Genomic DNA, 72,089 nt, shown 5'->3' with positions numbered 1-72,089 from the left:
GGAAAATGAACCAGGGTTGCGAAGACTTGGGTTTGATTTTGACTCTACCAGAGGGCAGCTATTTAAGAAAAAGTGGAAGAAAATATCAGTCCCATCTACTATGTGTTTCTGGACGGTCATATGAGAAAATTAATATGAATGGGCAATGTAAGTTAAAGAGCTGTAGGCAAAACTAGTCTTAGTATTTGCACTATGATCATTTTTTTTCTGCAATCTTGTGAGGGGCAGAAACTCAAAAAACTTTCTCAGAGCAGCTTTGTTTTTGATTTCCAGAGACAGCTACTCCATTTCCTCTTCATTTCTACACAATGAAATTTTGATCAGGGAGGTCATGTTGTCACTGTGTCATTTGGCTATAGCTGTGTAAACCACCTCCAAAATGCAGCACTTAAAACAACAAATCTTTTATTATAATAGCTCTCAAGTTCTGAGTTTGGGGTTTGGCTGATCGCCGGTGTCCTCACTCATATCCAGGGGCTGAATGATACAGGCTGGCCTCGTCTAGGCTCTGCTCTGAGTGTCCTTCATCTTTTTTTCTGGGACCAATAAGCAAAGTTGAGTATGTCTACCTCATGGCAACAGCAGAAGGGCAAGAGTGAGCAAGCCTGATCTTGCAGGCCTCTTTCATGCTTCTACTTAGGTACAGATGCTAACATTCCATTGGCCGAAGCAAGCTACTTGGCTAAGCCCAGGGTCAGGAAATTATACATATCACCATTCCACACAGGATGCTGCAAAGTATGTGGCAAAGGATGGAAATAAGAGGGAGAGACAAATTGGGGTCATTTGCAATTTACTACAGTCACCTCTTAAGAGTACTATTTTCCAAAATGAGACAAATGGATATATGCACATGACTGAGTAGACATACAGTATAGTCATATATATTAAGAACAAAAGTAATCTTGTGATGAACATGATGAACACATTTTTTTCTTATTTTTAAATTTTCAACCAACTTAGAGTTATCAACTCCAAGTATTAGCTGTTAACACATAAAGTGTAGACTGTATAGTTAGATGATACCAAATAATATAAACATTAAAATCCTAGGTAGTAAAATACACACACACACACACACACACACACACTTCTCTTTCCAAGTTGAGCCATATTTTGAAATTTATAACATCAGATTAACAACCTAAATCAAACATCAATATAGAAAACAGAAAGTAATGATAACTAATATTGCTGTTATCTTCTATGCATGCATGTTATAAATGTATTTTTGTGTTCGTTATAGTTCTTATACTTGATAATTTGGAAGAACTTCTTAACTGTTCACATGGTTTCTTATTTCCAGAAGATATTTCAGCAGAATAAATTCATTTTATAGCACTCCTTATAACATTTCATTTGATTTAAATTGTATTTATCTTTGCTAAATCAGACATGATTTTTGAGATTACATTGCTATTCTAAAGTTATTAAAATATAACTTAATAGTCTGTTTTAGTAACTATTACTGCTTTTCTCTAAATGTGTTCTTGCCAACGTAATTTGCATTTATTTTCCAATGGACTTTGCAGAACCTGATATTGTTAGAGAAGGAAGGCTGATAATTATTCTCCAAGGCACACTTTGTCATATTTATGCTTCATTCAGCCCATTAGGAAATAAAATTGTATTTGGTTTTAGCATGCTCATCATTTTCTTTTGTGTATATTTGTGTGTGTGAAGTAGTAATTCTATTAGCTCAAATTTGAACTCATACATTGTCATAGAAATCATTTAAAACCAAACTATTTTTGGCCTATTTGGAATACAGTAAGGATGCTGACTTAACCATCTAAAGGAGGCTAATAAAGTATAGGTAAAATACATGTAAACAAAGTTTGTTTCTTTAGGAAGCAGAAGAGGTCAGATTTGTTTAAGAAAAAACAGTATGAGCCTCAGTTGACAGCATCTAGTTTTAATACTTATCTTCAGGTCGGAGCGCAGGGACAGGACTGGGGTTGGCGGCAGGAACACAGCCTGAACGGCGTTAGTGCACCACGGCTAGCCGGGAGGGAGTCCGGGGAAAAGTCTGGGCCTGACGAAGAGTCAAGAGACTTTGTCTTCCCTCTTTGTTTTCTGGTGCGCGAGGAGAGGGGATTAAGAGCGCTGCTTAAAGGAGCTCCAGAGACGGGTGCGAGCCTCGGATAAAAGCGCAGACCCCAGAGACGGGCATGGGACACTAAGGCTGTGGCTGCGGCCACCAAGAAGCCTGTGTGCGAGCACAGGTCACTATCCACACCCCCCTTCCGGGAAGCCTGTGCAGCCCGCCACTGCCAGGGTCCCGGGATCCAGGGACAACTTCCCCGGGAGAACGCACAGCGCACCTCAGGCTGGTGCAACGTCACGCTGGCCTCTGCTGCCGCAGGCCCCCCCCGGCACTCCGTACCCCTCCCTCGCCCTGGCCTGAGTGAGCCAGAGTCCCCGAAGCAACTGCTCCTTTAACCCCGTCCTGTCTGAGCGAAGAACAGATGGCCTCAGGTGACCTACATGCAGAGGCGGGGCCAAATCCAAAGCTGAGCCCCGGGAGCTGTGAGAACAAAGAAGAAAAAGGGAAATCTCTCCCAGCAGCCTCAGAAACAGCGGATTAAAGCCCCACCATCAACTTGAAGTACCCTGCATCTGTGGAATACATGAATAGACAACGAATCATCCCAAATTGAGGAGGTGGACTTTGAAAGCAAGATTTATGATTTTTTACCCTTTTCCTCTTTTTATGAGTGTGTATGTGTATGCTTCTGTGTGAGATTTTGTCCGTATAGCTTTGCTTCCACCATTTGTCCTAGGGTTCTATCCTTCCGTTTTTTGTTTTGTTTTGTTTTTTTCTTAAAAATATTTTTTTCTTAATAATTATTACTTTAATAACCTTACTTTATTTTACTTTATTTTATTTTATCTTCTTTCTTTCTTTCCTTCCTTCCCTCCTTCCTTCCTTCCTTCCTCCCTCCCTCCCTCCCTCCCTCCCTCTCTCCTTTCTTCCTTTCTTTCTTTCTTTCTTTCTTTCTTTCTTTCTTTCTTTCTTTCTTTCTTTCTTTCTTTCTTTCTTTCCTTCTTTCTTTCTCTCTACTTTTTCTTCCCTTTTATTCTGAGCCATGTTGATGAAAGGCTCTTGGTGCTGCATCCAGGAGTCAGTGCTGTGCCTCTGAGGTGGGAGAGCCAACTTCAGGACACTGGTCCACAAGAGACCACCCAGCTCCACATAATATCAAACAGCAAAAATCTCCCAGAGATCTCCATCTCAACACCAGCACGCAGCTTCACTCAACGACCAGCAAGCTACAGTGCTGGACACCCTATGCCAATCAACTAGAAAGACAGAAACACAACCCCACCCATTAGCAGAGAGGCTGCCTAAAATCATAATAAGTCCACAGACACCTCAAAACACACCAGCAGACGTGGACCTGCCCACCAGAAAGACAAGATCTAGCCTCATCCACCAGAACACAGGTACTAGTCCCCTATACCAGGAAGCCTACACAAACCACTGAAACAACTTTATCCACTGGGCACAGACACCAAAAACAACAGGAACTATGAACCTGCAGCCTGCAAAAAGGAGACCCCAAACACAGTAAGATAAGCAAAATGAGAAGACAGAAAAACACACAGCAGATGAAGGAGCAAGATAAAAACCCACCAGTCCTAACAAATGAAGACGAAATAGGAAATCTACCTGAAAAAGAATTCAGAATAATGATAGTAAAAATGATCCAAAATCTTGGAAATAGAATAGACAAAATGGAAGAAACATTTAACAAGGACCTAGAAGAACTAAAGATGAAACAAGCAAAAATGAACAACACAATAAATGAAATTAAAAATACTCTAGATGGGATCAATAGCAGAATAACTGAGGCAGAAGAACAGATAAGTGACCTGGAAGATAAAATAGTGGAAATAATTACTGCATAGCAGAATAAGGAAAAAAGAATGAAAAGAATTGAGGACAGTCTCAGAGACCTCTGGGACAACATTATTCACACCAATGTTCAAATTATAGAGGTCCCAGAAGAAGAAGAGAGAAAAAAAAAAAAAAAGGACTGAGAAAATATTGGAAGAGATTATAATTGAAAACTTCCCTAATATGGGAAAGGAAATAGTTAATCAAGTCCAGGAAGCACAGAGAGAGTCATACAGGATAAATCCAAGGAGAAACATGCCAAGACACATAGAATCAAACTATCAAAAATTAAATACAAAGAAAAATGTTAAAAGCAGCAAGGGAAAAACAACAAATAACATGAGAGAATCTATATAAGGTTAACAGCTGCTCTTTTAGCAGAAATTCTGCAAGCCAGAAGGGAGTGGAAGGACATATTTAAAGTGATGAAAGGAAAAAACCTACCACCAAAATTACAATACCCACGAAGGATCTCATTCAGATTCAATGGAGAAATTAAAAACTTTACAGACAAGTAAAAGTTAAGATAATTCAGCATCTCCAAACCAGTTTTACAACAAATGCTAAAGGAACTTCTCTAGGCAGGAAACACAAGACATGGAAAAGACCTACAATAACAAACCCAAAACAATTAAGAAAATGGGAATAGGAACATACATATCGATAATTACCTTAAATGTAAATGGATTAAATGCTCCAACCAAAAGATATAGACTGGCTGAATGGATACAAAAACATGACTTGTATATATGCTGTCTACAAGAGACCCACTTCAGACCTAGGGACACATACAGTCTGAAAGTAAGGGGATGGAAAAAAGTATTCCATGCAAATGGAAATCACAAGAAAACTGGAGTAGAAATTCTCATATCAGACAAAATAGATGTTAAAATAAAGACTATTACAAGAGACAAAGAAGAACACTATATAATGATCAATGTTCAATCCATGAAGAAGTTATAACAATTGTAAATATTTATGCACCCAACATAGGAACACCTCAATACATAAGGCAAATACTAACAGCCATAAAAGGAGAAATCGAGAGTAACACATTCATAGTTGGGGACTTCAACACCCCACTTTCACCAATGGACAGATCATCTGAAATGAAAATAAATAAGGAAACACAAGCTTTAAATGATACATTAAACAAGAATGACTTAATTGATATTTATAGGACATTCTATCCAAAAACAACAGAATACACTTTCTTCTCAAGTGCTCATGGAATATTCTCCAGGAGAGATCATATCTTGGGTCACAAATCAAACCTTGGTAAATTTAAGAAAATTGAAATCATATCAAGCATATTTTCCAACAACAACACTATGAGACTAGATATCAATTATAGGAAAAAAATCTGTAAAAAAATACAAATACATAAAGGATAAACAATACATTATTTAATAACCAAGAGATCACTGAAAATATCAAAGAGGAAATCAAAAAATACCTGGAAACAAATGACAATGAAAACACGACAATCCAAAACCTATGTGATGCAGCAAAAGCAGTTCTAAGAGGGAAGTTTATACGAATACAATCCTACCTCAAGAAATAAGAAACACCTCAAATAAACAACCTAACCTTACACCTAAAGCAATTAGAGAAAGAAGAACAACAACAACAAAAAAAAAAACAAAGTTAGCAGAAGGAAGGAAATCATAAAGATCAGATCAGAAAAAAATGAAAAAGAAATGAAGGAAAGAATAACAAAGATCAATAAAACTATAGGCTGGTTCTTTGAGAAGATAAACAAAATTGATAAACCATTAGCCAGACTCATGAAGAAAAAAAGGGAGAAGACTCAAATCAATAGAATTAGAAATGAAAAAGGAGAAGTAACAGTGACACTGCAGAAATACAAAGGATAATGAGAGATTACTGCAAGCAACTTTATGCCAATGAAATGGACAAATTAGAAGAAATGGACAAACACTTAGAAAAGCACAACCTTCCAAGACTGAGCCAGGAAGAAATAGAAAATACACACAGACCAACCAGAAGCACTGTAATTGCGACCGTGACTAAAAATCTTCCAACAAACAAAATCTCAGTATCAGATGGCTTCACAGGTGAATTGTATCAAACATTTAGAGAAGAGCTAACACCTATCCTTCTCAAACTCTTCCAAAATATAGCAGAGAGGAACATTGCCAAACTTATTCTAGAAGGCCACCATCACCCTCATATGAAAATCAGACAAAGATGTCACAAAGAAAGAAAACTAGAGGCCAATATCACTGCTGAACATAAAGGCAAAAATTCTCAACAAAATACTAGCAAACAGAATCCAACAGCACATTAAAAGGATCATAAACAATGATCGAGTGGAATTTATTCCAGGAATGCTAAGATTCTTCAATATACGCAAATCAATCAATGTGAAAACCCATATTATCAAATTGAAGGAGAAATACCATATGATCATCTCAATAGATGAAGAAAAAGCTTTCTACAAAATTCAACACCAATTTACAATAAAAACCCTCCAGAAAGTAGACATAGAGGGAACTTACCTCAACATATTAAAGGCCATATATGACAAACCCACAGCCAACATCATTCTCAGTCATGAAAAAGTGAAACCATTTCCACTAAAATCAGGAACAAGACAAGACTCTCCACTCTCACCACTATTATTCAGCATAGTTTTGGAAGTTTTAGCCACAGCAATCAAAAAAGAAAAAGAAATAAAAGGAATCCAGTTTGGAAAGGAAGAAATAAAGATGTCACTGTTTGCAGATGACATGATACTATACATAGAGAATCCTAAAGATGCTACCAGAAAACTACTAGAGCTAATCAATGAATTTGGTAAAGTAGCAGGATACAAAATTAATGCACAGAAATCTGTTGCATTCCTATACACTAATGATGAAAAATCTGAAAGAGAAATAAAGGAAACACCCCCATTTACCATTGCAACAAAAAGAATAAAATACCTAGGAATAAACCTACATAAGGAGATAAAAGACCTGTATGCAGAAAACTATAAGACACTGATGAAAGATATTAAAGATGATACAACAGATGGAGAGATATACCATGTTCTTGGACTGGAAGAATCAACATTGTGAAAAAGATTATCCTACTCAAAACAATCTACAGATTCAATGCAATCCATATCAAACTACCAATAACATTTTTCACAGAACTAGAACAGAAAATTTCACAATTTGTATGGAAACAAAAAAGACCCCGAATAGCAAAGGCAATCTTGAGAGAGAAAAACGGAGCTGGAGGAATCAGGCTCCCTGACTTCAGACTACACTCAAAGCTCCAATAATCAAGACAATATGGTACTGGCACAAAAGCAGAAATATAGATCAATGGAACAGGATAGAAAGCCCAGAGATAAACCCACAAACGTATGGTCACCTTACCTTTGATAAAGGAGGCAAGAATATACAGTGGAGAAAAGATAACGTCTTCAATAAGTGGTGCTGTGAAAACTGGACAGCTACATGTAAAAGAATGAAATTAGGACACTCCCTAACACCATACACAAAAATAAACTCAAAATGGATTAAAAACCTAAGTGTAAGGCCAGACACTATAAACATCTTAGTGGAAAACATATTCAGAACAGTCTATGACATAAATCACAGCAAGATCCTTTTTGACCCACCTCCTAGAGAAATAGAAATAAGAACAAAAATAAACAAATGGGACCTAATGAAACTTAAAGGCTTTTGCACAGTAAAGGAAACCATAAACAAGACGAAAAGACAACCCTCAGAATGGGAGAAAATATTTGCAAATGAAGCAACTGACAAAGCATTAATCTCCAAAATATACAAGCAGCTCATGCGGCTCAATGTCAAAAAACAAACAACCCAATCCAAAAATGGGCAGAAGACCTAAATAGACATTTTGCCAAAGAAGATATACAGATTGCCAAGAAACACATGAAAGGATGCTCAACATCGCTAATCATTAGAGAAATGCAAATCAAATCTACAATGAAGTATCACCCCACACCAGTCAGAATGGCCATCATCAAAATATCTACAAATGATAAATGCTGGAGAGGGTGTGGAGAATAGGGAACCCTCTTGCACTGTTGGTGGGAATGTAAACTGATACAGCCCGTATGGAGAGGAGTGTGAACTTTCCTTATAAAACTAAAAAATAGAACTGCCACATAACCCAGCAATCCCACTACTGGGCATATACCCTAAGAAAACCATAATTGAAAATGAGTCATGTACCACAATGTTCATTGCAGCTTTATTTATAATAGCCAGGACATGGAAGCAAGCTAAGTGCCCATCAACAGATGAATGGGTAAAGAAGATGTGGCACATATATACAATGGAATATTACTGAGCCGTAAAAGAAACAAAATTGAGTTATTTGTTGTGAGGTGGATGGACCTAGAGTCAGTCATACAGAGTGAAGTAAGTCAGAAAGAGAAAAACAAATACTGTATGCTAACATATATATATGGAATCTAAAAACAAACAAAAAAAATGGTTCTGAGGAACCTAGGGGCAGGAAAGGAATAAAGACACCGAAGTAGAGATTGGACTTGAGGATACGGGGAGGGGGAAGGGTAAGCTGAGATGAAGTGAGAGAGTGGCATGGATATATATACACTACCAACTGTAAAATAGATAGCTAGTGGGAAGCAGCCTCATAGCACAGGGAGATTAGCTCGGTGTTTTGTGACCACATAGAGGGGTGGAATAGGGAGGGTGGGAGGGAGATGCAAGAGGGAGTGTATATGGGGATGTATGTATAGGTGATTCACTTTGTTATAAAGCAGAAAGTAACACACCATCGTGAAGCCGTTATACTCCAATAAAGATGTTTAAAAGAAATGTAAATCTCCAAAAAAAAAAAAAAGAATATCAATGACCATTATGGGGACCTTTTGAAATTTCCAAACTTAATTTACTTAAAAATGAATTGGACTACAATTGTTCAAAAATGTCCAGAACTGAATGGAGTACTTATTTCAATTGGTATGTTGAGGCTTCCCAATGTTTTCAGGAGTCTAAAATTGTCGCTCTACAAAACAAGTTTTAAGGTTATCTGAGGAAACAGTGAAATTGGCCCCCAAAATGTCAGGCTCCTCTTCCTTGGCTTCTTTGTTCCAGTTTCCCCCTCCAGCACCATCTTGTCTCTCTCCCTCAGCTCTTCATGGTGAGATGCTGTGTCCAGGGCCCTCTTCCTAAACTCCTTCCCAGCCACAAGGCAGGAGCCATTCCTAAAATGCAGGTTTTTATATGTTCCTGGCCATATAGTTATATATTACAATCAATAAAAATTGGATTCTTAAACACCATTCAAAATGATTTCTCATCTACCCACATTCTTAGCTTGAAGACATCTACTCACTCATTAATTTAGACACCCAATAATTATTGAACAAGGTACCACAAGAAAAGTCATTGTCGTAAAATATAGAAGGGAACTGACCAGAGGACCTGTGAACTCAGAACATGGAAACATATGGTGAGAAGCAGGAACCCAGGAGGGGTAGAGATCTCGAGAGCCAGCCTTTGATCAGATGTTTCCAGACTGAATTTCACAGGTCCTTACAATTTCAACAAGTGACCATAATCTAGGGGTCCTGCATATTGGGTTCTCAACCTTCCATACTGCCAAGTAAGAAATTAAAAATAACACACTACCCTCATTATTACTATTATTTTATAAAAGGAATTTTAAGTAGAGAAAAAAGGCAAGACAAGTTATCTCAAAATAGGAGACTTTTTTTTTTTTTTTTTTTTTTTTTGCGGTACGTGGGCCTCTCACTGTTGTGGCCTCTCCCATTGCGGAGCACAGGCTCCGGATGCGCAGGTTCAGCGGCCATGGCTCATGGGCCCAGCCGCTCCGTGGCATGTGGGATCCTCCCAGACCTGGGCACGAACCTGCATCGGCAGGCGGACTCTCAACAACTGTGCCACCAGGGAAGCCCCAGGAGACCTTTTTTGAGTTAAATTTATTTAGATTTATGATGGTTTTCTATCTTTTTTTTTTTTTTTTTTGCAGATATATGAAAAGACTTCATATGAACAGGAGATGGGAATGTGGGAAACCACCATTCTGGTACCCAACAAACCTTGTGTTTAGAAAGAACATTGGGTAGAACTTTCAGAATCCTGTCCTTTGTCTCATCTGTGTGTTCACACATCCATTCTGTGAGTCTTTAGTGAATACCAACTCAGGACAGGCCCTGACAATGTAAAAAATAGAAGGAGACAAGAAGGAACCCCAAGAAGCCACAAACACCACCCTGCCTCCTGTGTGCTCACATCCTGCTGGGGAGACAGGAACGAGATAAATTCATGAAGCAGAAGAAAGTGGGATGACAGCATGGTCATGAGCACAAGTGGTCCCACCTTGGCTCTTCATCTAGAAGCAATGGGGGCATAAGGAAAAGTATAAATACTGAGTCCAGGGCTCAACCTAGACTTTAATATTAGGTATTAGGGGTTTATCTGACAGTTGCTTTTACTCTTTATAACAGCATTAGATGCAATCGGTTTAAACTTTCCAGTAATCACACAGGCTGACAGCAAAGACCACTGTCCCTGGCCCTATCTCTTCAACCATGGCTCCAGTTTCGTTGATTCAACCACCACCAACCCTATTTGTGATTTCTTCTGGAATTTACCTCTATATTTTTAAATAACATGCTTCTGGGTCATATTCTGATCTGTCCATTGAGCATATTAACTCTTGTAGTTGGCAGAATAATGTTCCTCAAAGATGACCATGGCCTATTCCTGCAACGTGTGAGCATGTCACCTTTCATTCTAAAAGGCAACTTATAGGTGTGATTTCCTTGAGGATACTGAGATGGGGGAGACTAACCTGGGTTATCCAGGCTGGTCCAATATAACCAGCAGGTTCTTACAAAGGATGGAGCATGGAAGAGTCAGAAAATGCAGATGTAACAAAGAAATCAGAGGTTGAAGTGATATACTTTGAAGGTGAAGGAAAGTGTCAAAATCCAAGTCATGAAGGCAGCCTCTAGTTATTGGAAAAGGCAAGGACACAGATTCCCTTAGAGCCTTCAGAAGGAAGACAGGCTTCTTGACACCTTGATTTTAGCCCAGTGAGGACCATTTAGACTTCTAAACTCCAGAACTGTAAGATAAGACGTGTATATTGCTGTAGGTCCCTGGCTTTGGGATAATTTGCTACTGAAGAAACAGGAAAGTAATACAGCTCCATGATATTTCCCCAAACTGACACCTGTCACCTCCAAGAAACATAAATGCCCCTTTTTCTTTTTCCCAATTTAGTTTCTCTGGGTTTTCTGTTAAAAATCAACATTACAGCTATGTAAATATTTTTCACTGAGAGATATGATTGCATTTTTGTGTTGTACAGTTGTTTTTCTTCAGTGAATAATTACCTTATTTTTTTCCATGCACTTATGGGAATTGTAAAAGCTATAGTTCATGTGTAACACTCCCTTCTCTTTTCCACATGGTCGATACATCAGACAGCTTTTTATGCCAAAGCATAAAAAGACCCTGAATGAATTGCTGCCCTTACAGTAAAACAATTAGATGCTCCCACTTCAGTTATTAATCATTAAGGTGAGGGAAACTTTTGAAAAAGACAAGTGTAGATGTGATTTATGGAATGGACATTGGAAAATCAATTATCTTATACTAGCTAAGACACTGAATGAAAAAGAAAAAAGGTTGATGTTCAATGATAGTGCTCAAGAGATGACCAAGTGCCTAAGTTACTATTTTACACTTAAATTCACTATGAGAAATTTCATGTAAATGTTTAAAGAGAAGACTTGAAAATGTGTGATGGATTTGGGCGCCATAATATTCACCTTATACCCCTTAACCAAACACAACTTCTTCCTGAACCAAAAATACTAATCACGTGGCAGGTATCTCTCATAATGCTCAGGTTTCACCCACCTCTCAGCCTATAACCATTATCTTCAGACATTATAATTCCTCCTTTGTGACATCACAACTGCTAATTTAAGAAGGAGAGGTTTCTTGTGTAAATCAAATTCTCAGATCAAATGCTCTCTGATATACTCTTTTTTTTTTTCTTTATTTTGAAAACTCCAAGGACAGTCCAATTTATACTCAGGCCATAGCTATTTTGGACACTGCCTTAACAGCACCCATGTGTATAAGTCAAGCCAAACTGAAGAGCTCCATAAAATGGTGAACACTTTGCAAGCTAAATTTCTACTGACATCTACATAATCATTGGGGCTGAACCTACAAAGGTACAGATTGATGCATCAACAACTTTATGCAAGCTTGCACAACACCCTTTAAAACTAGAAATTAAAGAAGAAAATAAGACTAATATTTGAAAGCCTTGTAGAGGATCATCATACTTTGCACCTATCTATGTAATAATCATATCCTCCCATAAAGAAACCCATCTGAAAAGGCTATTGAAGTATTAAGCACCCCAAGGCCATAACAAGATAGTCATACTACACTTCCTTGTGGTATTGAATGTAAATACTATTTTATCTTCTGTGCTACATTATAATTGTTGACCTATGTTATAGCTTCTCTAGTCCCCTTCAGGTAAATAGTCGATACATGTTTGCTTTTTCCTGGGAACATCAGCAGTGTATTCAGATCACTCAGTATCCATTTCCTTTTACACAATTCTTTATACAAGATAAAGAATTATTTGAATTCCTAAAAACTTAAGTAACCTTATGTGGATGGCCAATTGCTACGTTCTAATCATGAAATGAGCACATTGATTATATTTATCTAGTTATTGTTTGAATTCCAAAAGAATTTTAAATTTCCAAAGGAAACTTTACATTTTTATGTAAAAGGACATGATATAGCCCAGGGAGATATTCACCTCACTTCTGACAGATTACAAACAATTCAAACACTCCTGGTCTCTTAAAGATAATTAAGACAATTTTTTTGAATCCCATTGGTTCCTGTAAGAAATGGGTTCCCAAATTTTCTGCAATTATCATGCTTATATTTGACTTAGCCATGTCCTTAGTAACTTAGAAAATTCTTCCTTAGGAACCATAAAAATGGTTAAAGATTATGCAATTTAAAATTAGCACTTCAACAACTCCCAACCTTGAGTCTACTTTATAATCACAGGCTTATCTACCTATTGGTAGAGTGATCTGGAGAAACCCTTGATACAATGACTCAACTTTATGGAAATCATCAATGATAAATAGCTCACCACAGCCTTTCACTTGGACTGGTGGCAGAAATTTCCACACCTTGCCTCAATGTAATAGTAGCTACATCTGAACTAGTAAAACCCAGTGCTGCCTTATTTTAAAGTTACCCCTAAACTACATGGTCCTTAGTGCTGTGCAACCTTTTTTACTTACTGAAAATGCACACTTTTTCTAAAAAAATATGATGCTTTATCCTATAAAATCTTATTATTTTCTCTTCATCAATTTCCATTTGTAAAACTTTGAATCCTGCTATTTTCGATTACCTAAACAAAGGAAAACATAACTTTCTAGTATTTGTCTGAAAAACTGCCTGGCTCTGAACAGACTTATTAGAAGCTCTTATAAAGAAATCCAGATTTAATCTCACTTGTTGATGGATCCTAGCTTAAAATTGATAAAGGAGAATATCAGGTCAGGTATGCCTCAACAGATCTCGACTCACCCCTAGAACATGACTCCTTACCAAGGAAAAATCTTCCCAGGTCGCAGATTTCATTGTTCACTAACATAGATAAGGGAATGAAAATATACACCAATAGCAGGTATATATACCAAGTAGTCCCTGATTTTGGAATGCTTGTAAGTAATTGTGTTTGATCTTATACAGGATCACAAGTAAAATTTGTCAATAGGGAGTACTTTTAAATCCTCTAAACTGTCCAAGGAGGTGGCTAATATAGATCAAACTCATTCAAAAAGAGATCATATGAAGGTTAAAAAAACGTCCTGACTGATCATATTTTTAGACAGGCAACGCTCATGTGAAAGGTCTAAAGTGAGTATTATAAAATACCATTTTTAACTGTAGTGTCAGAAAGGGATACTGGAAAAAAAATCTTTGCAGATTCAAAGAGAATGATCACTGACACTTTCAGGATGGCCATTTGTTGGCACCAGAGAATCTCAAATAAGAAAAAATAATGAAATCATTCATTATAGCAAGGACAAATTGGCCACTGTACTCAACTGGCATTGCTGGAAAGTTTGACTAAAGTTGCTGATGTTGTCTCCGATGAATGTCTCACTAGTCACCAGCATGAGAAAGGAAAAGACATATGTAAGAGCTCAAATCTTAGAGTCCTTTCAATATCTACAAGTAAATTTCATACCATATTCCACAACAATAGGTTCTGAGTATGTTTGGTCAGTGTATTCTTATTCTAGTGATGGATGAAAGCTTTTCCTTTCCAGAAAGCTGAGTTTAATACTTGCAATGATATTACTTGATTCTGTTTTCCAAACCTGGGGATTCCACCCTACCCCACCAGTGACAGAGACACCTATTTTACTGGGACTGTCACTAAAGAGATTTTCAACATTTTGCTGCTTATTGAGGAAGTTCACTGCCCGTATTATCCTCAATTGTCAGAATGGTAGCAGTAAAAAATGAATTTTTAAACTAAAACTAGAATCAACAAAGCTTTCAGACATTATAGGAATTCAAATGGTATTGACATTGTTTTTAATGACAATAAAATTAGCTATTTTCAGGAGTTCACTGACTCTTCCTTTCTGAATTAGTAGTAGGCTACCTTTTATACTTAGGCATTTTATCTCTGATTCTGGATCCTCCTTAACACAAGCAAATATTTCCTAATACTACAAGGGACTCATGGAATTCATGTGGTCTTATCATTAACTGATAGTTTTTCTTCAATATCCTCCTGAACAACACTTGGATGGTCTTAAATATTGAGCTCTTACCTTCTGGAAGAAATATCGGATAGCATTGTTGAACTCTAATGTAAGATAGCTTATTAAGTATTGTAACTAGTCAGCACAGAAGTAAAAACTCTAGGAATACTATTGTTTCCTGGATGCACTCGCACAATTAGAACAGAAGTCATACTGAAATCATAGAAAACTGTTTTAACAAAAGACCTTAAGCTGAGGATTCTTAGAAATCTTCCAGAAGCAGACACTATTGAGAAAGAGAAGCTTCAACCCAAGATTTTTGTATCAAGTTGATGGTTGCACCAAGTCATTGATCCAAGGAACACAGAACATGATCCAGATAATCAGAGACATATATTGTCACTCTTTAATTTTCATGTTCTTATTCTTTACCTTCCTAAATATTTTCTTTGCTATTTGCAGGTTTAAGGCTCTGGACTTTTAATAAACACCTGTTGCCTCTTAATTATTATATCTATAGTATCTTTAAAGTCCTTACCCCTAATATTGCATTGCTTTGTGCATACTTAATTACTACTTGTTACATGCCCTGCTAAAATTTCCTGAGCTTTTGCTAAAATATAAAAAATAAATAAAGAACCAATTCTGTTCTTAGCTTCCTTTGGATGGCAACTAGTTTCTTTTGATAACAGTTCCTTTTTATAAGTAAGTTTGTATCTTGGATAGGCAGACTTGAACAACAAAATATTTTTGAGATGGCAAACACGGCAGGTCAGAAAACCAAAAAATCCATAACATTCTATCACATCATATCTCCAAAGTGGACCTTTGTAGGAGCTAGATTTTTAAACTGAACTATTAGATAGACCTAAGGAAAAAATAGGATACAGATGATATATACTTGGAGACTGTATTACTGTCATAGATCTTATAAGAGAGCTACATTACAAATTCTTAAGCCCAAACATTTTCCTTTATATTTACCTGAAGTCTTCTGTATTTCAAGTAACACTGCTTGATAATGGATCACTCTTGATGGTGGTAAAAAAATCATTAAAATAATATTAGACATTAAAATATGTGGTATTTTTGGCTGAAAATAAATCACTGAACAGTCATGAATGACCGGTACTGGATTTGAGGCATACAGCCTATTGGCTGCTTTCTGCAAGAGACCTGTTTTCTGATGACCACCTGATTTCACCCAGGGTCAGTTCTTTCACCCAATGTCTCTTCTGGTCTCTCAGTTTCCCTTTTTACATATATATATATATATAAAATATATGTAGATAGATAGATATACATATATATGTATATAGATATATGTAATTCAAATCAAGAACAAAAAAATTGGAACTTGATTTTGAAACTTTTTATGAGTGAAAAATAATCTTTTTCCTTAATTTCATGTTTTAAGTTTCCAAAAGTGCATAAAATTCTGAACATTATAGTTCATAGAATAGAAGAACTAGATAATATCACTATGACTTTAGAAAACTTTGTCATGAAATTTGACAATCCAGTGGTTCAAAATAAAGCTGATTTAGATATATCAGTGGCATTTGAGAGTAGAGTATACCTTATCTTAGGAAGAAAGTTTTGCTTGTATCCATACAGATTTCTCAAGTCACTTTAATATAACAAGAAAGATCTATGAAACAAAGAAATGAAATTAGGTGATTTGGTTAATAGCCAGTTAAATTAATTTGGTTAAATCTGGTTCTGAGAGCACTTCATATAAAGAAGGGAATCTGTTCTCTGGCTATAATTTGAAATCTCTTTGTTCCTATCTTAGAAATAAGCTGTGGGCTCTGGTTATATTCCATCTCTTAGTATTTTTCTGGGCTTCAGTGTTCAAATGTGTGACCACCAGAGACTTAAATCCTATTGCTCAGTCATTGTCATAAATGCTATGCAGCTGTTGTGCCATGGAAATTTCCAACAAATGATCATCCAACAAATTTGACACAAATAGATGTTGAAACGGCTACCATGAAGCACTTCAAATATGCCTGTATCAATTAGGGTTGAACCAGAATCAGTAGAAGATGTACATTTAAAGATGAGTCATAGGGAACTGGCTAAAGTGGTTTTGGGGACTGGCTAGGCAAATCCAAAATCTGAGGCGGGATTCAGGAAGGGTAGACTTAAACTCTCAGGCATAGACTGAAGTTGCTCACGGATGAAATTTCTTCTTCTTCAGGGAAGTCTCAGCTCTGTTTTTAATATTTTTTGATGAATCAAGATCAGCCTCACTCTGATTATCTAGAATAATCTTCAGTCCTTAAGGTCAAGTGATTATTGACTGTAACTACTTCTACAAAATATCTTCACAGCAACACCTAGTTTAATGTCTTATTGAGTAACTTGAGACTGTAGCTTATCCAAGTTGGCATATTAAAATGAACATCACAGTTGGTCTGTATTAGTTTTCTATGGCTGCCATAACAAATTAGCACAATCTGTGGCTTAAAACAGCACAAATGTATCTTACAATTCTGTAAGTCAGAAACCCAACACTGTTCTCAATGGGTAAAATGCAGTAGGTGGTAGTCTGTGTTTCATTCTGGAATATCTAGCAGAGAATTCATTTTCTTGACTTTTCCAGACAATGAAGGCTTCCTAGTTTCTTTGGCTCATGGCCCCCTTCATCCATCTTCAAAGTCAGCAAGGGCAAGTTGAGTTTTCCTTACATCATATCACTCCAACCTTATTTCTATCATCATATCTCCTTAGGTGACTCTGCCTTTTCCTCCCTCTTTTATTTACTTTTTAAAAGTTTTATTAAGAGAATTCATTTACCATACATTTAACTCATTTAAAGCAACAAGTCAATGATTTGAATTTTCTTCTTGTCTTTGACTTTCAGCATTTTTACTATTATGTGTCTGTTTGTGCATATCTTTGCAATTTCATACTTGGAATTCATTGAACTTCCTGGATGTGTAAGCCAGTGTTTTCTAATAAGATTGGGAAGTTTCCAGCCATTATTTCTTTGAATTTTTTTTCTCCTTTTTTTCTCTCTTCTCATTCTGTTCCCTCCATTACATGTATATTGATACAATTTAATGGGTGTCCCACATTTCCCTGAGGGGTATTTAATTTTTCTTCATTCTTTTTTTCTTGTCTTTCTTCTTAAGCTTGTACAATCTCTATCAATCTGTCTTCAAGTTTGCTAATTATTTCTTCTGTCAGTTCAAGTCTACTGTTGACCCCATCTGGTGTACATTTCACTTCAGTTACTGTATTTATCAGCTCCAGAATTTTCATTTTTTTCTTTAATATAATTTGTATCTCTTTAGTGATATTCTATTTTTGGTGTGACATTGTCATCATATCTTCCTTTACTTTTCAATTCATAGTTCCATTTATTTACATGAACATATTTATAATGAGCGCCTTGAAGCTTTTCCTGTTAAATGTGACATCTGGCTGCTCACACACACAGTTTCTGTTGCCTTCTTTTGCTCCAGTGTATGTGCCCTACTTCCTGATTTATTTTGAATCCCTTATACTTTCTTGTTGCAAGCTGGACATTATAAATAGTGTATTATGGCAACTTTGGGTACTACTGGTCTCCCCCACTTCAGGACTGGATTATTTTAATGACATCTATTTCCCCCACCTAATGTTGCTATACCTATGATGTTGCTCCTCAGGAAGATTTTTGTTTTGTTTTTTGTTAGTTTGTTTAATAATTTTCACTAGTTTCATTGTGGCGGGAGCCCCAGAGCTCCTCACACTGTCATGCTGGAAGTTTTCCCTCCCCCTCTTCTATTCTAAAGAAGATTATATTGTGCCAATTTAGATAATCCAGAATAATTTTCCTATTTTTAAGATCAGCTGATTAGTAAATTTAAATGCATCTGTAACTTTAACTTACTTTTCTATATAATGTAACATATTTCCAAGTTGTGGAGTTTAAGAAGTGGACATCTTTTTGGGGAGTGTGTGTTTCTGCCTACTGCAGAGACCCTGACACAGCAAAAAGTGGTGTTGATCTATATTAACCATATCCCCATAACATAATGGTCTATATTTCAGTTTAGCCTAAAGCATCACCAAAAGGGTCAGTGAGAATTAATATGAGCATACTTTTCTCTCCTTGTGATAAGCCAGGCATATTTTTCTGTCCCTGTGTAATACGGATGCTAAGCATATTTACGTGCCACTGTGTTAAACAGTACTGAAAGCAAGCAAAAATAACTTAGGTATTTATTCATAGGAATATTTATTTTTTAAGAAAAGACTGAATCAACTTCAATAGCTTACTAAAACTCTTTTTGAGACTCATTCTTCACTGTTCAAACCCATTAATTCATAAAATTTCCCTTAATTCAACCAGTTTCCTGCTTTGAAAGACCCATCTTAAAATCACTCAGCCCACATCATGAAATCCTAAACATCTCCTCAAACTTTCAAAGGTTGTGACATTACTGAAGCTCTGTTAAGGAGTATGTGTGTATGTGTGCGTGTGTGTATGTGCGCATGTGTGTGTGTGTGTGTACGTGTGCATGTGTGTGTTTCTCCATTACTTACAAGAAGTCCAAAACACTAAGTTTTGCTTGATCATTTGATTTTTCTGATGACAATTTTTTTGAAATTTGACAGCTGACAATTGAATCAAGTAGGTAAGTGTAGACAATATATTTACAGCGGAAAGTGTTAAAAGTTAAAAACAAATGAGCCATACTGTGATATTGTACATTATCTTTTTGCATATTTGTATTAACAGTCTTTAAAATAGTGATATTGGAAGCAGAAAAATGATATAATCATCCAAAGTACCCTAAAGTGCAGAAATAAGGGTTTCAGAGAAACATTAAGAAAAGCACAGATTTTTAGACTGTTGCTTTTTTCTCCTTTGGAGTTTCTATGATCTACTTATTGAGATAGAAAATATGTATGATTGTTTCTTTGCTTTGCTTTATTTATATATTTTGTCTTTCTCTTCTATCTATCTCCCTAGTAAGTTAACAGAAGTGAAAAATATTTTTCTTTTTTGCCACCATAAAGAAAGAGAAATTAAATAGTTCTGGATTTTTTTTTTTTGCAGAGGGTTTCCACTGATTATTTAAATCAATATTGTCTGAAATAATACTACATTGCTGTTGAGTACTATGTCCATGTGAAGTATACAGAATGTAAATCCTTAGACTTATGAAGCAGGAAGAGATCTGGATATCAGTAACCAACAGTTTTCAACCCTGGCTATAGGTTGAAATCACCTTCTGAAGCCACATCTCTTAGTGCTAGGTCTTGGTTTCTTCACAGATGATTCTGATGCACAGTGATAGTTTGGCAGTACTGATATAATTCATCTGCTAGATTTTGCATTTTGAGAAACAGAGATTCACAGAGGTTATGTTTTCATTCAAGGGTATCAAATTTGTAAATGGTGGTTGTGAAATTATAGCACATTATTTCTGATATCAAAGTAGAAATCCAATTAAATAAATCATGAAAATAAAGCCAATACTATAATCCATGCCTTGAGATATTTATTTTAGTAATTGATCTAGGTCATGGTTGCAGTACTTAGATTAAGTTGTTAACCTTAAAATATACTGAGTCCTGTATATCAAGGGTCAGGAAACAATAACCTGTGGGCCAAATTGAGCCTGCCACATGTTTTTGTATGGCCTGTGAGCTATGAATTGTTTTGCATTTTTAATTACTGGACAAAATTTTTGAAAAGAATAATATGTGATACACATGAAAATTATGTGTAACGAAAATTCAGTGTCTGTAAATAAATTTTTATTAGAAAATCCATGCTCATTCATTTCTGTATTGTCTGTGGTTACTTTCATGTCACAGAGTTGGGTAGTTGTAATAGAGATCACAGTGCCCACAAAGCAGAACATATTTGCTATCTGGCCTGTTATAGAAAAGGTTTAACAACCTTGCTTTTCAACAAAGACTTAAAAGCTCTGGATCTGTGCAAATTAGTGGGTGTGCGTAATTATGCAGCCTATGTAGTTGTTGAATGCATTCTTGAGTGCGCTCCTCTGTTTGTTTAATGCCACTCATTATTCTATTTGACTCTAATTGTGTTGCCGCATCGATATGTTAAAGATTAATGATGCACTTATTCTAAATCAAGATTCACAGAAACGTGAAGATAAAGCAGAGAATAGAAGGCATGATGGTTAAAGATTTGATTTTCGCTTTCCTCTGGAGAAATTCTTAGGATTTTATGTGTAAGAAATTTAAGTAGTTATAGCAAACTTCCCAGAGGATGCATAGCTCTGCTGCATTCTTGTCATAAAGCTGACAGTACACCTATGCTATCTTGCTTGGAAAAAATATGACAAGCTGATGTGCAGTGGCAGTCATTTGGGGTTTAATTGAGTAATAAGTATACATGATATTTGCATATGTCTCTAATTGAGAAAGATAACTTCAAAACTGAGTGCTTAGGGAGAAGGTAGTGACTGTCACAAAACAGTGTGGATCTCTGTCCCCAAAGCAAGATATTATTTGGTAACAGGTATAAACTATTGAAGGGCTCCCAGTACAAACATAACTACTAAATAAACAACATTTGCAGTGATTAACATGCTATGGGATGATGAGGGCAGGTTCCTGTTGATTATATGAACAGGAGTCAACTTGTTAGCCATTAGGATCAAAACAACTACAGCAACAACAGTAGTAACAATAGGGAGAGCAGCAAATATGTATTTAGCTCTTTCTATGTGCCCAGAACAGTTTTAGGTAATTTTTAAGCTTTAACCCACTCAAATCCTCACAGCAACCCTACAAGGTAGATAATATTACACTGTGTGAGGTACACTGTACATCATATTGTACAGATGAGAAAAATAAAAAGCAGAGAAGTTAAACAGCTTGGCCAAGTTCACACAACTAGGAAACGGAAGAGTCTGATTTGAAATCAGGCAATTTGACTTCAGCTTTTGCTCTTAAATAGTATCTTTTACTGCTTAACAAAAACTATGGTTTATACAGCATTTATGCTAAACAATAGAATCATGTTTTAGAAAAAAAATAGAGATTCAAATCATGACTTGTTTTCAAGGGATTTGAAAACACATATAAGTAGATATGTTTATTTTGGCTTTCTTAACTGAAAAACAGGAATTCTATTTACTAATATTGTAGGAGAATGGGACTATCTCTCAAGACATGGATAGTTTGGTATGTCAACTTTGTTAAGGAGAACAGAGGACTTTAAGCTTATATTAAAATGATTACTTTTCCCCTTAATTTATTTAAAAAATAGCTACTTTTCCCCTCTGCCAGCCTGAACATAAGAGGATATTTCTCTGATCTTACCTGTGATAACCTGATAGAGCTCCTGGAGGTGAAACTCACAAAAGTGTGGGAGCCCCCTGGACTGGGCCTCAATAGTTTTAACTCTAGTTCACGCTGAATCTCCAGCAATCTAGCTTACCATAGCCTGTGATTCTTTGTACTTGGTTTTTTCTCCAGTTTTTCAGGTTGGCAGTGTACCCATGACCTTAATATTCTAATGGATATAAGAAAGTTGTAGATTTTCAGCTTTTTGAGTTTTTACTTGTGAAGAGGACAGAAGAAATGGCTTCCAAGCTCTTTACATTTGATAGCAGAAACCACCTCTCCTTCACCTTTAAATTACCTATGGTAGACTTACTTGTTGCCTATATTCGTGTGACAGTTCTCATAAATATTTTTGATTTATAATTATAAGTTGGCATTTTTAAACATAGTATAAATTAGTAAACAATTTCAATATATTTCCAGTAATGCTTATTTTTTTTTCTAGTTTAGACATTAAGAAAAATTTCAACTAGCAATCTCAACATGGACTCAAAATTAAATATTTGAGCTGAATTGTGAAATATTCACATCTCTATACATGGGTTTAATCAGAAGAGTGATTTTCTTTCTTGAAATATTTTCCACCTTAATTTCTAAATAAAATATATGTTTTCAATTTATAATTTAATTAATAGTTATAACTATTAATAAAATGTATACATACATATATGTTTATATTTCTAGGTTCTTTATTACTTTTTCTTTCTTTGCATTCTCTAATTTTCACTCTAAATATAATACAGGAGCGCTATCAGTAACTACTCATAAAAACATATTCTAACTGATGAAATCAGCAAGGCATAGTTGCAATGCTGGTCATGCTTATCTTTTAGCTAACTGATCTCCTCCGAATTAACCTTATTCCATAAGACAAAGACTGTGATATCTATTTGGCTGAGTTGCTGTGAGAATTAGAAATTATATAGGCAAGTTCACTATCCACAATACTTGTCATGTTGTTAGAAATAAAATGAAGTGCGGTCACAACACATTATTGAACACATATATTTTATTAAGACCTCACGAAAGTGTTATTCTCCAAGACTATTGATTGTCAGAAATAAAGGTTCAAGTGAAAAAGTTCACCTTAAAATTCAATGTGTTTATTTTCCTCTTAACAAACCTATCATGTCTCATGTACAATCTTTCTCCGTTCAATTTAATACAAGGTAAACAAAATTCACCTCAGGGTAATGATGAACATTATTTCATTGCCAAAAGGGTTTTTCTTCTCTAAAAATATGTAGGGTATGAGGCCTGCATCCCTATAATGAATCACCAAATGTTTTGCTTTTGGCATAGTTGGAAAACCACAGACATATTTATGAGATAATAGATAAAAAAGAACTGAGCCTAACATGCAATGGTTCTATGGAAAAAACAAATTAATGTTTTATTTTCCTGAATGTTAAAAATGTTAAGCATATAACTCATTCTGTTTCTGTGTGCTTTAGAGAAGCACAGTGCAAAATATCTTTTTATAGGTGAAGCAGAAATAGGTGAGCTAATGGTCTGGAAGATTTGTAAGGTGCTGCATCCAAACTGTTCTCTCTTAAGATGAGCTGGAAGTACAAGCCTGCACATTTTTCAAGTAAATTGGCAGAGCTATTGTATCAAGGGGATTGACACAACAACACACGCAGGTCTTTCCTGTTTCAAGTTGTACTGTTGAGATCAAATTATTTCATTTTCTCAAACTCTTTCACTGAGTCAGTTAAATTTTAGAGTAATATTAAAAATCCAAAAATGATTTTGTACATTCAAAAGTGTTAGAGAAATAAAGACATATAAAATGGTCCTTTCTTCTCTCTCAGAACAAGCATCTATATTCTAAACCGTATCTGTGTTACTAAAAATTGCAGAAAAGGCTCCATGGGCTACTGCTCCTCCTGAATGATTATTGTCCTCAACCTTAACTCCCAGAGTCCAGACCTTCTTCACCTTTCCTGTTGGTTCAGTCTTTATCTTTCAGGTTGCATAAAAGCTAGTCTTTCAGGTTAGATACAATAACAGAAATAAACTAGCAAGCCCCAAGATTAAATGGGACAGACATTCTTTATTTTATTATTGTAAGTTGTAGTGCTTTGAATATCTTTTTATAGCTTCCCTACATCATCAGACTTTCTCTGTGTTAAAGGAAACAAAACTCAAAATTCAACCTCTCATCCAATCTGTGAGTCTTAAAAGTATTCTTGTCAGTTGTTCATAGGTCACTTCAGGAATATTATAGTCATGGTCGAAGCAGCTACTAACTCATAAAAAGACAGATTGCAGCTCTGATGTTTCACGTGATGAGCCTAACTTGCCAACCTCCAATTTATCCCCCAAATTTTGTTCAACCATTTGGACTGAAGCAGAATTAATTCTTCTTTCATTCTTCATGCATGCAACTGGAATTTACTGAACCATACCAGGTACTGATATGTGTATTGGTGATTAGTAGTGAGCAAAATAAACATAAATCCCTGCTTGCATGGCCTTCACATTTTAGTAGGTTTGAGATCATGAACAAGAAAAATATATACCATATTAGGTGGAATTATGTGGTAAGTGGGCAAATACAGAGAGGAAGCTAGGAGCTGTGTGTGCACAGGATTTAGCAATTTAAATAGGGTGACTGTGGAAGACCTCACTGAGAAGGTGACTTGTCAGTGATCGAGATAAGGAAAGCCATACACATATTTGAAGGAAGATTTCCAAGCAAAAGGAACAGCATGACAGACACTGCAAAGTAGACAATTTTATACCATTTACTCCATGACAGTCCCTGAACTACTTATCAATTACTAGCATATCATTCAGTACTTCCTTCAGTTGAAAAGCCCAGTGTTTTCCTTCACTTCACAGATAAAATAATTTAGACAACCTTTAATAACACAGTGACCTTCCTTCTGAGAACATTTTCTACTTTGTTTTCACCATCTTTTCCACATTTGCATAGTATAATACTAAATATTTTATTATACCTGTTCGGGAATAACAGAAATGAATGAATGGATTATTTTTATGTCTACTGCTCTCTCTTTTTTAAAAAAGTATGGTTCTGATATGATTAAAAACTTTGTCAGCTATTCACTTCTCTTTTATATTAGTTCTATGTATTTTCTCTTGCTCTTAACATCTTTCTTTGTTCTAGCCTTGCAACCCCCAAATAACACTCAATTATGGATTCTTGCTGAAAACATTTAATTATTGTATTTCTATCTCAGCCAAAGCTGAAGAGGAAAGAAAGGAGTGTTGAGTATTGGACAAAGTTCATTCCTTCATCTAATCTCTGTCATTCAATATCTGTCTCATTTGGTACCAAGCAGCAGAACTGGAATTGCTAAATAACAAATTGCTAAATTCTAACAAATTTCTGTTGTGTCATCAATATGTCATTTTTTTTCTCTAAAAGTCACAGTGATAAAAATCAGTGAAACACTGGTAAATGACATTGCAGACTTTACCTCCTTTAACTGTATAAATCTCTTCCTAGGTTTTAGATACTCATTATAAATCATATCAGTCAATAATACCTGTTATAAATAGAGTGAACATACAATTTATCAAACAAGCTGGAATTTTTTGCAAGTTAACCATAGATGGGAACCGTAAAAATTAAGCCACGATAACAGATATGAAGCAGAACCATGTAAAGCAAAACTGGACTCATGTTTACTCTACTTATATTAAATTTAATAAAGGTAATATCACATAGCTGCTACCAGATCAGGTTCTAGAATCACAAAGAACTGAGTTTGTATCCCACTGTTTGTGAAACAGCTGTAGGACCTTGGGGAAATTGTTTAACCATTTTAAACCGTATTCTCTATGTTTGTAGAGTGTAACTATCTATAGTATTTTTCCCATAGGGTTGTCCTGGAGATTCACTGAGGTTATATGTATACATTATTTAGCTTAAGGGTTATGTATATGATGCATTAAAAAATAGAAGCACAAGATTTGTGAGATACTTTATATTAAAATACTAAAATGACTTATTTTAAAAATAAACTAAAAATCTTAAAGACAAAATGCAAAATGTATTAACAAGCATAATGATACTGATAATTGGCTTGAATTCCTGATTTAAAGGTAAATGACTAGATAACAGAATTAAAGATAGTAATATATGACAGACATGGTTTTAAGTACTTTATAAGTGCTAACTAATTTAATCATATCAACAACTCTATGAGGAGTTACTGAGATACAGTGTTCAGAAACCCATCTAATATCACCTAAATAAGAAATTGACAAAGCAGAGATTTAAATCCAGGAAGTTTTGCATCTTGACATTTATGATATATTCTTGTTATGAACAGAAATGAAAAACCATACATAGCAAAATTAGAAATATAAAAAATAGGTACTTAAAAAAAATCTCTCTCTGTTTGCAGTGAAGGTGGAATAAATGAAAAAAAAAAAATTTCCAAACTAGAAAAAGAAAAACACCTAGAAAACCAGACAAAATATATAAAACAACCATTTTTAAGATATTGAGCAACAGGAAATAAGCAGTATAAGAATGTGATTCTTGAATAAATAAAAATAAATGAGATGAGCCCCATTATTGCCCTAGCTTATGGCTTTGATAATTTCCAGACTTAAATGCAGAGCGTGGAGAACCAGACAAAGCTTGGAGTGCTTGCTCAGTTGAGGAGACAGAGTCTGGAGTTTGGAAGGCCAAGGTGGATAAAATGTACAGTGCAAAATTCTAGAGAGGAGAGAGATTGACAGAGAGTGAGCACTGGATATTTGTGTTGGGGAAACCCCTCATTTTTGTCTGAGAACTGAACTTTACATGCATAAGAGGGCACTATCTGAGGTTAGGGAAAGAAGTATTGGAAAGCAATAAGTGGAATAATGCTTGTAGCTCACAAAGAGTTGGGAAAAGTTAGTGTCCCAACCAAAGTGGAAAGACTTACAATACAAAGAGCATAGTGTATAGACCTCAATATATAGATAGTATTGCATTAGTAATAAGGACAAGTTAAATTTATACTGCTTTGTCTTGACCATCCTAACAAAGCTTAGTAACTGATTCACTTTGTTATAAAGCAGAAACTAACACACCATTGTAAAGCAATTATACTCCAATAAAGATGTTAAAAAAAATCAAATAAATAAATAAAAGACAGGAACAATTTTTTTTAAAAAAAAACAAGTCTTGAAAAGATCAAACTGATCCCAAGTATCTTAACTGTGTCCCAGAACAAAACCCAACAATATTTAAAGGACTCTCAACAATACACAAGAAACAAAAACATAAAATTCATAATGCCCTGTATTCGAATAAAAACTAACAACCGTGAAAGGAAGTAGGCAAATATGATCAATACTCAGGAGAAAATGCAGCAAATGGAAGCAAACCCAGAATTTTAAAATATTACAGAATTAACAGTAAGGAACATTAAAACATCTATCATAAGTATAATACATATTTTCAAGATGATATAGAAAAAAATGAACATAATGAGTAGCAAAATGGAAGATGAGAAAAGAATAAAATTGTGTTTCTAGAGATGAAATAGCCTATCTGAAATGAAAAATACACTGGAAGATATTAACAGGAGATTAGAAACTTCAGAATAAAAGATCAATGAATATGAATACATAGAAATAAAAACTATCCAAATGAAACAGAGAAGAAAAGAAAATCTGAAACAAAAATACTAACAGAACTACTACATATAAACAGATCTTTAGAACAATATCAATCAGCATTTTATACACGTAACTGGAGTTACAGGAAAAATGGTAGACAGAAAATTATTTGAAAAAATAATGGCTGAAATTTTCCAACTTTCAATGAAAACTATAAACACAAAAAACCCAAAAAGTTAAAAGTTAACAACATCAGGAAAACTACATCAAATCTTATAAGAATGAAATTGCTGGAAACCACTAATAATGGTAAAGATAATATCTTTGAACATAAAACCAGAGCAAAAGAAACAAGGAACAAAGATAATAAAACCACAATCAGAAAGTATGCAAGCTGAAAGACAATAAAGGAGTATCTTTAAAGTACAGAGGGAATGAAAAACCAACAGTTATCAACTTAAAATTATAATGTAGAAAATGTATCTTGAAAAAGAAGGCAAAATAAAGACTTTTTCAGGAAAAAAATGCTGGAATAATTGATTTCCAGTACACATGTGTTACAAAAAATGTTAAATAAATTTCTTAAGGCAAAAGAAAAATGTTACAGTCAACTAATTTTGCATATGTATATACATATATGAATATATATGAAAAAGAAGGAGTCAAAGTAGAATTTATCTAAGAAATGTAAATTGTGCTAACATTTAAAAATCAAAAATGTAATTCACTATATTAACACACTAAGAAAAAAGCACAAATCATATTAATAAATGCAGGAAAAATTTGATAACATTCAAAATCCATTCATGAAAATAACTCAGTATACTAGAACTAGAAAAACACATCCTCAGCCTGATAAAGGAAAACTGTTAAAATCTTGCACATTGTAATGCTGATTGTTTTCACCTATTTTGTTTTCTCTCACCACTTCTATTCAACATCTTGCTTAAGGAAGGTCATGAAAGTGCAAAAAGACAAGAAGAAAAGGAAAAGTCATACAAATTGAAACAAAAAATGTAAAATTGTGCTATTTGCTGGTTATGATAACATATGCAGATAATTCAGTCGAACTGTGAAAAAACAAATCTGCTAGAAATTATATGTGAGTTAGGAAGTCCATAGTGTACTACTAGGTCATTAGACATGTATCAATTTTATTTTACATACTTAAAGAAAAATGGAAATTTAACATTAAAAAAATTACCATTTATAATTTGAACAAATATGTGAAAATGTTAGGGGTAAAGTTAACAGAAGTTGTTCAAAACCCGTACATGGAAATCCACAAAGTATTACTGAGAAAAATTAAGGAAAACAAAAATAAAGGAATAAACCATGTTCAAAGATTACAAGACCCAGTTTTGTTAGGATTATATCAATTCTCCCCCAATTCATCTATAGATTCAAAGAATTCCAAGTTAAAACACCAACAGGACATTTTTTTTTTTTTTTTTGGTAAAAATTGTCAATCCAATTACAAAATTTCATGGAACTTCAACAGATCTAGAATAACGAAAAAATTTGGGAAAAAAGAATATCAAAGTGGAGAACTTAGACTATCTGCCTTGAAGACATTGTGGGATGTCTTCATGGGTTTAAAATTGACATGATCAATGGAACTGTATACAAAATCCATATATAGACCAATAATTGTATGTTCAATTGATTTTTAACAAAGTTTTGAAGGCAGTTTGATGGAGGAAAGGGTAACCCCTTTAACAGGTACTACTGGGACAGTTGGATATTAATGTGCAAAAATTTAACTTCAAATCTAACCTTAAAATATATACAGAAGTTAGGGCTTCCCTGGTGGCGCAGTGGTTGAGAGTCCGCCTGCCAATGCAGGCGACACGGGTTCGTGCCCCGGTCCGGGAGAATCCCACATGCCGCGGAGCACCTGGGCTCGTGAGCCATGGCCACTGAGCCTGCGCGGCTGGAGCCTGTGCTCCACAACGGGAGAGGCCACAACAGCGAGAGGCCCGTGTACTGCAAAAAAAAAAAAAAAAAAAAAAAGAGTATATACATATATATATATATATATATATATATATATATATATATATATATATATATATATACAGAAGTTAAACTCAAAATGAAAGATCAACCTAAATGTAAGGGAAATATTTATGAATCTTCTAGAAAAAAAAAATCTTAGCTAACTTTGGTTAGGCAAAACATTCTTAATTAAGACATAAAAAGCATAAAATAAAATGATAAATTTAACATTTTTTTCTCTTTAAAAGACAGTGTGAAACCAATGAAAAATAAGCCATAGACTGGGAGAATATATTTGCAAGTTGCTTTTCTGAAAAAGAGTTTGAATCTAAAATATATCAAGAGCATATCTTTTGTGACAGCATAAGAAAAAAATAAAAAAAAAAAAGATAAAATGAGAAAAGGATTTGAACAGACATTTCACCACAGAAGCATGTTTAAAAATACTTGATAAGATTAGTCATTAGGGAACAGCAAAATAAAACCACAGTGAGTTAGAACTACATACATATTGAAGTGATTGATATTAAAAAAAGACTCAGTGTTTGAATGGATGTGAAGCAACTAGGAAAACAGTTTGTTAGTTTGTTTTAAGATTAAACATGTGCTTTTTATATGACCCAATAATTCCATCCCTAAATGCACAACAAAGAAAAATAAAAACCTATAACTACACAGAGATTGCAGTGAACGTTCATGGTAGCTTTTTTCATAACATCCAAATAGGAAATAACCCAAAGGTCCTTCATATGACGAATAGATAATTTGTAGTATATCTATCCAATGGAATACTACTCAGCAATAAGAGAAAATAAATTATTGATACAAACATCAACATGTACACTTTTCTAAAGCAGTACGCTAAGCAAAAGAAGCCAAACACAAAAGGCTGCATATGATTTTGTTTTTACAAAAAATATTTTTAAAAAGACAAAATTATTATTTTAGAAAGAATATCAGCATTTTACAGGTTAAGAGATGTGAGGAGAGAGCATTTACAGTTAAAGGGGAAGGAAATGAAATTTGGGGAGTGATGGAAATTTTCTGTTAGTCACTGTCAAATGTATGCATACATTGACTTTTACAGTGAAAACTGGTAAATTTCAGTGTATTAAAATTGTGTCTCACTAAGGCTGATTTAAAAATCTGGGTAAAGTAATATAAAATATGTAGAGGTGGCTAAAGACTTATCTAACAATAACTTATAATAAAATTTACAAATGAATATGTGTAGAAAATTAACCTGCTAAACATTTAATAAAATTATCATAAGCTAGAATTTCTTAATGAGAATTTTAAAGTTAATTCGTAGTCATGCATGCTAAGTATGAATTATTTACTATTAAAATAAGCTAGAAAACTAAGCAATACCAGTGACATTGACTCAAATAAAAATAACAAGCTTCAAATTTATTATTTCTCAAATTATACATAAAAATATTTTAAAAGTAAAGTTTAATGAGGTTGATGGACCTAGAGTCTGTCATACAGAGTGAAGTAAGTCAGAAAGAGAAAAACAAATACCATATGCTAACACATATATATGGAATCAAAAAAAAAAAAAGGGTCCTGAAGAACCTAGGGACAGGACAGGAATAAAGATGCAGACGTGGAGAGTGGACTTGAGGACATGGGGAGGGAGAGAGGTGGGCTGGGACCACGTGAGAGAGTGGCATGAATATTTATACAGTACCAAATGTAGAATGGATGGCTGGTGGGAAGCAGCTGCATAGCACAAGGAGATCAGCTCAGTGTTTTGTGACCACCTAAAGGGGTGGGATAGGGAGGGTAGGAGGGAGACGCAAGAGAGAGTAGATATGTGTATACGTATGGCTGATTCACTTTGTTATACAGCAGAAGCTAATGCACCATTGTAGAGCAATTATACTCCAATAAAGATGGGAAAAAAAAAGTAAAGTTTAAATACAAAAGAATTATTAATGGAAAATACCCCAAACTTAATACAGTTATGAATTGTTTTAAAAGAGAATGTATGGGTTTTAAAGTACATCATTAATTTTAAATGAAAATAGAAACAAGTATAATGTGCCACAGCATTATTTATGAAAGTGCTACCAAAACTCTTGTCATTTTGACAGATCATTTGAAAATGTAGCAAAAATATGTCCAAAATTGCTAAAAATCTCTTTGCCATCTGGGTAACATCAAAATAAGTAATGAATTTTTTTTAATAAATAAGAGAATGTTAGAATATTTTCATATGGCTCTGAAATAAATAAATCAAAATAAATTGGAAGTAAATTAAAGGATATTAATAAAACTATATAGTCATTGTCAACAATATAAAAGTACCTATCAATATCTTAAGCTATTGAACTGCAATTCCACCTGAAATTTGTAAAATGTAGTTGCTAAAATTGTAGAATTGAAAGCTGAATGTCCAGGTAACATGTGTATGGAAAAGCCAGGATTATAACTGTCTGGGACCCTCAGAGACTGTTGGATTCTGTAACATTCTGTAACATGCATCTTAATCATTACACTGTACCAGTCAACTTTCTGGAATGCTAATTGGACATATTTGGCCAAGTTGAACAAAATTCCAAAATGAGCTCTTAATAAGCCACTAAATTTTTAAATACTTTTTATATTTGAGAGATAATGGAAATGGGTATAATATTTTTGAGTAAATCTTATTTTTAATTTTTTCATATCACAACATGGCGTCAATGCACTTTCACAACAATTTTCACATTTGATCCTATTTTCCACCAAATTTGTTCATTAAAAGGGTAAGAGGAAAATAGAAGTCTTCTTGCACTACTCACACACACAAACATTAACCAATAAATTCTAAGACTGAAGTATTAATTTAGAAGAAAATTTCACTGAGAAAGATACAAAAAAATCAGTAACTGGTGCCCTCCACATGAATGGAATGTTAACCAATAAAGAGAAAACTAAAAATTTACTTTTCCCTCCATCAAAGTCATTGATGTTGATTTCACCATTTCTTGAGAATTCCATGTTAATTCTTTCTTCAAGACTTCACTCTTACCCTTTCCAAGTCCTGGATCTTTTGTGTCCTTTTCTTATACTTTCACATTAGATTTTAAGGTCCATGGGGAGTGCCAGTGTATCTCATTTATTGCTTTATCCTAATTCCTAAGACAAGTATTGAGATATGATGGGGGTTAGTTAATATATGTTGATTGGAAATACATATACTTATCCAACTATAGTACTTGAGGGAACAATAAGTTATAAAGGATAAAAACAGAAGAGCATTGAGAAAACCAAGCCCAAACATTCAAGTTCCGGAAATCCACTATCAGCTAAGAAGAAAGTTTTATAAAATAAAATTTTTAATTGTTGGCAACAGTCATTGTCATTACAGAAATAGCTAAGAGGTATGTGATTTGCTCAATAACTAGTGATAGCTTTTGCCTCAAAGTCTGAATAATATTCTAAGCAAATAATTTAAAAAAATTCAGATATAGACTTATTGGTTTGTTATTTGCTAATGTGGAAGATTTGATCAAAAACATTGATTATAGTATTGACATGGACATTTTGAGGAAGACAACATAAACTAACATGTTCATTTGAAATGACCATTACTAGATGGTAATTAAGTAATCACAATGTTTTTGCAGAAGCAATTAGGAAATATCCTGATATATGAGCAGGCCTTATTTCTATTAGGAAAGACACAGATTATATACCACTTTATGGAAGATATTTTAGCAAAAAATAAGTCCAGAGCACTGTACATTAGAACTGTAGGCCATACTACAACCTCGTCATGAAGTGTAATGGAGTTGTCACTTAAAGACATATTTCCATATTTCTAAAGAAAGTGATAACAAAATAATCAAAGATCTTTGACGTTGATATGCAGCCAAAAGTGAGACCTTCAGAAGAAAGACCTCAGAACAAGATTAACAGTCATGAACAAGGTGAGAAAGTGACATTAAACCTTTTCATCCTGGAAACTTCACTGAGAATTCTCCACCCACCTTGTGTGAAAGCACATGTAACTAGGGCTCTAACAGCAGCAAAGTCTCTGAAGACAGTGAGAATGAGCTACTAAAAACATCACTTTCAGGAATCTGGAACTTCAACCCTCACTAAGCTATTTAATATGAACTCTTATTTAATTTATTCTAAAAATACCAGAACTAAAAGTATATTGTGCCAGATTCCAATATTACAGAAACTGTCTCTATTATGCAAAACCTTTTCTCTTTTTCTGGATCATGTTTTCAATCAACTCCTGGACTTCTGCAGTCAAGGCTACTTCAGGATTAAAGGATGAGATGCACAACATTGCCTACATGTCCTAGTGATCATGTACACTCCCTTTGTTTAAGAATGCTTAACTTGCTTTTGGCTGATAAGCAGATTTATGTTAATATTGCTATTTGATCAATCTCTGCATTTTTGAAAAGGAGAAGGAGACCACCCTCCAAGAAGTCAGAAATTACTCAGAGATTACATAGAAAAGGCAGCAGTGACATAGAGCAAATATTTGGCTCATTCAGTTTGAGTCAACTGACTTTTTTGCAATAATTTCTCCAATGTTTACCCTTTTTGAAGGGCATTGAGAGGATTTCAATGAGAAATCCTTATTTAAAAACATTATTCAGAAATTATATTTGGAAGTACAATGGGGATATTCATGCCCTTGCATCTGTGATTTCCAGAAATCACGTTATTAACATTTTTAGTGTCTATAAACCAAAATAACTGGCAGGAGAAAGCAGTTCTTTCATGGATATTAATATACATGAAGTTTGTTCTTATATTTGTTTACCAGATATCACTGAGTAGGTACCAGGAACTGCACTAGGATGGGGCAATGGAGGTGAAAGAGAACCAAGTACTCTGGTCCTCAGGGAATTCCCAGGCTAATAAGATGTAGAGTCAAATTCCCCATGGCAGTGCAGGCTGCTGAGGGTCTCCATAATCAGATTCTAGTATGTGATTCCAAAGTGTGAGAGGAGTTGTGCTCAGGTGAGCTGTGCTAATTCAGACTCTTCCTCTTCATTGTTCTTTCTCTGAATGCCCTGATCAACCACTTATAAAATTATCACCATGGGAAAACCTACATATGAAAGAGAAGTAGACAAATTTGGACTCCATATAACTGTTAAATTTGGTCTAAAAATAGAGGTAGCACTATTGATTTTTTTTAAATGATCAGTCATTTTTCTCTTTTAGTGTAGAATTTTTTAAGTGGTTTGAGAAAAAAAAAATAACAGCAAATTTGAAAGCCTGAGTCCCAATGCCTTCCAGGGACCAGTGTGCTATGATATAGCAATCTGTTTATGGACCGCAGACTACATACACGGAAAATACCAAAGGCACTCTTCAGTCTTTAAAGTGAGAGACTACCTTTCACAAAGTATGTTTATATGTTTACTTCTTGGAATGTAAACTTTATGAGAGCAGGAATCATATCATTTGTTTGCTGCTATATTTTTAGCTTCTATTACATGATGGTACATAAAACATACTGTTGACAGATTGACTGACAGACATTTAGGAGCATCTATAGACCAAATTAATTAAAAATCAAAGAAGCTTATTTTGGTTTTTTTTTTTTCTAAATTTAGTTTCTTTGTATTAGAATTCTCCAGAGAATCTGTTTCTCTGGAGAACTCTAATACAAAGAGATTACAATATACTATATGTATATATAACCCATATCATATATAACATATATATCCTATAACCAATAAAATCTATTTATCTATCTATCTACATATCTATCTCCTGAAAGAAATGTATTGTAAGAAGTTGACTCACATGATTGTGAAGGCTGAGACATCCCACAATCTGTTGTCTGCAAGCTGGAGACCCAAGAAAGCTGGTGGTGTGGTTCCAGTCCAAGTCTATAGGCCTGAGAATCAGGGGCACTGATGGTATATGTTCTAGTTTAAGTTTGAAGGCCTGAGAATTAGATAGTTTATGGTGTAAATTCCAGTCTGAGTCCATAGCCCTGACAAACAAGAGTGAGGAGTGTCAGTTGGTGTAATTCCCAAGTCTGAGGGCAGGATAAAACTTATGTCCCAGCTCAAATATTCAGGCAGAGAGAGAGAGAGAGAGAGACAGAGAGAGAGAGAGAGAGAGAATTCCATCTTCTTCTACCTTTTTGCTCTATTGAGGCCCTCAATGGATTGGATGATGCTCAGTCACATTGGGGAGGGTAAACTTCTTTAGTCAGTTTACCAATTCAAATGCTAATATCTCCTAGAAATACCCCATACCCCAACAGACATAGCCAGAAGTAATGCTTAATTAAGAACTAAGGGGGAAAAAAGAGAGAGAAGAAAAATGTAAACAGTCAAGAAAAATTTATGAATGGAAAGTGAAATAGTCACATGCAACATGGTGTATAATTAAGATATGCCTAGAAAAGAATTTAAGTTGAGAATCAAAAGAGAAACAGAGGAGCACTGAAAATTTAAAACACACACATGTAATAAGATGTGCATAAAAAATGGATTTGAGAGCTTCCCTGGCGGCGCAGTGGTTGAGAGTCCACTTGTCGATGCAGGGGACATGGGTTCGTGCCCCGGTCTAGGAAGATCCCACATGCCACAGACCGGCTAGGCCCATGAGCCATGGCCACTGAGCCTGCGCGTCTGGAGCCTGTGCTCCGCAATGCGAGAGGCCACAACAGTGAGAGGTCTGCGTACCGCAAAAAACAAAACAAAACAAAAAAAAAAAACAAAAAAAAAAACAAGGATTTGAGAGGTAATGTAAAGGCTTTGGCATAAATAGAATAACACTCTTCACTAACAACAGTACATGTGATGATGAGAGTCAAGTGTCTTGTCTAATAATGCATCTTATCCACTACAAATAATTTTTAGCAACCATTATCATAAGTGTGACCCCAAAGAGTAAGTAATAGAATATTACCTTTCTTTGTAAAAATGAACCAGAAAGCTACCTAAAATATCATGAGAGAAAAGGGAATAAAACTAGAAGAATTGTATAACTTATTGTAAAAATGACCCTCTTTACCTGCATCTATGTCCTTTTGCCAATGTGATTTCGTAGCTACTTCCCAAAAAAGGTGTAGTCAACTTTCCCTCTCTTGAATCTGGGCTGACCTTTTGGCTTGTTTAGACAATAAACCACAGAAATACATTTCTGGGCCTAGGCTTTAAGAGGCAATACACACTTATATTCTCTTGGAAACATGGCAAGCTGCTATGAGCTAGCTATTGGATGATAAGAAACATGGGTGGTCCAGTTAACCACTCTACCTGGCTGACCCCTCAGAGGAAGAGTCGTTTGCTGAACAACTGCTGACAGCAAATGTATATATGAGTGAACCCAGCCAAGATCAAAAGAACTTTCCATCCAGATAGTTGACCTGAAGAACAGTGAGCTATTTAAATGGTTTCTATTTTAAGCCACTAAGCTTTGGGATAGCTTGTTTAGAAGCAAAAGCCTACTGATACACATATTGTAAATATACTTTGTTTACTTGCATACTATAGAACTGTCTATCTAAAAACATAAAATCTGAGAGTCTACTGACTTATTAGAATTAGAAAGAGAATTCATAAATTTGTTGCATATAAGATCAATATAAAATTTCTATAAACTAGTGCTAAACAGAAAACAAAATTTTTAAGAAAAAATATACTATTTTGTATAGGAACAAAAATATAAAGCAACCTAGTATAAATCAAATCTTTACTGGAAACATTATTTCACATTCATGGGCTTTTGCAAGAATTAATGTCATAATGATGTCAATGGTCCCAGAATTAATTTATAAATTGAATGTTATCCAATTATAATCTCATCAAGATATTTTGTGGTACTTGGCAAGCTGATTATGAAATTTATGTGGTAGTACAGAAGTCCAAGAATAATTAAATCAATGTTGAAGAAGTAAAAAAATGTGGAGGCTATCCAGATAGTTTAATTCATTATACAGTTAAGAAAGATGAGTGTTTTTTGCAAGTAGACAAGCACAATATTAACTGAGAAATTCAAGTTTGGAAAAATCAAAGTTATTTTTAAATATAAATAAATACTTATTACAAATCTCAAATAATTAAACATGAAAATGTTCAATTCTATTTTATTAGTGTTGAATAGCTACAAATTATACTAATGTAGATTGTCAACCAATAATCAGTAACAAGGCTGCAAAGAACAAAGAGTTTTTTTTGGGGGGGTCTTAAGAATTGCAGTTTGGGAGACACATATTTGGGTAAAACCAGAAGAGTGTTCTGGGGAAGAGAAAGGGTCAGGCGTTTATAAAGGCAAAAGCCACAAGGTTGCTAAAGTTGTCTGGCAAGAGTCATCATTGACAGACACAAAAAGGAAAAAAAGAAATATTTGTCCTTAAGAGATAGACTGTCACAAGTTACTTAGGGTAAGGGTAGGATAAGTATCCTGAGTTTGTGGAACATTGTGCTGATGTTCTGGATAACTGTTTTAAGACATTAAGTGGTCAAAGCTTAGATCGTATCTGGGCTGAAACATTCATAAGTCACACTTCCTCCCAGTTCCGTTTCAGAGAGCTCTTTTAGCGATACTGACTCCATTTTGATTTTCCTTTCACAAGATACACTGTATCTTTTACAATGTTAATATGATGCCATCTTTTATAGAATGAAATACTGTGAGATTTAATTGATGCCTAATGTATTTAATAGAAAATCCACTAGAGGATCCACTAAGGATTTAATTTTTCTATACTTTTTAGAACTGGCTGAGACCATTCATGCATGCTTGAAATTAATTGGGATCAATCAGGGCTTGAGATTGATGATGATTTCTAGTATAAAAATTAAAGTGATATTGTATCATGATTATATTCATTGTAAGTTGATAAACCAAACTCAAAATTTCTTAAGCAAAATAAGCATGCAATGATTGCCTTGTCCTTAACTGAAAAGTCCACCTGAAGGGGGCACTTTCAGCTGGGGGTTCAAACGATGTCATCAGGACTACTTCTCACTTGCACTACCTTTTTCTGCATCTTATGACTTTACTGGTCTTGTTTATTTCTCTCCTCCATCATATAAATAAGATAAAGAATCTGACTAACCTTGGATCATGTGCTTGTTGATAGATCAATCACTGTGTTCAGGCATGTGGGGTGCCATGATTGGCAGACACGTAGGGTTATTTGTTGAAAAGTCTTACCAGAATCACACTAAATAAATGTGGGAATCCTCCCATGCCAAAAAAAAAAAAAAAAAAAAGAGAGAGAGAAAGATTGAGCAAACAAAAATAATAGACAATAAGTCTTCTAATCTGTATTATGCATGTCTTTTTATTTTGATGCTTTGACATCTTGGGCCTTGTGGACACTGGGACTGTTTGTCTCAGCCTTACCTAAATCCTAGAGATAGAAGAAAATTTACCAGGGAGTGTGTCTTTCATATGCCAACTATCCAATCCATAGCCCTCTCCTCCAGACCTTAATGGGCTTTTACACTTCCAGCTCGGCTAGCATTACCCTGCTCTAATCACCTCAGGGCAGGTACCAGACAACTGAGAGCACACTGAAATTATTCAAACTAGCCAATTCTAAGCCTACCTGACCTACCTCTCCCTTTTCTTCCTTTGGAAACCACAATAAAGGCTCTTACCCATGTTTTCTTCTTGTTCCTTCTGCTTCCTGACTGACCCTTGTTCCTCCTCATGTGTGGCATGGTGTGGCATGCCTCCTGTTTCTAGGGAGCTGTGCATATAAACTTCTTCCTTCATGAAAATGACAGTCATTTTCATGTCTGCATTCTTTATTAATTGAGTAATACAGATCCTGGGTATGTTTTAAAATATAATCTAATATGCTTATTCTTTTAAAGTCAAATTAATTGATCAATTCATCTATTCATTTATTATTTTATTATTCAAGTGATACTTATTAAGTCCTTAGTTTATCCTAGATGCAAATATTATTTCTGTAACTTAGATATTGAAAACCATCTATTGGTTCAGGTTCTTCATATACACTTTTCTTCTATTATCCCTGTACTAGTCAGGATTTTCCAGAGAAACAGTATCAATATATGTAGATATATAGAAAGAAATTTATTATGAGAAATTGGTTTGGTGAATACGGAGGATGAGAAATATCACAATCTGCTGTTTGCAAGCTGGAAGCAGAGGAAAGGAAGTTGTAGTTCCAGTCCAAACACAAAGACCTAGGAATCAGACAAGGCAATGGAATAAGTCCCACTCTGAATTGAAAGTCCCCAGAACTGGGGTACAATGGTATAAGTCTAGTTCTGAGTCTGAAAGCCCAAGAACTAGGAGTGCTTATGTCCATGGGCAGGAGAAGACAGAGGTCCTTGCTGAAGCAGAGAGTAAATTCATTCTCCTGACATTTTGTTCTATTCAGGCCCTCAGTGAAGGCACATCTTACACACAATGCTGAGGGCACATCTTCTGTAATCTGTCTGTCAATTCAAATGTTAATCTTTTCCAAAACTCCCTCACAGACACACCCAAAAATAATGTTTTACCAGTTTCCTTGGCCTCTGTTACCCCAGTCAAGTTGACACAAAACATTAATCATCACAATCCCTAAGTACCTTCTCTTTCTCTCTTTCCTTTTTTTTGAAGTGATGAGTGAATATTTATTACCGCTTTTGAAGTATATTTGACTTAAAATATTATATTGCTTTAAGTTCACAGTATAGTAATTCAACAATTTTATAGATTACACTCCATAAAAAGTTATAAAAGATTGACTATATTACCTGTGCTGTACATTAATTACATCCTTGCAACTTATTTATTTTATAATTGGTAGTTGGTAGGAGCAAAATAGGTGAGGGAATTAAGAGGTACAAGCTACCTAAGTATCTTCTCTTATAGCATCATTTAATTTATATGATATTTAAAGACTTTGAAAGTTGTAGAATTTTTAATAAGAGAGAAAGAGTGAGTTAGAGAGAAAGAAAAGGGCTCAAAGTAAATGGATTAATCAAAGATTTTATTTATTTTTTATTTATTATTTAGTTTTGCATGTTTGTATTTAGTTCCAATACAAAAATAAAGAGCTGTAGATTACCTAAGTTTTTTAAAATTTTTCCTTAAATTTCAAGATTTAAATCAGATTCTATGTTTGGTAATTTCTTTTTAGGTGTGTTTTTTTTTTTTTTTTATTTCCTGAAAAACTGAAAGAATTTTATTTTTTTAATTTTTTTTCCAGGTTTATTTATTTTAACATCTTTATTGGAGTATAATTGCTTTACAATGGTGTGTAGGTGTTTGTTTTATACCCACCATTTTATCAGACTTTTTCCCATAATTTATGATTTAAAACACACAGTCCACATGGTTTGATTAAGAAAAAATAATATGCTTGTAAAACTTAATATCAAAATCAGCTCATGGTAAAAAAGCAAAACAAAACAAAACAAAACAAAACAAAACTGAAAATATGTTCATCAAAAATTACTGTGAGATTAATTTTGAAAGTATTTTAGTGGAAGTGAGTTTTGAGTATGATTTGAAGGACCAAGAAGAAGAGCTAGAGAAAAGTTTGGGGAAGGTGTGTCAGTTTAGAGCTCAAATAGAAAGTTATGTGTCTTCTCTACATTTCAACTTCAACTAAAATCCCTTTCCTCACTATTAAGAATGCAGGGGAGAACTTCAGTGAATGAAATGACAATTCAGTAGACATAAGTTTGAAGGTGTTTTAGTTTACATTTGAAATAAAGGAAATCACAAAAACAAGGAGTTTTTAATAGTAAAAAAGAGCTTGGGACACACTTTGTATGTGATTAGATGTTATCCTGGTAGGTCGTATGTAGAGAGAGAACAGATAAGAGAAAGACTTGCAGAAATCTTACAGTGGGATGAGGGGCTTAAACAAAGAGCATACATGAAGCTAATGATCAGGTCACTGTGAAGATGAAGGTCCTTTATGAATCTCAAAAGAGCAGAGACTTGGAAGTATGATAGAAATTAGAATCACATTAATCCACATTCTCTTGAAGTGAGATGCTTTAATAAATCGAACATAAGATAAACATAGATTCCGTATATACCCTACCAAATGTAAAATAGATAGCTAGTGGGAAGCAGCCACATAGCACAGGGAGATCAGCTCGGTGCTTTGTGACCACCTAGAGGGGTGGAATAGAGAGGGTGAGAGGGAAATGCAAAAGGGAGGAGATATGGGGATATATGTATATGTATAGCTGATTCACTTTGTTATAAAGCAGAAACTAACACACCATTGTAAAGCAATTATACTCCAATAAAGATGTTTTAAAAAAATGATAAACACATTTGTGGAGCCACGCATAAAGTCTAGGAGATAGAATTAGACTTTGTTTCTCAATGCCATCTAATTTTGTGGTCTATCGTTGTGAAATTTTGGAGACAGCTATCCAGCAACTTCTAAGTGCATGTCTATATATAGAGAACACAGCAGCAGAAATAAAACTCCAAGGAACCACTGGAACAAAAAAGTTAAAGAGAAGATACTCATCATCCAATTAAATGAATCAGTCTTTTGGATTGGAACTGGGTTTTCTTGGAACTCTACCTCAGTTTGTAAATGCTACTGGACAAAACCTATTGTCTTTTCTCAAGCTGGAATTAAGTACCCATAGAGAGACCTTTTAGCAATTACAGACCTTGTTGATCTGTAGCACATGTGTAGAATGAACCTAAAAAATTTAGAAGATGTACCCTCAAATTAGTTTGCCTCTGCAGAGCTTTCAATTCTTACATTTTATATAGCCCTTATTTGCTCAGCTCATGCTGCAGAAACCTAGCATCCATTTAGAATAGTGTGTACCCTTTGTTTAATTCTGAATCAGGACATGTCTTCTTTCCAATCATGACTGCTTGGGGCATCTAATGAAAAATAGAAATAAGTCAAATTTTCCTGTTCCCTCTTGTCTTTGCGATTCCACAGAGGATGTGTTCGACGACCCAGGTTGTGAGGCAACAATAAAACTTTCCTCTTCTATAATCTTCTGCACACAAGATCAAGTGCAGAAGGGAGAGCAAAAAAGTGTATGCCTGCAGAAAGAACAGCTCTGAGCTGCCACAAGCAAATTGCATCCTGATCTAGATGCCACTTGATGCATAAATGGTAAGATAGAAGGTGACAAACACCTAAATAATCTGTACAACATTTAATGCTGCAGATTTCAGTTTTATTACACTCCCCACTAATGATTGGCTGTGAATCTGCACTGAGTTACCTTAATTCTCTGTTCTTTAAATTTTCCATTTAACATATGGACAAAAAAGAAGAACAGTACAAATATATAAACATATTTCTTTTCTCCAAATTTGGCAACCTAAATTTTTAATGATGGAGAAATATGATACAAAGATAATGTTAGAATAATTCATTAATTCATTTGATAAATGAACATTCACTCATTCAATAGACATTTACTGATCCTCTACTGTGCGCCATGACTATTCCGGGTTCTTGAAACACTGTGGTGAACAAAGTAAACTTTCTGCTTTTATGTTTTACTTTCTGTTATGGGTGGGGGAAGGGAAACACATAGCCAAACAAGGAAGGATACACATTCATGATATGTCCCTGAGTGATATGAACTAATAGGAAAATAAAGTGGGCAAAAGATAGAGTGACATAAGCAGATATAATGTAATACTATGCAGAGAGCAATGCAGACTTTGGCCCAGAGAAGAAAATTCTTTCGAATTTATATATATAAGCCTCTGTTGATGATTATATTATTTTCCCAATCTCTCTTTGTGATGGTTAACTTTATGTGTCGACTGAGCCATGGGATGCCCACATAGCTGGTAAAACATTATTTCTGGGTGGGTCTGTGAGTATGTTTCTGGAAGAGATTAGCATTTGGATACATAAACTAAGTGAAGCAGATTGCACTCACTAATGTGGTGAGCATCATCCAACCACTGAGGGCCTGAATAAAACAAGAAGGCAGGGGAAGGTTGAATTTGTTCTCTGCTTGTCTGTTGAGCTGGAACATCAACGTTCTCCTGGCATTGTTTCTCCTGGTTCTTAGGGCTTCACACTCAGACTGGAATCTACACCACTAGCTCTCTGGTTCTTTGACCTTTCAATTACACTACTGGCTTTCCTAGACCTCAAGTCTGCGGAGAGCAGATGGTGGATATTCTCAGCTTCCAGAATCTATCTATCTCTATTTCTATCTCTATCTCTAACTATCTCTATCTCTATCACCTTTACCTCTGTCTCTTTCTTCATCTCTTCTACTGGTTCTCTTTCTCTGGGTAACTCTGAATAATATACTCCCAAATTCCATGTGATTAAAAAATGCCACACAATAATGAAAATCTAGCATCATTTAAGAAAGGAGATAGTATGGGAGGCTTCTTATGTTTGCTCATTTTGTTGTCTCTTTCCTTTAAGTTTCAAAGTTTTTCTCAGCCTTATTAAATTATTAGAGACAAATAAAATTTTAATAAATTTAAAGCATACAATGTGATGATTTATACTCATATATAATGAAAGAATTCCCACCATTGATTAATTTACACATCAATCACGTTATATATTATTTTTTAACTTTAAATGTACATGTTCTCAAGTACTAAGCAGCCAATCTTTACAGTCCTCATCAATGACTATCATAATCCTTTAAAACCATATGTTTCTTACCACTCAATAGTAATTTAACAATATTAACTTATCAACATTCACTTAAACCTCAATTATTTTCTCTATAACTCTATTTTCATAAACTATTTCTCCAAAAAATCTTGATAGATTACATTCAGGGAATACAAATATATCAATCTTGAGAGACTTAAACTAAAATAATTTTAGAAGATGGCACACTGAAAGGTCATGCATATTTCATAAGAAAAGTAAGTAGTAGATAGATTTGATGGACAAAATAGGTTCAAGTCAAAATTATTTTTCAAATAAATTGTTCTTATTAAAGCTACTTAATGTTCAATAGTAATTAAATGAATTTCTCAATTATAGAAGATGGTATGTATGCCCTCTCTTCCTTATTTTCTCATCTATATTAGAAATAAACTAATAATACATTTGACTTAATGATTTAATAATGTGGGTGGATATATCACTAAGATAAAAATCCTTGACCTTTTAGTTTGAAATAGTAACAAAATCAATGAACAAATAAAACTGTACTCACCTGAGATACTGTTTTCATAAATGGGAATAAGGTTAGCACATGACATTCACATGGATAATTTATTAGGATTTTTACTTTCTTGCTGTTAACTTCTGCATTTTGTAAATGTTATGGGAATTTTGTATTGCTACAATTTTTGAAAGAAAGGATAAAATGGTCTCTAGAGTAAACATGCATACAACATGTTTTCCTTTCCTAATTCTGCACAGAGGAAAAAAAGTGTATTTTTCATGATATTTAACAGAAAGTAAGAGACTTGTAAGTCCCAGCACCAGCTGTACAGAGATACCTCATGGGAAAAAAAATTCAAAAGCAAGCTATAGAGTTGCTTCTCAAGAAGCAACTGCTTGTGGTAGCAAGAGATGCTCACCAATCTGTCTTTCCTGCCGGCAGTTCTCCTGCCATATTGAAGAGGTCTACTGCACTCTCCTTAACTCTTAATGCAGAAGTCCTGACATGCTCCAAGACATAAGCCAAGTCTGAGAGTAGAAGGCAGGGGTGGTGTGTACTATTCCTGTTATGCTCCTGTGATATTTAATGATTAGCAAATTGATCTTCAGTTAATACAGTAACAAGAGAGGTTGGGTTCTAATTAGTGTGTAATAACTTTAGAGATGATAATATATGAAAGCCCCCCAAAATGTTTTTTTGCATTATAAGTCATTCATCAATGTTTGTGCTTTTGAGATTATTGAGTCAGAGAAATTAATCTTTAAGATACTAACCTAATTCAGCCAACACATGTTACCATAGACTTTAATGAAAATCTTTTTTTTATAATAAAAAGTTTGTGTTACCATAGACTTTTATAATTAAACCCACAAAAGTAAATATGCTCTGATTTCAGATTAATAGACGTATGACTAGGAAAATGCTCAAATCTTTATGATAGATTTTTAGACAATTTGCACAGATCATTATTTTAGTGAGGCAGTAGTACAGGTGACTCACTGCCAGCTGTTGTCCCATCTGTCCTTAGACAGTCACTTGGTGAAGAGTGTGTAGTGAGAATGCAGAGATTCCCCTTACCTTTATGATAATACAATGAATTTAAGGCAAACAGTGTTTCAGTATATTAGCCAATATAAAACATACAGTGAATTTTGTTTACTATATATCTGGCTCAAACTTACACTAGAGTGAAGAAATAGATATAACTTTGCTCAAAAACTCATAAAGATTTACATTGCCCTTCAGATTAAGTCCAAATAATATTCATAGTACACATGATCTTTCATAGTAGTATAAACTTATCTCACCTCCCACTACTTTTGAAAGCCTGTTTTCTCTTATACAGTAGTCTATTTCTTTTTATCAATCTATACACAATGAGCATTTTCTCATCTATAGATTTTCTTGTGTTTTTTTTCTTTTAATGACGTTCTTTTTTGTTATTCCTAAGTTGACCACTTCTCAAAGTTCAGATAAATCCCAATTCCATCATGAGACTTTCTCAGATGTTTGTAACAAATAATATTCTTTCATTCTAATGACTACTCGGGCACATAGTTTTGGAACCAGCATTGTGAAAGGCCCTCTCAGCTTTTGTTTTCAAATTAACTTATATTCTCACCTCCGGCTTTAGGTGTTAATATATTTTTTGCTGCAAGATTATTGATTCAATGCTCACATATTGCATTTATACTAACCCAATGTTAACAGAGGCAATAATTTGCCATCTACTTATTCTATACTCGTGGGGTAGCATAGTACAAAGCTAAGTATATATTACATTCTCAATAAATGATTGTTGAATTAAACTGAGCAGAAAAATAAAGCACCACTTTTTGATTATTGGTTTTAGCATTTTTACCTAATGATGTCACTTTACAAACTTTTTCTATGACATTATTTTATTGACTTAAGAACCCCTAAGTGTTTTATTTCTTGTTGATAAGGAGACTCCAAATCTTATTTTATCCTCAATTAAAATATAGAAATGTATTGGTCTTAAAATTAATTTAATTATAAGATGAGTAGCTACCATGATGGTCAGGTATTATTTGTTGTAATTTTTCTTTTATTAAATCCCCAAATACCCTGTAATATTATGATTCAACATAACAATAAGAACTATTAATAAGGTTATTAATAGAACTAAAATTTGAATCCAGATATATCCTGTTTGCCACAAACTATCTGGTAAAACAAAACAAAACAAAACAAAAAATACAAAAAACCCACCTACATTCTTAATTTTAAAAAATTTTATTTATTGTATCTTAAACTTTTAGATCTTTCATAGGGAAAATTTTTATAATTCATAGCAATGTCTAATTTAAAAGCACAGGTTAAAATTTGGTCATATGAAAAATTTTGCTACCATGTAAGTAAGGAAGAGTAACTTTGCACATAGCAAAATTATGATACAGCTTAATGAAAAATTCTAAAGCTATTTAATTCAATGAGTTCCCTCATTATCTTTACTGGTCCAATCTGACCCATTTTACATATTCTGTATATCTTACACTTGTCACTATTGAAAACACACAGAGAAGTTTGTGATCTATCTATCATCTATCTATCTATCTATCTATCTATCTCTGTGTGTATAAACTAATATGGTTTTATTCTCCTTTAAAATAATCCCAACTTATTTTTTAAAATAGTAATGTTCTTATGGAATTATTCTATTTAACTTATCTTTCATACCATTCATACAGATTTTGTTTTACAAGGTTGCTTTAAGTCTTCTTAGAAAACTTCAACATTTTACTATACATAATATTTAAATAATATCTAGTTGAAAGATTTGAAATAATATGAAAACCATGTCAAAATATAGAGCTTAAAACTCTCTATTTTACTTCAACAACTTCAGTCCCATACGTTCCCTTTAGGTTATTAACTAGCTTTTTCTATAGCAGTAACTCACCAAGAGAGAAATTAATTCTGTCCAAGAGAAAAAGTATTAAAAAGAACCTCTAACATTCATGCCAGAGAACCTTGGAAATATATGCCAAGCACTTCACATATATTGATCCTAACACTTGCAGAACCTCAGTGAGAGAATATTCCTCTTTATATACAGAAAAACTACAGCTCTGAGAATTTAGACACCTTAACTAATAGGTAGCAGGGAATTTGATCAATGCCTTTCTCGCTGAAGCAAACTGCCTCTGGCTGGTCATTCTACTCTGAGGTCTTTTCATTTTCATTCATAGCATTTAGTTTTCACAAACTGACAATGAAATTAATTTTTTGTAACAAAAAAGCAACATTTTTATTGTATTTTTCTAAAGAGAGAAAGAATAATAGAATGGGAGATACTGATATGATCTTTAAATATAAAAAAAGAGAAAATTACACTAGTATAATATGATACCATATGACTAATTTTACCAATATATTGAAAATGCAGTGTTTAGTGGTTATAAGTAGTCTCTGTTTGGAAAGTAATCTTTCAAAGAACGCCTCTGCCTTCAAATAGACACTCCCATTTACTTCTGCATAAAAGGTATATATACATGATACTTACTGTGTTATTTGTTTCATTAAGATATTCATAAGCAGGATGGCTTTGAAGATGGAAGTTGCTTTAAAATGAAAATGTTGCATGTATGTTTTCTATCATTCTCGAGTATAAAATGTTCCCTAACACAGAATGTAACTGAAGAAGAAAAGGAATATATTGAGTGAAAGGTCTAATGTACTAGTTAAATTCTCAAATACTAACACAAACTTGTTCTCTATCATGATGAAAATAATTTCATTGAACCTAATTTGTTTTATAATTAAATTAGTGCAATAACTGTACTTTTTTACAGAGGAAAAAGATAAAATAACCTGGTATTATGAGTTAATTTATACTGACTAAAAATGTTACCTCAATATTTATAAGGAAAAATATCATCATGATACAATCAATCATTTAGTTATCAAAATTTCAAAATCAGATCACACTCTATTTATTTTTTTTTGTAATATATTTTTTTTAATTTTTATTTTTGCAGTACACGGGCCTCTCACTGTTATGGCCTCTCCCGTTGCGGAGCACAGGCTCCGGACGCGCAGGCTCAGCAGTCATGGCTCACGGGCCCAGCCGCTCCGCGGCATGTGGGATCTTCCCGAGACCGGGGCACGAACCCGTGTCCCCTGCATCGGCAGGTGGACTCTCAACCACTGCGCCACCAGGGAAGCCCTCACACTCTAATTTATTAAAATCTGAGGGAATGTGTATTGATCCTTAAATCTGAAACAAACTTATCTGTTACATCACAGCTTACAACACTCACATTATAAGCCAGGAAATAATACATTACATTAAAATGTTGTCTTTTTGAAAGCAATATCATGTCAAATGAATTTGCTTAATTTTTGTAGACATTATAAAAGTAAGAAGTATCCTCACTGTCAGTGATAATCAATATAGTGTGCGGAATTTTATTGATCTATAAATTCCTTTAATATTTACTGACTTGGCAAATATTTATTAAGCATCTGTTATATCCACTTCCAGGTATAGTTCTAGGAACATTGCATGTAAAATAAATAAAAAGTAAAATAAAATGTAGAAAGGTGAATTAACTCTCATGTAACACACATTGTAATGGTGAAAAAATTATTAATAGAATAATGTAAATAAGTTTGAAACTGACAAATACTATGAAGAAAACAACATGATTTTGTGATTTAATAAGTTAAGTTAGGGAGTTTGGGAAAGATTTTTTTTTTCAGAAGACTAAGTATTAATTGGTTAAGATAATGGAGTAGTGTATGGAAATGGTTGAAGCCACAGCATGAATAAGCTCATGTAATGAGAGGCAGAGATAGAGAGTTGTGAAACTCCAATTTTAATGGTCCAATTAAGATGGAAAAATCAAAAGGAGAATTGAGAAAGAATGGCCAGAATTCTAGAAGAGAGTTTTCATGAAAAACAAGGGAAAAGATTATTTCTAGAGTGACAGAATCAAGACCAGTTCTGAATCCTACTGAGAGGTCAAGCAAGATAAAGACAAAAATATTCCATTGGATTAGCAGCAGAAATTTCAATGGACACTTTAGCAAGGTCACAGTGGAATGCTGTGGACAGAAGCCAAATTGAAATGTTTAGAGTAATGAATAGAGACAGATTTTCTGAGAAGGTGGAGGTGGATATGGAAAGAAGGAGGTGAATATAATCAGTATTTAGGATGTAAAACTGACCAGAGTTTATAATGGACTCTATAAGAAAGGAAAAAAAACTACAGATTGAATTATGACTGCACATTTTCTGACTTGCAGGCAGTGATATTTACCAAAACAAGGCACACTGACAAAAGATCAGGAGTGGGTTTTTCTTGGTTTGCTTTTTTACAGTGGGATGGAATTAATGAAATTATGAATTTTAATTTGGGCACATTGAGCCTGAAATGACTTGGAGTTATCCAAAGCAATGTCTTTTAAAAGTTGTTGGATATCCTGCCTGAAGTTCAGAAAGGTGAATAGAGAGGAGACTGTGGGTGGCAGAAATAGAGCATGGTGGGAGTAATTTTATTTTAAGGAAATGGGAAAGACTCACTTGAAGAGAAGGTAAATATCAAAAAAGAAAGGGGGGGTTTCCCTGGTGGTGCAGTGGTTGAGGATCTGCTTGCCAATGCAGGGGACACGGGTTCGTGCCCCAGTCCGGGAAGATCCCACATGTCGCGGAGCGGCTAGGTCCGTGAGCCATGGCTGCTGAGCCTGCACGTCCGGAGCCTGTGCTCCGCAATGGGAGAGGCCACAACAGTGAGAGGCCCACGTACCGCAAAAACAAAAACAAAACAAAAACAAAACAAAAAACAAAGGAAAGGGGATAATCAATAGCTGAGAAGATAGGATATGATGGGGCAAAATACCTGTACTCTGAAATGTATAAGATACTGATGAAATAAACTGAAGGGAACACAAACAGATGGGAAGACATATCATGTTCTTGGATTGGAAGAATCATTATTGTTAAAATGAGCATACTACCAAAGACAATCTATAGGTTCAATGAAATCCCTATTAAATTACCAAAGGCATTTTTCACAGAACTGGAACAAAACATTTTAAACTTGTATGGAAACAAAAAAGACCCAGAATGGCTCAAAACAATCTTGAGAAAGAAGAGTAGAGCTGGAGGAATCATGCTCCCTGACTTCAGACTACACTACAAAGCTACAGTAAAGAAAACAGTATGGTACTGGAACAAAAACAGGCATATAGACCAATGGAACAGAATAGAAAGCCCAGAAATAAACCCACATACTTATGGTCAATTAATCTATGACAAAGGAGCCAAGAATATATTGATACAATGGAGAAAAGACAGTCTCTTCAATAAGTGGTGCTGGAATACTGGACAGCTACATATAAAATAATGAAATTAGAATATGCTCTAACACCATATACAAAAATAAACTCAAAATGGATTAAAGACTTAAATGTTAGACTGGTGACTATAAAACTCCTGTAGTAAAACATAGGTAAAATACTCTTTGATATAAATGGCAGTATTTTTTTTTTGGATCTATCTTCTAGAGTAATGGAAATAAAAGCAAAAATAAATAAATGAGACCTAATTAAATTTAAAAGCTTTTGCACAGCAAAGAGAATAATAAACAAAATGAAAATACAACTTATGGACTGGGAGAAAATATTTGCAAAAGATGCTACCAACTAGGGATTAATTTCCAAACTATACAATCAGCTCATACAGCTCAAAATCAAAAAAAAAAAACAAAAAACAAACAACACAATAAAAAAATGAGCAGAAGACCTAAATAGATATTTCTCCAAAGAAGATATACAAATGTCAAACAAGCACATGAAAAAATGCTCAATAATGCTAATTATTAGAGAAATGCAAATTAAAACTGCAATGAGGTAGATGGTGTGGAGAAAAATGAACCCTTCTACATTGTTGGTGGGAATGTAAATTCATGCAGCCACTATGGAGAACAGTATGGAGATTCCTTAAAAAATCTAAAATAGAACTACCATAAGATCCAGCAATCCCATTCCTGAATATATATCTGTAGAAAACTCTAATTTGAAAAGATAAATGCACCCTAATGTTCATAGCAGCACTATTTACAATAGCCAAGACATGGAAGCAGTCTAAATGTCCATCAACAGATGAATGGATAAAGAAGATGTGGTTTGTGCATACAATGGATTATTACTCAGCCAAAAAAATAAAATAATGCCATTTGTAGCAACATGGATGGACATAGAGATTATCATATTAAGTTAAGACAGAGGAAGACAAATATCATACAATATCACTTATATGTGGAATTAAAAAAAAATGATACAAATAAACTTATTTACAAAGCCGATGCAGACTCACAGACACAGAAAACCAACTTATGGTTACCAAAGAGGATAGCGGAGTTGAGGGGGGGAGGGCAAGATAAATTAGGAGTTTGGAACTAACAAATACATACTACTATATATAAAGTAGACAAACAACAAGGACCTACTGTATAGCATAGGGAACTATGTTCAATATATTGTAATAACCTATAATGGAAAAGAATCTGAAAAAAAATAGATATATAACTGAATCATTTTGCTGTACACCTGAATCTAACACAACTTTGTAAATTAACTATACCTCAATTTAAAAAATGGTTAAAAAAGTGAAGTCGATGAAAAAGCCAGGTTTGATGTATACAACAGCCTTAAAAGCAGGTACATAATTTTGATTAGCTATGATTGTGATGGTTAAATCAAACCATCCTGAGTTCTTGAGCACAGGGATCTGATGTTGTGAAAATTGCGCCCTGTGAAAATTCGTCTAGCAGAAGTTTGAAAAACAATTTGAAGTTGTGAAAGTTGGGAGTTGTTCAGAACACCTAGAAGGCTATTACAGAATTGCATATGAAAAGTAATGAAATCCTGAAATAGAGTGGAAGGAAATAGGCAAGAGGTGACTATGAAGTATCTGCTTATGTTTTTGCATTCTTCATTAAAACTCTTCTATTCTGGTTTCAGAATCAGACATCCTAGGGTAATTGTTTTGTTTTCCTGTTGAGTCTGTCTGCAGAGGGATCCAGATGGGAAGATACTCTCATTAGGAATCTTGTTGAAACATTTGTCTAACTGGAAGGTTGCTTTCTGTGGCTCTAACTAAAGGTAATTACTTTGAATTTTATTTATTTCTAAAAAAAAGGAGTGAAAAAATTTATTCTACCATCTGAAAGAAGAATATTAGCACTGGTAGGATAGCTTTGCTTTGTTCTATTTTGGGGCCTCCTCTATCAATTAAGTAATACTAACCAATTTTTTAAAGAGATTTAATGTGTTCTTCTTAGAAAAATCAAAATAATAAAAGTGTTCATCAACCTTTCCTCCTTCTAGCTAATTTCTTTTTGTTTGTTTATAATCCATTCAGTTTTGTCTCATGCATTATGTATTATAATCAAATAGGAATAGAAAAAACATTTTATTTTAGAGCACCTGTATTTTAAAAATTAAACTAAAAACAAAACAAAACAAGTTGTATTCTACTTTGTGCTATGTTGAGCTTTCTTCTTGTTTAAATGTTTGGTTTTAGAACTTTCAAATAAGGAAAACAATCATCTACATTATATTACTTGAAATTAATATACCCACAGTTCTTAGGGTATATATCTTACATATCTCAAATCTATTAAATTTAATGTTTAATAAAGTATAAAAAATTATTTGAAAATTTTGAAATATTTTAAGATGTTGTAAGGATCTTTGTTTCTAGTCAAAATGAATAAAAAGATAATTGATTTACTCTCCTGACTAAAATAACCACAAATTGACAAAATATATATAAAATAGTGATTTTAAGTTACTTTAAAATTGGCAATAAAGGACAGTAATTCTTACAAGATGGGAAGTAAATGAGGTGAACTCTCTGATTATCTCAGCTCATTGCTTTAAGAGAGTTTCCAGGCCATGGGGAAAGAAGTGGTAACCCAGGAGGAGACCAGAGGACTCCTTAAGTTGAGGAGTCAGAGCTCGGAGCCTGCAAAGACAGAACATACATAATTTGTAAGGTTGAGTTCTGGAGGGGATAGAACTTCAGAGATAGATATATAGAGAGAGCTTCAAAGACCTAAGTACAGCTAATATACAAGTGTGAGGAAAATATCAAAGGCTAAGGGAAGAATCATCTAAAGAATTAGTGGTGAGAAGGCTGGGAATAGTGATGTTACTACCATACAACCTGGAAAAATCTCATGATTCATGGACATTGAGTAAAGTTCACTGAAGGATCCTATGTCAGTAATGGAGAATAAATAACCCTAAACTAAGCACCACTCCAGATCTGATTATAACTTTTTTAAAGAAAAACATTAAAACTTGACTATATCCCAGAACAAAACTCAAGAATATTTATAATAATATAAAAATTACCCAGATAAAATTACAATATTTTCAATTACCCAGATACAATTCACAATATCTATCATCCAATAAAAAATTGCCAGGCATGCAAAGAAGCAAGAAACTATGACCAATAATAAAGAGACAATTAAACAATCAAAATTAATGCAGAATTGGGAGAGATATTAGAATTGGCAGACAAGAATATTGAAACAATTATAACTGTATTTCATATGTTCAAGGAGACAGAGCTGACATAAAAATATTTGGATCAAACATTTGGAGATAAAAACAATTGGGTAAGATTAAAAAAAAATACTCCATATGAGATTAATAGCAAATTAGATATTGCAGAAAAGAAGATTAGTGAACCTAATTAGTGAAGATGTAGCAAGAGAAACTAGAAAAAGATTCAGAAAGAAAAGAGAATCAAGCAAAGTGAGCAGGGAATAAAATAATTCCCAATAAATTTAAAAGGATGCAAGTTGATCAATGTATGTTCTATGCCACAACGGATTTATAATATAAATCAGTAACAAAATGATCTCTAAAAAAAACTCCAAATATTTATAAGTAAAATAACACAATTATAAGTAAACTATGGGTCACAAAAGAAATAAAAATGAACTAGATAGTATTTTGAAGTAAATTAAAATAAAAACACATTTTATAGAAATCTGTGTGACTGCACTAAAACTGTACTTAAATGGAAATGTATAACACTAAATACTGCAGTAGAAAAGAAGAACACTCTCAAATAATTGAATTCATTTCCACTTTAAGGAACTGGAAAAGAAGAGCAAATTAAGCACAGAATAATTAGAGAAAAACAAATATAAAGATCAGCATGAAAATCAGTGAGATAGAAAACAGAAAATGGAAAAATCAATGAAACCAAAAACTAGTTCTTTGAAAAGTTCAAAAAATTGACAAACATCTAGTTAGACTGAACACAACAAAAAGGAGGAGACAGAAATAGTCAGGAATAAAAACTTGACATCACTGCTAATTTTAAAGATATTTAAAAGATAATTAGATGATATTATGGGTAATAATTATGGCAATTATTATTATCATAGTAATTATGGTAATCTAAATGAAATGGGTAAATCCTGGAAAGACATACTAACAGAGTTCACTCAAAAAATACAACAAAACTAATCAAGAAATAGAATTTGTTTTAAAATTGTCTGATAGAGAAAATTCCAGACCCAGATGACTTCACCAATAAATTCTTAAACATATGAGGAATAATAATATTGATTCTACAATAACTCTTCTAGAAATTTTAAAAGGAGGAATTAATTTCCAAATCATTCTAAACAAAATTTTAGCAAATCAAGTCTGACATTACATAAAAAGGGTAACATATCAGAACCAAGAAGGTTTTATTTCTGAAATGTAAATCTGGTTTAACATTCGAAAATCAATGTAAATCACCACATTAACAGTTCAAAAAAGAAAAAAAAAACACATGATAACTTCTATGTACATAGAAGAAGCATTTAATAAAGTCCAATATCCAACCCTAATAAAAACTTTATAAAATAGGAATATACAGAACGTTTTTCAACCTGTATCCCCTGGAAACCTATAGCTAACATCATATTTAATGATAAAAATGTGAATGCTTAGCTCTCAAAAAGGATGTCCACTCTCACCACTTCTGTCCATCATTGTACTGGAGGGTTCAGCCAGTGCAATAAGCAAAAGAAAGTCATCCAGATTAGGAGGGAAGAAGTTAAATTGTCTTTATTTGTGGAAGATAAAGTCATCTATGGAGAAAATGTAATGATATATAGAATAAAGCTACTAGAATCAACAAGAGTTCAGCAAGGATGTAGGACACAATACCAATATGTAAAAACTAACAGTATTTCACATTCTCTCAAAGATAATCAGAAATTTGATTTTTAAATATAATTTATAATACCATCAAAATATATGTAATATTAATGGTAAATCTGAAAAAAAGGAAGATATGAAAATATGTACACTGAAAACTACAAATAATTTCAGAAAGAAATTTCACAAGACCTAGTAAGTGGAGATGCATAATATGATCATGTATCAGAAGGTCTAATATTCTTAAGATATCAATTTTCACCAATTCAATTCATAGTTAATGCAATCTCAATAAAAATCTCAACAGCTTTTTTTCTTGGTGAAAATTAAAGAACTGTTTCTGAAAATTATATGGAAATCGAAAGGCCAAAAATAATCAAAACAACTTTGGATAAAAAGAATAAGAATAAAAAATTAACTCTACCTAATTTCAAGATTTATTATAAAGCTACAACAGTAAAGACAGTGTGGTATTGAAAATGACCCACCTCCATGAGGGCAACTGATATTTGACAAAAGCGCAATGGCAACTTCATTGACAAAAGATAGTTTTTGTAACAAATGCTGCTAGAATGATTGGATACCGATGAGCAAAGAAATAAATTTTAATCCATATATGTAGCAAATTTTTTAAAAATGAAGGGGAACGTAGCCATTTTGAAATATGGTCAGAGAGTTCTCCATAGCAAAGACTTAGCATGTGAAAAGACTTTACCAGAGCCTTTTTAAACTGGAAGAAGGAAAATTATCCAACTCCAGTTTCCTGTCTCAGCTGAGAAGGGAAAAAAGCTGAGAGACACTTGTGGAAATCACAGCCCGGAGACACAGACCTACTAAAAGATTGAGATTTAATTATAATTATAGAATGCTTACCCTGCCCCCATACCTTACCGCCACATCAATGAGACTCTAATAAAGTTGTATTATAGCTGAAAGAACTGCAAGCTGCACAGTTTATTTAAGAAGGTGTTTTTGAGAAAATCCAAAAACAAAAAAAGAGATAGAAATGATGCCAGAGGAAATCGAAGACACTGAAACCTATGGTTACAAGAGATATTTAACCCAACCCCTAGAATAACATAACATAGAATCCAAAATAAAGGCCTGTTTCCCTCAGTTCATACTACCCAATATACCATGTCTTGTTTTCCACAAAAAAGTACAAGGTGTGACAAAATTTAAGAGTCTGAAGAGACAAAGCAAGATTCAAAATGAGACTCATTTATGACACAGATTTATAATTATCAGAGAATTTAAAATAACTATAATTAATATTCTAAGGATTCTAATGAAAAAGGTGGACAACATATGAGAACACATGGTAAGAAGAGAGATAGAAACTCTAAGAAAAAATCAAAAGGAAATGCTAGAAATCAAAAACAGTAAAAGAAGCAAAGAGTTCCTTTAATGGGCTCATCAGTAGGCAGGACAAGACTGAGGAAAGAACTAGTGAGGTAGAAGATATGTCAATAGAAACTTCTCAAACAGAAATGCAGAGGAAAATTAATGAAGAAAAGGAACAGAATTTCCAAGAACTGTGGGGCAATTTCAAAATGTGTAATGCATATGTAATAGGAATACCAGAAGGAGAAGAGAAGATAGAGCAGAAGAAGTATCTGAAGTGATAATGGCTGAGATTTTTCCAAAATTAATGACAGACACCAAATCACAGATCCAGTGAACAACGAGTAGGATAAAAAAAATCTACACTTAATTACTACACATCCAAATTGCTGACAGCCAAAGGCAAAGAAAATCTTGAAAGCAGCCAGAGGAAATAAATGCACTTTACTTATAGAGGAACAAGGATAAAAATTATATCAGACTTCTCTTCAGAAACCATGCGAACAAGAAAGTGAAGTAAAATTTTTAAAGTTTTGAAAGAAAAAAATAATTAGAATTTTATATCCAGAAAAACTGTCCTTCAAAAATGGAGAAACATTTTCTCTGTAAAACCCAAATTAAGGGAATTCATTTTTAACAGATCTTCCTATTTAAAAATAAAAAGTTAAATTCTTCAGGGAGAAGGAAAATGATGTAGGTCAGAAGCTCAGATCTACATATAAAAAACAAATGTCTAAGAAGGAATAAATGCAGGTAAGATCTGTTTCAAATATTTTCTTTTTCTTAATTGATCTAATAGATAATGTTTGTTCAAAGTAATGATAGTAACCATATATTGGATGATTATAGAATATCTATAAATAAAATGAATGGCAACAATGTTATAAGGGGCAGAAATTGGTAATACCCTGTTAGATCAGTTATAGTAACTTTATGGTATATTTTATAGTGATATAGTGCTATTTAAAAGTGTACTTAAATTAGTTGTACATCATATATATTGCAAACTCTAAGATAAGTAATTGCAAACTCTAAGATAAGTAATTGCAAACTCTCAGATAAGTAATTGCAAACTCTAAGATAACTTCATTTAAAAATGAAGTCTGATTGATATTAACTTTTGCTATACATATTTTTATCAGTGCCAAATATCCTCATAAATATTTGTTTTTTTTAAGAAATTTCCATGACCTTTATTGGAAACATTCTTCATTCTGAATTTTCCTAAATGACTTCCAATTTTAATTTACAAATGAGTTTATATTTCCCATTCCTAATATTTAAGCTAGACAGTAAGCTAGACAGTTTTTATTTTTTATTTTATTTTATTTTAACAGAAGAAAGGTATACAAATTAATTTAATATGTTTTACATGATACAGAAATCTTCACAAGGAAATGAAGTCCTGAAGAAATGGTTAAGCCTGAGTGTTTTTATGCTAGGTTTGATGGATGGGGCAAGTCATGGAGAGATATGATAGGACAAAGAGTATGTGCTAAGTAAGCTGGGGGAAACTCAGAAAACCCTGTTTATTCAGATTCTTCTTGGTGTCCCTCCATCTTGGAAATAAGTATGCTCCTTTCCTCTGAGTGTAGGGAGGACACCTCTTTTTTTTTTTTTTAATATATATTAGAGTATAGTTGATTAAGCATGTTTTGTTAGTTTGGGGTGTACAGAAAAGTGATTCAGTTATACATATACTTGTATCTAGTCTTTTTAAATGACTCGTATTTCTGGTCTGAATTAACCCTTTCATATCCTTACTATGCATGTTAAGAAACAAAGTGATTTAATAAACAGGTACACACATGAATATGGAGGAATCTTCTGTCAACAGCAACAGCATTGATGCCCTTTGTTTACCCACTTAATATGCTTTCATTGGGAAATCTTATATTCAGTGGAAGTAAATTTAAGTTTTTCCTCATGGTAGCCACTGCACATTTTGGATTCAGGCTGTCTTAAATTCTCCTATTTAAAATATAATCAAAACTCTTTTCTTAGTAATGAACTAATCAATATACTCTGCAAACATCAGCAAATCTGGGGAAAATTTAAAATATACAGTCAATTATATGTTGCAAAGAACTTCATTCTACATGTGTGTAAATTTAATAATATAAATTCATTAGAAAAAAAAACTGACTCTAAAATCTCTCATCAGCAAGATACTTGAGATAATGAACTTCCTTTTTTCCAATGTGGTTTTGGTAACATACACCATATTTTTTGCCTATATCTCAAAATCTAGACATTTCCTAGCCTGTGCTTGTACTCTGAGAATTAGAGTAACCATTTTGTGTAGGGCTCAGAAAACTTTGAAAGCTAATATAGGATGAACCTAGAGTGAAAAAAAAACTCTTTTCATAGGTATAAGTCACATACTAGAGTCTGGTGTCTGCAATGATATATGAAAAAGAAAAAAAGTGACATTATTTTCATGCCTATTGTAACAGATATATAAAGGTTTTCCATTGGTCATGATAATCTCTTGGAATAAATTTAACATTTGGGACACATATTGATACATTCAGGAGTCAAAAACAGAACCTCTATCTGTTCTATCTGTTCTAAGGAGGTTTTCATGAGTGAGAATTTTATGATATTCAAATTAATGGGTATATTAATTCACTAAGATTTAGATTCTGAAAAGAATCTAAAAAAGAGTGGGTATATATATATATATATATATATATATATATATATATATATAACTGATTCACTTTACTGTACAACTGAAATTAATACAACTTTGTAAATCAACTATACTTCAATAAAAAATTTAAAAAAAGATTTAGATTATTGTCCTTATATTAAAAAAATCCACATAGCTTTATTTTCAGTAGAATAATATTAAAAATAAAATATTCCTGCTTACATTTTGCAATTCTTTTATCTCTTATGAAAATTATATTGAATGTTATAGAAATTAAATTTTTCTTTAATATTTTCTAATTTTCTTAAGTAAAATGTCTTAACTTTAAAATTGCAGATATATCACTGACATACTCTGAAATTTTATTGACAATTTCTGCACTTTTTTAATCCTTGATTTAACTATCAATATAAGAAATAAGATCTAAGTTAAGATTAAAAAATATATATATATCATGTGAAATATTACAAATTAAAAAATAAAAAGGAACATAATAGAAAAAGACACAATAAACAAGTGCCAGTATACATTGCATTTCTGAGGTCTTTGAAGAGCCTTTTGAAAAGCCATGGCTTAAGGTGTCTTCAGTGATAGAAATCTGAGTAGATTGAAGAAAATATTTCCTTAGCGATGCTATACAGAGAATGGAAAAAGCAAATTAAGTTCTCCTAAATCAGAATTTACAAGATAAATGATAAATTTAACTCCATTTTTTTCCCCACATCATTTAAACAAAGGAATCAATTAAGCAAAATATTAAAAACCAATGAATCAAAGAGTGGCATAGAATAGTAATTAGAAAATAATTAGTTAATAAAGTAAGATGGCAATGGAGAAGTCATCAAATGACAGTATCAGAACCAGACCATTAATGAGAAGTGACATTGAAGAATAGAAATGCCAAATACAACAGCAACTATGACCGAGTGCATATTGAAAAGACTGATACAGATGACAATACCTCCAGAGTCTAAGTTTTCCCAGTGCTGATTTAGTATAGTTAGAGGAGAAAAATAAGTATCTTTAAAATTATGTTACTCTAGAGATGACTTCCAACTAAATCATCTCATATTTAGAAAGTGATTAATTTGAGCTTCTTACTTCAACTTTAGTTATCTTTTGTTTAAAAATGATCATGATTTAGTTTTCTAAATAGAAATAGTTAAGGTGCATATACACCATGCATTAGGAGCTCCATGTGCCTCTTCACAGCTTAAAACAAGGGAGGAAAGTAGTATGTTATTAAGTTCAGGTCAGTATGACATGACAAGAGTAAAATAAATAGCTAATATGATTCCTGTATCCATCAGACAAAAACAGAATCAGTAGAATGTGTGAATGTGTGTGTGTGTGTATAAAAAAATTTCTTTCAAGGACTTGATCTTGGCTTACACAATTGTGGAGTCTGGTTAAGGAAGTCTGAAATCCATAGGGCAGGTTGGCACGCTATATAATCTCAGACAGGAGTTGAGGTTGGGGTCCAGAAGTGGGATTTCTTTCTTCTTCAGGAAAAAGTCAGTTTGCTCTTATGTCCTTTGGATTAATTATACAAAGTCTACTCAAAGTATGGAGGATAATCTCTTTTTATGGAAGTCAATTGATTATAGCTATTCATCACATCTACAAAATACCTTCACAGCAACATCTAGGTTAGCAACAATTTCATTAGTGTTTGAATAATTGAGTGCTACAGTCCTAGCCAAGTGGACACATAATAATCACCAAAATTCCTAACTACTCCTCTGTTTCCAGAACCATTTCTCTTTAATAGAGAAGGGTTTTCAAAAACAAACCTTTTCAGAAAATATTATCTAAGTCTTAGCAATTAGCTCCTCCTCTAAGATTAGTCTTTGTGCAAACATAAACATAAAAAAGAAAGAATAAAAGAGAACAAGGTTGGAAGACTGATGATGCTACTTGACTTCTAGACTTGCAATAAATCAAGACAGTGTAGTATTGACAAAAGAATATACAAATACATACTTGGAACTGAATAGAGAGCCCAGAAATAGACCCCTATAAATATAGTCAACTGATCTTTGACAAGGAACAAAGACAGTACAATGGAAAAAGATAGTCCCTTTAATAAACTGTGATGGAACAATTGGGCATCCACATGCAAAAAAAAATGAATCTAGACACAGACCTTACATGCTTCACCAAAATGAAATCAAAATGGATCATAGATATAAATGTAAAAATGCAAAACTACAAAACTCCTAGAAAATAACATAGGGGAAATTATGATAACTTTGAGTATGGTGATGTTGTTTTAGACACAATATAGGGTCCATGAAAGAAGTAATTAATAAGCTGGACATCATTAATATTAAAGTTTCTGCTTTGCAAAGGACTATGACACAGACTGGGAGAAAAATATTTGTAAAAAACACTTCTGATGAAGGACTGTTATCCAAAATAGACAAAGAAATCTTAAAACTCAAAAATAAGAGAACATGGGACTTCCCTGATGGTCCAGTGGTTAAAAGTCTCTGTGCTTCCACTGCAGGGGGCGCAGGTTCAGTCCCTGGTTGGGGAATTAAATCCCACATGCTGCCCAGTGCAGCAAAAAAAAAAAGAAAAGAAAAATAAGAGGACCTTAATAGACACTTCACCCAAAAAGATACACAGATGGCAAACAAACATATGAAAAGATGTTTCACATCATATGTTCTCAGGGAAATTAAAATTAAAACAACAATGAGCTACCACTGAATACTTGCTAGAATGGCCCAAATCTGGAACACTGACAATACCAAATACTGAGGAGGGTATGGAGCAATAGAAACTCTCATACCTTACTGGTGGGAATGCAAAATGGCATGGTCACTTTGGAAGATAATTTGATGGTTTCTTACAAAGTAAACATACTCTTACTATACAATCCAGCAATTGTACTCTTTGGTACTTATGAAAAAAGTTAGAAATTTACATCCACACATAACTTTTTATAACAGCTTTATTCATAACTGCCCAAACTTGGAAGCAACTATGGTGTCCTCGGTAGGTGAATGGATAAACACACCTGTGGAATATCCAAACAATGGAATATTATTCATTACTAAAAATAAATGAACTATCAAACTATGAAAAGACATGGAAGAGCTTTAAATGCATATTACTGAGTGAAAGAAGCTAATCTGAAATGGCTACATACTTTATGATTCCAACTATATGTCATTCTGGAAAAGAAAAGACAAATTATGGACACAATGAAAAGTTCAGTGGTTGCCAAAAGTAGTTTTGGAGAGCAGGGAGGAGGGATGAATAGGCAGAGCATAGAGGATTTTCAAGGAAGTGAAAATACTCTGTATGGTATTATAACGATGGATATATGTCATTATACATTTTTCCGACTCCAAGAGTGAACCCTAAGCTTAACTATGGACTGGTTGATTATGATCCATTTATATAGTTTCATTTTTAAGACAAATGAAGGATTTTGGTGAGTGATTTTTTTTCAGCTGAGAATAATTGACATATAACAAGGTGTACCATGTGTTGATTTGATATATTTACATATAGCAATATGTTTTTAACCAACATAACATTAGCTAACATCTCTATCACGTCACATAATTATCTTTTTTGTGTGTGGTGAGAACAATTAAGATCTAGTCTCTTAGCAACTTTGAAATTTGCTAATTTTGCTAATAATGCAGTATTGTTAGCTAAAATCACTATGCTGTATGTCAGTTTATACTGTAAACATCTCCCCAATTCCTCTACTTCCTGGATAACCACCATTCTACTCTTTGTTTTTCTGAGTTTAGCTGTTTTAGATTCCACATTTAAGTGATACCATACAGTATTTGTCTTTCTCTGTGTGACTTATTTAATGTCACTTAGTATGTGTTCTCAAAGTCTATCCATATAGTCACAAATGATAGGATTTCCTTCTTTCTTGTGGCTGAATAGTATTCCATTGTGTATGTGTATATATATATATATATATATATATATATATATATATATATACACCACATCTCCTTTGATGTTGTTGATAATGCGGGAGGGCTATGCATGTGCATGGGCAAGGGGCTTCTGGTAAATCTCTGTACTTTCCTCTCAGTTTTGTTGTGAACCTAAAACTGCTCTAAAATAACAACATATTAAGAAAAAAGAAGTGAAATGGATGGGTGTTTGAGAAGCTTATGGCAATTGTTCTGACAGTTATTTTTTTCTGGGAGATTGGTGGACATTTGACCTCTTCGTTCAAATTCTTTGCTGCCCAGATATCTCCTGAAACATGTAGGATCAACATAATAATGTTTTAATGCTCCAGAAAATCTTTGCTTGATTCAATCATACACAAGGAATGGAATGGGGACCTCACAAAAATTGTTCAGTATCACATGAGGTCAAGATTATTTTGACTATTCTTTTTCTGTTTTTTCCATAATCAGTGTTTAATATTCTGAGAACTAAAAAACAAAATTAAATATTTTTTACTTGACTAGGTTTATTTCCTCTGAATTTCTTCTAAGAATTAAAGAAAGAAAGAAACAAACAAACAAAAACAATCACACTTATTGATTCAGAACCATAGATTTTACTTCAGGAAAATATAATACCTTTCAAAAAGTTATAATTTCAATGTTAGCTGACAAAATTACTTCCTAACATTTCATTAAAAAGGATAAAAACTCTTTCCTATCCAAAGATTCCTATGTTTGAATTACAGTACTGCAAGGCACATTCAGAGCATACCTCCTTCAAAACACACAGATGCTAAATTCCCTGAAATAGAGTTTTAAAATCCTTAAGCAAGTAGTAATACTACAAAGTTAGCAATTCTTAGGTAAAAATGTTGCTCCTACAGGACCATGCACCTTTCTTAAAATTAATTAAGCATGTATGTATAAACAATCCTTTCTTAAAATCTTTGTACTTGAAATGCAGATTTAGTGATGCTGAAGACAGCACTAAACAAACCTGAAAAGTACAACAGCTCAATAAATTTTATGTAATGCCTTCATAAGAGATTGTATCATCTCATCTAGTATGTCCAAAGACTTGATTTAATAATGGGTAGCTACACAGAAAATATTTTCTTTCTTTCTTTTTTAAACAATGTTTCCTTCACCTGTAGCATCAAATCTTTTATAAAGGATGCCAAATGAATCATAAATTTTTTTGGTAAAATTGAAGTCAGGACCATTTAAATGCTTCTACTAAATTTAATGCCTCTTACTTAGGGACCAGCTACATATTGCCCTCTGAAAATTCTTGGTCAGTCATGTCTAACCATAACAGCATTTTAAGAGGTAGATATTTTTTCCCATGATGCATTTTTGTTATTAAATGTATTGTCAAGAAAGTAAAAGTAAGCACTGTGTTTTTTTAATTATAAGAGTCTAGTGAAAAGAAAAATAAAAGACAGTTATGATATTTGTTACACTCTGACATTTTAACAGTCATGGTATTGGATGTTTTGCAACCAGTGCATTATGACACATCATCATATTTTTTACTTGAAATATCAAGTCCATAGAATACTATTTTAATTTGCTTATGTCTTCATGATGTGAATTATTAAAATAAATTAGCTATCCCAAATACATTTGCCTCTGCATGGTTATAGAACATAAGGCAACATTTATTAGAACACATATTCAGAGCATTTCTATAGAGCAATCTATCAATAACCTTCCAATTACTGCCAGCTTTCGGTTATGAGAATATTAATCCTTAAAGTTAAAATTTTTCACATTTTAATCCAAAATATAAATGAGTGTTATATTTGTCTGCTTTTATGAAGATGAGAGTAGGACATCTTACTGTGCCATCAGTAGTATTTAAAAAATCAAAAACATAAGACTGGAATTTTGCACTATCATTAAAAGAACTAGATCAGAATTACATAAATAATGTGAGAATTTTATGCTGTGTACTCAATAGCCCTAAAATGATAAGCTACTTATGAAACAAAAATAATTATTGTAATTGCATATCACATCAACAATTTCTGAAGTCAGTTTTTCCCCTAATTATACATTGTCAGGTTTCCATGGGAATAACTTTATATTTTAATGCTGAAGTAGGTAATTATTTATTCATTTATATTTCTACTATCAGAAAAATGGTAATCATGATGCTCCATGAACTATAACTTTCAAAAGAAATTGATTGAAAGGCAGCATTCTTGGGTTTTGGTGTTTGAAAAAATTTGTATCTCTATTAATGCTTATGGGATAAAAGTTATTAATACTGCAAAGAAATTAAATCCCCTGTGTAACATTTTTTACTTATTAATGGATTAGGGTTCTACAATATTTGATGATTTAATTTAAAATTTCCTAAATTAAAAGGAAATTATGAATATATTAGTTAAAAAACAAGTCCTCCCAAAATGACTGAAATTAAACAGTCAATGTGATTTAACACACACAGGTATCTGAACACTCATTTGAAGCTGAGGGTCCATTTGACTTGGTTTTCTTTCTTTTTTTTCTTTTTAACATCTTTATTGGAGTATAATTGCTTTACAATGGTGTGTTACTTTCTTTTTTATAACAAAGTGAATCAGCTGTACATATACATACATCCACATATCCCCTCGCTTTTGTGTCTCCCTCTCACCCTCCCTATACCACCCTTCTAGGTGGTCACAAAGCACTGAGATGATCTCTCTGTACTATGCAGCTGCTTTCTACTAGCTATTTATTTTACATTTGGTAGTATATATAAGTCCATGCCACTCTCTCACTTTGTCCCAGCTTACACTTCCCCCCTCCCCGTATCCTCAAGTCCATTATCTACGTTGACGTCTTTATTCCTGTCCTGCCCCTAGGTTCTTCAGAACCATTTTTTGTTTGTTTGTTTTTATATTCCATATATATATGTGTTAGCATACGGTATTTGTTTTTCTCTTTCTGACTTACTTCACTCTGTATGACAGACTCTAGGTCCATCCACCTCACTACAAATAACTCAATTTCATTTCTTTTTATGGCTGAGTAATATTCCATTGTATATATGTGCCACACCTTCTTTATCCATTCATCTGTCAATGGGCACTTAGGTTACTTCCATGTCCTGGCTATTGTAAATAGAGCTGCAAAGAACATTGTGACTCTTTTTGAATTATGGTGTTCTCAGGGTATATGCCCAGTAGTGAGATTGCTGAGTCATATGGTAGTTCTATTTTAGTGTTTTGAGGAACCTCCATACTGTTCTTCATAGTGGCTGTATCAATTTACATTCTCACCAACAGTGCAAGAGGGTTCCCTTTTCTCCACACCCTCTCCAGCATTTATTGTTTGCAGATTTTTGCATGATGGCCATTCTGACCCGTGTGAGGTGATACCACATTGTAGTTATTTTTTTTGCAGTACACGGGCCTCTCACTGTTGTGGCCTCTCCCATTGTGGAGCACAGGCTCTGGACACGCAGGCTCAGCGGCCATGGCTCACGGCCCCAACCGCTCCGCGGTATGTGGGATCTTCCCGGCCTGGGGCACGAACCCGTGTCCCCTGCATCGGCAGGCAGACTCTCAAGCACTGCACCACCAGGGAAGCCCATTGTGGATGTCTTGAAATCCAATTGATATAAGATGTATGGAAGGTATAAGATGTTACGGAAAAGCCCGAATAAACTTTTTGGCCAACCCAATAATTGGAATGCATGAGGGTTGCTGCCTTGTGGTAGAGCAGTGACGTATAGAATATGGTCTTTTCCTTCCTCTGTTCCTTCCCCCAGTCTAAGATGGACTGGAGCTGCAGCAGCTTGTACATCTTCTCTGAAAGTAATTTGTGAGAGAGAGCAATCAGCCACTCTTTTTACAAAGTCATGAGCAGGTAGGTGAAGCCCCTTTTTAATTGACTTTTTCTCACTTCTGTCTCATTTCCCTTTTTCACTCTTTCCTTCTTCCCATTGTGTTTGCCCTCCCATTAAAGTGTTAGCATATAAACACATAATACCTTGTGCGCTTTTTTTTTCCCTCAGAATCAGTTTTCAAGGGAACCTGGGCTAATGTGATCTCAAAGTGGAAATGGCATATTTAAATTACTTTAAAATATAACAATAGTAAAACTATAGTGCCAAATACTGGACTAAAGCATATGATAAAGAAAATTTAAAAAAAAAATGCTAAACTTGAAAATGGCCAAAGATGATTTAAGAGGAGAGTGAGAAATTAAGGTATGTGTTTGGAGGAGAAAAAAGTTACTTTGACTTTAGAGTCTTTAGAACATTATCCTGTGTTCCCCTAATATGGGGCTTTCAGACTCTCATCAAGTATCAGAAAACTCTGTTGAAGGAGTCCAGAACGTGCCATGCAAAAATACGCCACTTAGGCATGTTCCTGAACCCAGCTCCAGCTGCTCAAAGACCAGTTCTCGAGAGACAAGTGTTGTTAGGAAGGAAATGTTGCTTTATTTTGGAGGCTGGCCACCAGGGGGGAGGGCAGACGTCTGTCCAAAGGCCAACTCCCTCCCACTGGCAATCAGGGTGCAAGAGTTTTATAGACAGAGGGAGGGGGCTACATGCAGAAACAATACAGTCAGCTCTGACAGTCATCTTGAAATTGGTCGTGTGGTGGTCTGACCAGCGTCATCTTGATTGTTTTAGGTACAGTTAATCTTCAGTTCCAGAGTCAGTTTGTTTCCATTTCTTTGATTTCAATTCTTGGAATTGTGGCAGCTTATGTCATGGCTACAGTCTGGTCATCATGCAATTAACTTCTTCCACCTGGTGGAGGTTTCAGTATCTATAAGACAGCTCACAGGATATGGCTCAGAATATCTATAGCCCTTGAGAAGGAACTAAAAGTCCTTGACTTTGCTTAATGACCAAACTATTATTATTTGGTCTCCTGTGACTGTTTTCCTGTTTCTGCATTTTCTCACTTCTCTGATTAAACTTATTCTTTAGCTAAAGTTTTTCCACAGACAAAAGGCAGGCTGAGGACATGGGGTCAAGGACCGTAGGGTCCTGCTCTGTTTCAGGAAGAAGAACTGTTTTGAGCTGAAGGCAATTGAGAATCAACAGACACAGGAAGAGTTCTCTGCCCTCCCCATATCTGTCTAAAAGCAAGGCATAAATTTTCCTTTGTGGAAGGTGTGCCACACACCCACCCTCACCAGGGAGAGATGAGTGACTCTTATTTTTGAAGACAGGGAGTCACGAAGATGAGTTTGCATAAACAGACCTGATTAAAATAGACCTATCTTCCATTAGTTCCCCCATATACTTTCTGGTCACTTCCCCACAATTTATTGTCCCTTAAAGCCCAAATCTTCTTTCTTCTGTTAAAAGGGTATATAAACCTCTGTTATATAACAGGGTATATAAGCCCCAGGATCTAACTGCTTTGATAAGCTTCAATTTTTTTTATGAACTCCTGTGCACATAAATACTAGTAAAGATTATGTGTCTTTTCTCCTAATCTGTCTTTTGTTATTTTAATTTGTAGGGGAGCTTGGGGTAGTGAGATTTGACCTTTGCGAAGTAGTTTTAGACTCTGCTGAAGACGCTTAAAAGTAAAAGCTGCATAGGGAAGAAATGTTAAAATTTAGGGAAATGTATTTATTTGTTGAATAACATTTATGAATATCTGCTTTGGTTTATGGCCTTTGATTTGTGTTATAGAGACCAATACTATAACAACTACAGCCACAAAATGAAGACAGGTATGAAAATGTGCCATGCCAAATGAATGTGATTCTTGATATAATACAGATATACAGCACATAATATGGAGTAACTGAAAATGGAACTGATAGAGATAGTATAGGATAGTTATACAAGTAGTTATAGAAGTCCAGTAGGGGATTATAGATAGAGAGGGAAACCTAGGGAACTTTGGGAGACCACTGTAAGTTAATGATCACTCGAGAAAGCTATCAGAACATTGTAGAAGGAAGCAGGCTTACTTAACTATAAAGCCATAAATAAAAGAATGAGATGTGCCCCAGGTCATTAAGTCAAAGAAAAAAATGAGGCCTGCATTCTGTTTGTCGAATTCAGCAAGATAATGATCCTTAAGCCCAAGAACAGGAGTTTAAGGGAAAAGTGACATTCCAAAGTAGGAGACCCTCATTGTACAGAAACCTGAGGTGATTCAACATATTTTAATATATGTTACTACCCTTCTGCTGATTTGAGTAAGCACTATTTACTAATTTGACCACATTGGGTCAGACACTCTCCTGCCCCATAAGAAGCAGAAGCTAGTGATGTAAGCCTGATGTCTACTCAAAGAGTGAGGAAGAAAGCAATCTCTCTCTCTGCCACCACCACTTTCCTTTGATTATAAAAATGTAGCCCACTTAATCCTCTGGACAGAGCCTCCCTGCCTGCCCGCTTGCATCTCTCACAAGCAACCTATATTAATAAATCTACTTCTTGCCCATCACTTTGTCTCTCTCTGAATTCCTTCTCCACTGAGACACAAAGAACCTGAGCTTCAGTAAGTCCATACACCAGGTGAGTGATTCTAATTGAAAGATCATGGGTTCAAGTCCCAATATGGGATTTGGCTGGGTTCAAGTCTCAATCCGAGTTACATAGTTTCAGAACACTTGGAAAAGTGACAGAAGTGTTTATAGTAGCATTAATACTTAGCTGAAACAGTAAGCATTAAAAGAAAGTGTCCATTAAGCAGAATTAGAATGCTCTAGATTAAAACAACAAAAAAAGAATGAGACGTATACTTCAATATTTTCATGCAATTGTCATTGTTAAAATTGCTATTGAATTCTGAGTTATAACTGCAACTTATAACTCCAAGTTCTGCAACTGTTGACAAATAGCAGTAGAAATCAGGGTAATGAAGAAAAAAAAATCAAGCTTATTGCTGCTAAATGTTGGGTTTGGGGGTGAAGTTTAGACTTGGAGGCCAGTGGGCATGAATTACGTTTACTTTTCCTTTGTCACAGAGAAAGTTTGAGGATTACAGATTCCTGTAAAACTTTCATGTAGGAACAAAGAAGACCTGAATAAATGCTGACTTCAATGTGGCAAAGCCCTGAAAAAGAGATGAAAAGAATAGTGGATGATCCAATGTCCAGTTTCTTCTCTCAAACTCACCAGTTAGGCAAGTTTCTTTGGGGAGAACTCCCTGAGGAGAACTAAATAAAGGATGAAGAGAAGCAGGGAGAATTCTACCTGAAGAGTGGAACCTACCATTCCAACCTACTCTTGGTTCCTAACATCCTCTCCAGTTTTGTTCTCTTAGTCTGTTGGTCTTTGCTGTAAAGTATACTGCCTCTGAGGCCAGTGTGCCCCTGACAAGCAGAAATGAGCTTCATGCAGGGCAGTTCTTCTACTCTCCTGCAGCAGCTCCTCTAAAACCTAATACTGCATCTTCTTCATATATTTCCATATTGCTAACAAAGGGAACTTTATCTTTTGCTGCTAGGGAAAAAAATATATAATTTTATTTAATTCCAAAGGTATTCGAAAAATTCACTCTTTTTTAACTCTTATCTGTGTTATCCAATAAACCCACTAGAAGTGTTGCAATGAGTAAATGGCAACGTAGAGTTTCTCCAAGAATAAAACACCAGCAACATAAAATGTCCCTAATTATAAATTCAACACTGTTATGTATTTCCTGGAAAGAAATCTGCTAATTTTAAAGTTCCAAATAGATTAAAGTTAAAACAACAAAATAAAATGACCTTTACTTAAAAGTGTTGCTAAATATTTTCATTCTCTTCTCCCTACTGTTCACCATGCAGTCCAAATGTTATCAGTAATATAAAACTGAGAGTGTCATATCATGGCTTTATTTCTCAGGAAGGGACTGATTAATCAGCTAATTGTAGTTCCACTATCAGTGATAAAGTCTTGATTGTCAACCATCCCCTGGAGAGCAGCTTTTGGCATCATTGGCTCTGCCAACTTGACTAGTCAGACCAAAATTTCTAAGACTTCCACACTTGGGTCTTCCCATTCTTCAGAGCACTGACTGGTCTGTTCTTTCAGCAGGGGGCAGGAAGTTGTTGCTGTTCTAGCTTGAATTGTCCTTCAGACTCATTTCCTCCAAGGAGAAGATACCTTACATTGACTGCCTGTACATACATCTATGGCTCTATGGGTAAAAATTATGGCTTTATAATTTTGAAAATTCCAGTCACTTTCCTACAAATGCATTGTCAACCTTGCCCTCCTGCCTGGATGTACAGAGGCTCCAAAACTTCTACTGACCCAGTTCTGTCTATATACCTGTGCTGCCTCAAACTCTACCTTGGA

The sequence above is a fragment of the Pseudorca crassidens genome, chromosome 5 (assembly GCF_039906515.1).
Source record: "Pseudorca crassidens isolate mPseCra1 chromosome 5, mPseCra1.hap1, whole genome shotgun sequence".
NCBI lineage: Eukaryota > Metazoa > Chordata > Mammalia > Artiodactyla > Delphinidae > Pseudorca > Pseudorca crassidens.
This window is presented reverse-complemented; position numbering follows the sequence as displayed.